We start from the raw sequence: 70,573 nt of genomic DNA on the forward strand, positions 1-70,573 counted from the left end.
CCTTCCCTGCTCTTCTGCCTAGGAAACTCCAGAGGGGAAATTGTAAAAGTCCTTGGAGAAGGAGTGAGCATAAAAACATGGGAAAAAATTAATCTCAATGAAAATCCTTGACTAATTGACAGGTTGGAATAAGAATGACCATAGAACCCAAACTATGCCAGGCAACCAGTCTGCTCCAGGCACTGCAGGCTCACTCAGCCAGCCACATGCCTGGCTGTTTTGCTCTGCCAGCTTTACAAGGCCTAATTAGCTCTATTCCTTTTGTTTGTAATTACAAAAGCAAACAGCCCTTGAAGAGAGAGGGACTAGAGGAGGCAGCTTCTTGACTGAGCTTAAGAAAAATGTTTTGCAAAGATTGCCTCTCATCAGATGTACTTGAAAATATGAAAAGGATGAACACAGAAGCCCTGGTGAATGAAAAAAGGTTTCCAGGCCAAACAGAAGCAAGGGGGAACAGAGCCTTGCTACCCCAGGGAGACGTCAATGCAGGTTAGAAAAGACCATCCCCAGCTGGAACCATTCTCTACCTGGCCTGCAAAATATACACATAACTGGTTGTGCTCATTGTCACAGCTGGGGGAAGCACAATACCCTCTCAAAGGGGCTTTAGTGAAATGGATCCTCCCAGGGCCCATCTCTTTATAATCCTGTTAACCCAGAAGCATCAAGAAAACACACATAAGAGTTTAAGAGACACATATAGGTCAGCAGGTCTCTTCCTGCTCTGGAGGCAGAGCATCTCATGCAGATAGCCACAGCCTGCACATACGCTACACCCTGCACAAAGCTACAGAGCAAAGCACAGCTGAAACAGAGCATCTCTTCCAGGACCACCTTGGCTCCACACCCCATCCCTTCCCCATTCCTGTAGCTCCCACTCCCCTGTCAGGGAGCCATCTGCCTTCCCCCTGCCCCATCCTGCCCCACCCAGGGTGCAGCCTGCCTTGCTAAGGAGCAGACCTTCTGGTTCCAGGGCTGCAATCATAGCAGATTACTGGGTGAGTTTCTGCCAGAGGCCACAACTGCCTGACTCACTGCAGAAGATCTGTCCCCACCTATGTCAGCGAGAGATACACACAGCTAAACAAGCTCCATACTAGCAGGCAAGCATCCAAAAGCCCAAGCCCCCCTCTTTTCTTCCATGCACACTGTCCAAGTTCTGCTTAAAACCAAGAAATGAGATAATGCAGTCTGATTTTCCTTAAAAAAGTCCATTTATTGAAATTGTTTAAACACTTTATACAAGTTCCCAATACAAGCATCTGCTCCCTGGCTCAGGGTTAATGAAAATACAAAAGCACAGACTTCAGCAGCTCTTTAATGTGACCTGAGCTGCCACCTCCTAAGATGAGGTCTCATGAGGCAGCTGCTATGCACAGGCAATTCCCCATGGAGAAGTGGAAGCCACATGACCCAGCTCCAAGCACAGGCCAACATCAACTCAAGCCTGAAGCAAATGCTCTGGTTTGTTTCTTTTAGTAACTTTGATTTATGTTGCAGAGTCAGGTCAAACAGAGGTACTAGGCTTATACAGATCGCCAACCATTGTTGTACATAAGCTCAGCCCCAGAGGCTCTCCCTGTCTACAGAAGGAAATGAACAAATCTGATGCCTCTGAACACATACACAATTATAAAGCTTAGTCAGAAGCAAGCAGATTCCTTCTGTAGAAAAAGCAAGGTTGAGCTTTGGAGAACCGGTACCATACTTCTAGGAATTATGAGACTTAACTCCAGCCAACCTCAGCCAGTGTTAGTCAAACACCAAGTGACTAACTGGGTGTTTCAGAGGAAGGGGTGGGAACCTTTGATGAGCTGCATTTTATTCTTTTTAGATATGACTTAATATGCAAGGATGGCTTTATCTTTAAAATGCTAGTTTCTTCCTCTTTGGCAAGCTTGGATTGAAAGAAAATGCCATACATAACCTTTGGATCAGTTCCCTTGGAATTTGCCTTCATATCATCACTGAAAGTGTTTACAAGAGAAAAGACAGGATCAAATGGCAGCATGTGAGGTATTCTTGGGGAAACATCAGGGAGCAGCAGTGCATCCAGTTTGGTTTAACACATTTAGCTGCATAAGGCAAAGTGAGATCAGTAACTAAGCCCAAATGAGAAAGACTCAAGGAAAGAGGAGAGTGGGTTTTTTTTTTAAAAAGGTGGCCTGTAACACACGCAAGGGGATAAAACTTCAAGTTTCTCCTTTCTCTCCCAACCTGTGGAGGAAGGCTAACCTAGGTTCATAGGTATTGCCACTGGAAAGATGAAACCTCCAAGCTTGGGTTAAGCTTAGTATGTGAGTAAAAGGGAAAAATAATACTTTTTTTTAGATGGATGTTGGTGCTTTTTTTAGTTGTTTTTTAAAGAAAAATAGATGGTAACAATTCAGTCCTATATTCCATTAAGTTAGAGCCCAGTGTGGTGTGTGTAGAAATTAAAGGAACATATATATGTAGGAGTCTGGCCCGCGCTGGGGGAAAGTTAGTGCAGGCAGAAGAATGCAAGGACGAAGACAAGGCCAGCAAAATAAGGCTGGCAAAAACACATAAGATAGCAGATAAGTGAGAAACACCTGTGGTCAGCAAAAGCACACAAGTCTGAGCAAAACAGGGTATGAGACAAGGGAGTTTTTGGCAAGTTTTGGGCTTTACATGCTAATTGCAATTAACCAATGCAAATGCTTGTAGAGGCGCATGAACAGCGCGTGTAGATAACCTGTAGCCTATTAGAAGATAGATGAGCGCGTGTACAGAACTTAGGAGAATATAAATGTAACCAGGATTGGAAAAATAAAGAGGGACGATCTGATCATCACATTGGTGTTGTGTCGTTCCTGTTCCCGCATAGAGAAATAAGGACCCCGGCTAATGGTGACCCCGACATATATACAAAGTGATGAAACTAATAGCTTAAGGGGAAACATAATTTTAGGGAAAAGACTTTACATGCAGGAATGTTTGAGGAGATCTAAAATGCTCTTGTACTGTCTTACTGGCGTCATCTTCAGCACCCTTGTTTCTGTGCAGATTGGCATAACAAAGGGTCAGTCACAATTCAATTGCTGTGACTTAAATTGAAAACTCTAACTGCCCATGCACATGCTGTTGGCCAACAGAAGGTGCAGTGTAAGGTGGCTTGGCTTAACTGTATGTCATCACTCTTTTGACAAGATCTTTTAAGTTGATTGTGTCCGAGCAAAAGGCTGCAAAATCGTGACTACAGGTTAGCAGATTCCCAAAGCAGCTCCAGGTTTCCCTGGTGCTGGGGAAGAGCTAAAGAGAAATGGTTGCCTTCTGTTTTCACTGGGTGTCTCTGGTGGGGCTGCTGCTGTTCCTTAGACCCTGAGTGCTGCCAGTGATTGTCTGTGTTCCCACCCTAATGTCCAGTAACAAAGAGGATTACAAAATTATACACATTTTTGGGAGAAGAGGAAGGCAGAACCTAGAGTCTGAACTCTGCTCAGGACAGTGGCATTGTAGTGTCCTCTCCAAAATGCTTTCACTACCAGTGCTGGTGGCTCCTCTCCTTTGTTTCATTATACATAATCCTTCCCTGTGGAGGGGGCATTTTTTGGATAGCCTCGGGTGGGTGGATATGAAGTTTCTCTCCGTGGACAGGAGCAGCAGAGGAAGGATCCCCCCAGTATGGCCAGAGAAGCAGCGGCCCAGCCTATGAAGAGAGCTGATCCAAACTCAAACCTGGAGGAGAAAAAGAAGAAAGTGAATACTACAAGTAATGCCTCTGGATTAGTGTTAGCATGTTCACACTAAGCAGAAGGGAACTGAAATTGGGATGGAAGTGGCTTCCTACAAGGCAGCAGTTTGGAGCAGCCTGAGACTCAAAGCCCAGAGCTTTGTACACTGGGTTTAGTCCAGTCTGCCAGCTCATCTCAAACAAGGGCAGCAGGGCCAAGCATGTGCAAACCAGGCCTTAAGCAGTTAGTGAAGAACACTAGAGACACAGCAGTTAGGTCTCTGGCAATGATGCTGCCTTAAAACAAAGCCAGGACTTACAAGCCACATGGATGATGAGATCTGGTCCTAATGCTCTTTCTGCAGTCTGACACTAACCCAGCTAGGTCAGGAAATTTCCTTCTTTGTTTTGAGCCACTGCTACTCAAAACTAAGCCCTGGGAACATTTGTCATGCTATACTATAGTGTTGTATCAAATGGGTCAGTACCTGGTGTTGACAGGGGTGAAAGGGTCATAAAAGGCCCGAGCCACTCTGTTGCCGTACCACGATGTGGCCACCAGTGCTGCCAAACCTGCATGTTAAGGGAACACAATGACTTATTAAGAAAAAGCAATCAACAAAATCACTGCAAAAACAAGTGTGTAGCAGAACCAGCATCTAAAGTGATGCTGAGCTGCTGCTACCCTATAAGTTCTGAGCTGTTAGCCTAGTGCTGGCTAGGAGAAAAATTAAGAAAGGATTTGAGGTCACACACAGTCACATTGCACCAAAAGCAGGACTGCTGACAGCCTTTCACTGAAAGAGCGTGTACAAGTCAAACTCAACTCTGCTAATAGAGGTGGAAGGCATGCAGTCCCTACAGAAAGTATAATGATAGTGCCAAGAGACCCAAGTGCCTCAGATAGCCAGCAGCTACTGTGCCAAAGTCCACTGGGGAATTCCCAGCTCGAAATGCTCTTGAAGCAATGACAGCAAGCCCTCCCCATCCTCTCATATCCTATGCAGGATAAATGCCGTTTAGGAAATGGCACATTTAGCATTAAACGTATCTGTGTGTTACCAACCTGCAATGATGAAGATCACCCCACCAAAGACAGCCATCCGCATCTTCTTCACCTGGTCATCTTCCATGCACTTCATGCATTTCATGCCAGTCACAGCAACAAATAGACCGACAAGGCCCAGGAGTATTGCAGCCACCATCAAAGCACGAGTGGCCTGCAGACTGCCTAGAAGACATTAGGATTTGAGTTACCACAAAGAAAACTCAAGATACAAACAGAAATTCAAATTACTGGGCTCAGTAATCGTGTCAAGACACTCTGCTCCCTGTTCCACAGGATACAACCAAGCAAGACATTTCTTTTTAGCTTTAAGCTCCCAGAGACTGTCATGCATCAGGATCAGAGGAGCTCAGCCTCTTCTAAAATGCATAGCAAACAAGGGCATGCAGCCTTTCACAGGAAATGACCTGGGAATTGCCCTCAGACATCTTTTGTTCCTTGTTCATTTGAATCCCAATTGGAAGGACATATCTGTTTATCAAAAGAAGTATTCAGATTTAGGCTCTACCTTGACAAAGCATTTAGGCACATGTTTTAATATGAATAGTGCCATACATATGAGTAATCCCACAGCAGACAGCAAGGCCCCTTTATTGCTCAACACATCCAAAACCTGTCTTTTATACAAATACCTCAGTGTAAATTTAGGCATTTTTTTGTGCTAAATTCTCAGCTTGAGTCCCAGAGGGTACAAAACAGAACTGCAACAGAAACAGGATTTTCCCAGCCAAGTGAAAAATAGGATTTTTTTTTTCCCCCAACCTAAAATATTTAGCTTATTAGACTCAAAAATATTCAAATGTTTTAAGAGCCTCTTGTGCTTTTGAAGAATTAGAGCATGGGGTAATGCCTCCCATAGGCAAGGGTTGTATTTGCCTGTATTTGCCTTCAGAACAGACAGACTCAATGTACTTTATCCAAAATTTGGTTTTATTTTGATTCATCTGAAGGTATAAGCACACTAACCTTATGTACATGAACTACTGAACTCAGATTTTCTTGATACCAAAGGAGAAAGAAAATTATATAAATTAAGTCATTACTGAAAAAATCTCAGGTGACAAAACACCTGAATAGCAGTGAAATAAGAGCCTAAGCGCTTTATTGCCTAGCAAATCAGGTTTGTTTGAACAGCATTGATTTTAATATAGAGTCCTGTTAATGTGTGGGAACAAACAGGGCTGGTTAATCAAAGGAACAAACTCCCAGGAGTCGTAACCAAAGCAAAAGTGTCCCTTGATACAGAAGGTGTAGCAGTGACACATGCAGAGTTTTAGCAAAGTACCACCAGAATCTGTTCCCAAGTCTGGAGCTCACCCCTCAAAGCACACTGACCGCATTCTGCTAGAGCTCTGCAAAGCACTTCGAGCTTGGACAACTGCAGCTGCAAGATTTAAGCCTACAACAGAGCACCTGCAAACCCATTAGTCAGCACTGGTATGGCAAACCCATCAGAGCCTGTGCTACAACAACAGGCTCTTTGGCCCAACCTGAAACACAGACAGGAGTTCAGATCTGATACTGGCCAGGAGGGTAGCACAGCTGCACACCTACCCTCTGCAGCTTCTTTACTACACTTTGCCCCATGGCACTGCTTGTGCAGGAAAATTCTTGTGACCTACACCAACAGTCTACCAGGTTCTAGTTCTGCTTTAAAGATAGATCTGGATCTGCCTCTACACATACAACCTTATTATTCTGTAAATAGATTATGAAACCAGTTAAAAACAATAGAATAAAAAGGCAATAATCAGAGCAATAGGAAGGGACACACCTTGTAAGAATAGTTTTGGCTTTCTTGGGAAAAATCCCACAATCAGCTTGGTGAATGTCACCTCTCACCTCCTTCAAAGGGGAAAAGTGACTCACCTCAGCACCCACCAGGTGTAAACCAAAACCCATCTGCTGCATTGATTGCAGAAACCCATTTACAAAGCCATTTATCTCTTTAGCATAAATCACAATAGCAATAATCAAACACATTTTTAATAGATTTATCCCCACTGTCAGAGATTAGACTCTAAAAATAATTTCTAGTTTACAAAAATTATGCCAGTTTTCAGAAAGACTTCAACTGACAGGTTACCACCCAGGCAACCAATTCAGCTGCCATACATTTAAGGGTAAATTGTGCATTACATCAGTAGCTCTGGAGAGGCCAGTGGCTGAACAGTAGTTCATACTTTGCATGGGAAAGGACATTTTCTGCAGAGGTACCAAATTTGTTTCATCAAGTCTACAGTAAATTGGGCTTAGTCTTGCTGCAGAAGAAATTACTTTAGAGGAGAGGGTTTTGAAAGAGTTCTTTCATGAAGCTGAAAATGGGAAATGTTATCTCCAACAACTAGAAAACTTGTTATAAGGGTGGGAAGAGACCTCTCACCTTCAAACACAGTACTAACAAACACAGGGACAAACACAGGAAGATGCTTGAAAATGTTTCTATGACCTCAGAAGACCTAGCTACAAAACCTCCTAAAAATCTCAAAATGAACAAGTATTAACTGGATGCATGCCACGACAGCTTTGCAGAAACAGCTGAACAAAAGGCAGCATTGTGAGCATCTCCCAGGGCCACCTGCTTTCAGCAGCAGATGCTGGAGGGACATCTCCTGGTGTCCTCACCCCTCCTTTATGCATGGCTCCATGGTGTAAGAGGACAGAAGCATTTAGGAAGCTTGCAGTAGGACAGAAAGGCAGGTTGGCACATTTGCAGAACAGACTGTCCCTTCATCCCAAGAAGTTTTAATGTGACATGTCTGTATTAGCCAACCACCCTTCCCGCGGCTGCCCTGTGCTCACAGCATGTGCTGGGAGACAGCACTTGTCTTCCTACCACTTTTGCAATGTGTGCTGTACATTGCAGTTAATCATCATGCAACTTATTAGTTATTATGTACACATTAACAACTGTGTTGTCAATGGAAGCTGCACATCCAGAGGCTGAGAACACTAGTTTAATATTAGTTCTATTGTTCACATGGGTCTTTCCAGGTGCTGTAAAAAATCCCAAATGATACAATATTGTCAACCTGCTAAACAGGACTGGCTACAGACAAGTAGAAGTACTCCACAGCAATTTAACTTTACAACTTGTATCATATTAGAGAGAAACAGGATTTCCCCCACACTCCTTGCTGCTGCAACTCTCACCAACAGGAACAGGTAGCACAATGCTTGTAGCCTCCCATGGCTGTCAGAGAGCCCAGGCAGTCTCAGGAGCCCGTGGGGGAAAAAAAAAAGAGTCCTGTACAAGACAAGACAAACTGGCCTGGCACCCAGCAACAGCTGTCAGATAGCAACAGTATTTTGTCAATATAAACCACTATTGACTCGGAAGCCAAGCCTTTTTATTGCTGGTTAGTAATGAGAGACCTGGCCTGAAAAGCCTATAGCAAGAAAGCAGCAAGTACTGAAGAACTGAGGCTTAAAGCTACTGAGGATGGTTAACAACAAACGTGAATTTTGCAGGCCATAAAATACTGTGTAAATCCACAAAAAATGACACAGCAGTTCACACCCCTTTCACATGATGAAACCCATTATTTTAAAACTTGCTAACAGTTTTGACTTACTGTTAGTGAATTTGAACACAAACTACACAACGCAATTCATCTGAAGCCTATGTAAGACTTTTCCCCTCCCACAGTTATCATTACCTGACACAGAAGTAATTGCCGGCAACTGCTTAGTTAAAAGGACTTCACCAGCATACATTTGAGGTTATTTTTCTGTCATCACATTTCCTTATTTATTCTGTTTATGTCATCTACATTATAGAAAATCTGTTGGTAAAGTGCCATGGGATTTTTGTAATGCTTGTTTGTAATGTAAAATCGCTGTAATGGCTCTGTGTGCAGATTATTTTCTGATAGGGATGCTCATTGACTGCCTTGTTTGTATGCAAACTATGGACTTTTCCTTCCCTTCCCATGGGCCTCCATGTAACCAAGTGATGACAGAATACAGGTGAAAATAGACGCTGTGCAGCTGCCTCTAATCTCTGCAAGTCAAGTTCCCCAAGAGTTACAAGCACCCCTGTAGTGTAGGACGCACATCCCACAGTCCAGCTCCAAGAGAAGTCAGCAGCCTTCAAAGCCTTCCCACTGGGGTTTCATGAAAGCTGCATCTCCTGGAAGGAGGGGAATCTGAGATTCTGCTGCTCTGCCCTGCCAGCATGTGAAAGTTACTTTAGTACAGCTGGCAAGGGAATGAAGATCCAAGTAAGCGTCAGAAGTAGCCAGCAATCATTTCACACTTTGCAGTCATTCTGGCTGGACCCAAAAGCCTGCCAGTGGCTTGGAGGCTTTCAACCCCCTTACTAGCCCCTGCAGAGACCCTGCACACCCATCACCATCAGATATGCCAGTCTGTACTCCTTCAAAGCACCTCCTCACAAGTCTAGAAGACTGTACAGAGGAATCTGCCCAGGACGCAGACTCAGACAGGGTCATGTTTCTTGCCAAAATGGAAAGGCTGGGAAGTTCTCACTGCATGTCCAGTCCAAAATGGACAGGTTCAGTAAGTGACAGTGGCTTTGTACTCTGCCTAACCCAAAGCAAGTAAGGTTCAATGCCCTCCTGCAGTCACTCAAATTGCAGAGAAAGCTTGCCGGCAAGACAAGTACCACCATTTCCAGATTCCTGGTCAGAGGAGACCTGGGTAGCCTGTTTTCCCACGAAGCCTGGAAATTCCCTTACCAAGAGATTTAGTAACACATAGTAATACTAGCTACTAAAGCTGCTTAGAATCTGCTTGTAGAGCAATAAAGTCAGTGTATTGCAACAGACTCCCATCCCCTCTTGCAGACACAACACCGTGCAGGAACAGCCTCGGTGGCATTCCAAGTAACCCTCTACCTTCTCAAAGGCACAAGTGAGACTGTTTTATCACTCGATCATGATTTTTCATGAGGAAGGAACAGGGATTGAGAAACATGGGAGCAAGTTAACCCTTAACCCACATGAAAGCACAGATACCAGCAGGTTCTACCTGCTTACTCCAGATCTAAAGATGGAGAGATGACAAGCTATTTGGACACATTTGTCCCTCATGTTATAGCTATGTCCCTCCCTGGACCACCCTCCCAATTCCCCCACCATCAACAGAACAGCAGTAACCTGAGCTTCACGAACCCTTCCTTCCCCCCACCCATCCTCTTCCCTAGCTCCTGGAACAGGCTCAGCCAGGGTGGTAAAGATGGAAGAGGGAAGATTTCACGTTTCAGTGATGCTGTTTGACCCAGAGGGCATCCAAACCCTTGTTTATTTTCTGGGCTAGGGCACAAAGGCTCATTGTGGATGTATTAGGTTTGGTGCTGAAGTGGTAGATGAGTCTCAGCTTGTCTCAAGCACAGAACCTCTCCCAGCAAAACCAAACAGGGCGATGAGTATCTCCAGCCAAAACAGCCCAGACAGGACCCAGAACAACCTCTACTCTGAACAGTAGAGTGTGGTTAGGTGGGGCTGAAAGCTTCCAGAGACAGGTACCAGGAGGAGCCCTTCTCCTTCTGCGTCTGAGACCATCCCCCTAAGACCCCGGAGGAGCACAAAGCTCAGCTAAGCTCCATGGATGATGCTGGAGGGCTACAAGAACAATGCTGAGGCTGTGCAACAAAGCCTTGTTGCAAGGGTGGCTTTTGTTGCCTCTATGTCTGCATGTGGCCACGCACTGCTTTTCACGTAAGCCAGCAAAACGCAGCCTTTCTGTTGCCTGAATAGGAGCCCTGACATAAGCCCTCAGCTGAACGCAGCTGCGGGAGAAGTGCCAGCATGGGTGCACTCCAGCAGCGTGGCCACACGGCAAGCTGGAGGCCCCTCAGTTGGCTAACGGTGCTTATCAGCTTGTGCCAACCACATCTCTGACCTGCAGCATCAGTCCAAGCAGCCAAACACTGACACACACAATCTGGAGGAATGGCAATAGCTACCAGATACACAAAAGCTCCCTGGCAAAGCATTCCCACAACCATGGGATTACTGCAGGTGCGAGGAGGCTCACTCACTCCCTTCTACACAGACAAAGTAATTACAGATCTGAACCTCTCCCATCAGAGCACGAGGCTCTGACATGGGGCTCAGAGCATTCAGGGCATGCGAAGCTCTGGCAGGAAAGCGTGGCCAGGCAGAAGTGTCTACCCACATAGCTGTGCCACCTTCACCGTGACATAAACGAATGCAGGAGGGGAGCTCTTACTGCCCAGTTGCACCTGTCTCAGGGTTCGGCTGTTGAATGGGGTATAAATGTGTTGGGTTTTTCACACCTCCACCTAAAACCACAGCTGGTCCCTGCCCAAGCCTACGTGGCTGTAAGACCTTGAAGGGAGAGCAGGCAGGGAAAACAGCAGATAAGGTGTTATGTCCCTAGGCACGATCTGCTTTCAAGCGGGAAAGGTGCAACCTAAGCAAGGAGTCCTTCAGCCAGCCCTCACTGACTTTCCCAAGGAGGAAAACATTCCTTGCGATTTCTTGAGCTTCCTGGGAGTTTTCAGGCAAGGGCACCTTGCAGGGCCAGGGGCTCTGTGAGAGCAGAAAAGCCCACTAATAGCCCAGTCTCGGTCCCTGGCACCTCACACCTCCCTCCCCCGTAGCCCTCGAAGAGAAGAGCCCTCATTGTTTGCAGGACAAAGGTGAGGGGAGCAGCTGGTTTTCAGCACTCAGCCATGAATGGGCCAGGTCTGAAGGTCCTGGGGCAGGTTTCTGGGAGTCTGTGCAAGCCAGGCTCCGCACCTGATTCCGCGGGCAGGTCTCATTTACAGCACAATGGGCTGCAGCCACAGAGCCCCCGAGGCAGCCTTTCGCAACCCACCCAGGGGGTGGTGGCTGGAGATTCCTCAGCACTGCTGGCATCTGCACCCCCCACCCCCAGAGATAAGAGGCTTGAAGCTGAGCTTATACATAATTGCTACTCAAACCACCCCAGACTGTGTGCTCAGCCCAGCCCTGATTATCCCCAGCCCTACACCCAGTCAGTGCTAAGTGGGTGCACCGCACTCCTCAAGGGAGTCGCTTGCGCCTCTGCCAGCTGCAGGGCCCACGGGTGTTCGGGGCAAGGGAGCAGGCGTGACTGATGTGGGCTGGCAATGGAGGTGGGGCCCGGGGTGCCCGGCCTCACTGGGTGACACGCGGGAAGGGTTGGTGGCGGTCTAAGTCGGGGATACTCCCAATGATCCCCGGTTTATGTGAAACTGCCTGCTCATTCCTTTGGGAAAGAGAAGGTGACCAAGGTGGCAATTATTATTTTATTAATTAGGGAGGGAGAGGAATGGAGGTGTTCCAGAACACTACTGGACTCGGGATGAGGGGAGCGATACTGAGAAAGGATGAATTTTTTTTTTTTTTTTTAACTCCTTTGGGCGTCAGCATAAGTTACATGCTCCAGCGCCCTAGAAACAGCCCTCGCTGGGCTCCTGCTCGGCGTGACCGCCCCGAACAACACCCCAGCAAACCAGGCCGCAGTTCCCGCATGCGAGAGATGGCTTCGCCGTCCCAGGATAAGATAAGAGATCTAGAGAGTACCTTGATGTACTGCTCTGCCTAAAAGCTACAGCCAGTGCTACCTGAGCTAGAGTGCAGCTCACCTGCCAGCCCTTTGCTCCAAAGCCCCACGGGAGAAGCAGCGACTTTCCCGGTGAACAAAAGACCAAAACAGTCAAACGCAAAAAAGAAAAGGCTCCGTGCCCGAACAGCCCACTTCAGCACCGCTGAGAAACTTTGCTTCCTGCCGAGCCGTGCCCAAACGCAGGCAGCCCCTGCCTGAACTTCTACCGCCAAACGCTCTTGTTCGCAATCACGGCGCTTTCCCGAACTCACGTGCAGCATCTGACCCTTCCCCTCCCGGGACAGGTGGTTTTTTCGGGGGACACACACACACACGACGGGACACGGGGGACGACGGACGGGCAGCCGGCGTGCGGGCAGGCTCCAGCTCCCTCCCCCGCGTACGGCCCCGCCGAGCCCCTCCGCCCCCCGCCCGGCGGGGACGCGGGAAATTCTTCAGCAGGCGCCGCAGAGCCCCGGCTGCCCCGGCCGACAGGCACTGGGGAGTCACCCTCGCCCCGGCCGGGAACGCCACCGGGGAGCCCCAGGGGGACGCGCATCTGAGCCCCGACGGGACGATGGGTGACCTCGAGCCCTGCACCTTCAGCCCCGAAGGGACAGGCGGCGTAGCTACAGCGGGGCACAGACCCGAGACCCGACGGCACTGGCACCCCCAGCGGGACAGGCACTGGGCGAGAGGCGACAGTACTGGCACCCCCCGTCCTAGCACTTCATCCCGAGCCCCGACACGACCGGCACCGGCGTGGGGGTAGTGACCCTACAGGACCGGTACCCTCAGCCCCGACCGCAGAGGATGACCCCGGCGGGACGGTCACCCGCAGCCTCAGCTCCGACAGGGCAAACACCCCAACACCCGCACGCCCCCAGCCCCGACTTACTCTCCAGCTTGAGCAGCGAGTCGTACACCTTGCACTGGATCTGCCCCGTGCTCTGCATGGCGCACGACATCCACAGCCCCTCGTAGAGCGCCTGGGCCGTGACGATGTTGTCCCCCGCGTAGGATGCCATCTTCCACTGGGGCATGGCGGTGCTGATGATGATGCCGATCCAGCCCATGAAGGCCAGCACGAAGCCCAGGAGTTGCAGACCCCCGCTGGCCATGTCTGCGCGGAGCCCGGGCTGGTGGGAGCGCGGGGCGGGGGGGTCTGCTCCGCGCCGGCGGAGGGTCGCTGCGAGGGGAGCGAAAGCGCGCACTCAGCTCCGCGCACCGCACTGCCGCCCGCGCGCCGCCCCGCGCAGCTTTTAAAGCCGCGTAAAGTGCGCCCCCTGGCGGCCGCGCCCCCGCCCCGCCCCGCGGGGTTTTTCGCGGTGGGACGCGGCCCCTCGCATCCCCTCGCTTTGCTCCGCGGTGAAGCCGCCCTGGCTGCTGCCGTATCCCCCACGCCACCTACTTCATCCCTTAGGGCGCAGCGTCGGGGGGGTGGGATGTCGACACCCCCGGGGTGAGGGGGGGCACCAAAATGCACCCCCCCGGGGAGTGACCCCTCCTTCTGGGCTTCGCCCCGACCCACCGCCCCTGGGGCCCACACTCCCCCCTCAGAGCCTCCCTCAGTGCCTCTGGAGAAACGGCTGGTGGGACTGTCCTTTCTGTGCCCCCCCCGGGGCGTGCCAGGGGATGCTTTGGCACCCTTGGAGGTTTCGGCACCTCCAAAGGGTGCCCTGGTTGTGCTCGTGAGTCTCCCCCCTTCTAGAGCTGGGGGGCCATGATCCCACACTCACCTTCCTCGGGCCTTGCTGCCTGTTGCTGCCCTTTACCAGCCAGAGCTATAAACTTCCCTTTTCGGCGAAGACACCCTCCCTGAGCCAGCACATCGGACAGGAGAGGTGGAGATGGGGCCGTGCCAGTCCCCCCTGTGCTGCTGGTGTCCCAATGACCCCCCTTCCCCAGCCCACCCCAGTGCTGCCACTGCAAGGCACGGGCAGGGGGGCATTTCCCGCTGGCAGGCTCAGTGCCCGGCTCCTCGGGCACGCAGCACACGTGGGAATAAACTGCTGCAGAGGAAGCAATAGAGAAGTCATGGAAATTATCAGTACTATGATTTTACAGGGCTTTCAAAGAGGCAGCTGAGCAAACATTCATCATCCATGTACAAATGCTGCCAGGACCCTGAATCCGAAGTTTTGAATCTAACATTTTAATAAGGATGATGTGCTGTGAATCTTTGCATTACTGGGTCTCTCCCTGAAGGAGAAATTTCGGTGTTTGAATGCTTCAGTGATTTACTAAGGTTTACTGAACAAGGGGATTACAGACCAGGAAGGAGTGTCCTCCTTCTCAGGCGTGTATTTGTCCAGTTACTGTTGTTTCCCTTTCTCCTACGTGAATATCTGAATATTGACAGATCCGGACTCGGAATAGGCAGAGTGAGAAAATACTGTGTCTTTCAGAGGGCCCGGGGAGCACATGGCATGATGTGGGTGGTGCTGCCTGTCCTCACCATGGGCTGGATGGAGGGGATGTTCAGCCTGGACCTGCTCTAATGCCAGGCTCTGAGATAAACAGGTGATAATTACTGATAAAGGTCCTGCTGGAGGTAGGCATGGGGTTGTATTGTTTTGACACCGTGGTTTGCTGCATTCTGATGATTTAGGAGATTTTGCTGGAGCTGCTTCCTGAGATTTGCAAACAGACAAACAAACAGACTCGTGATTACCTGACCAGTCCTGCGCAATGCCGGTGGGGGGGTCAAAGGGGAGAAAAGCAACTGCAATCTCGCCACACCGGGCAGAGACAAAGCAAGGCTGGTTTGCTCTGAAAACACTTGTGGCTGCCGGTCCCCAACATCCAAGCAACAGCACTGGTGTGACGAAATCCATCCTAGTTACCTGGTAGCAAACTTTTCCAGATGTGTCCTTTTTCACTTTCGAAGGAATTAGGGAGCTGTGAATCTGCAGCTGAAGAAATGGTGTTTTCCCGGGTCTCTGTGGACCCCAGTTTTATGGCTTTGGGAGTGAGGAAGAGGAAAGCAGCAAATTTTCTTTGGCAATGCAGAGATAACAAAGTAGATACATCTCTCTGCGTATTCATCAAGAACTCTGCTACAGGGGGTACACAAACCAGCAGGGTGCTGGCTGTTGGAGCTGGTCCCTGGGAGGAACAATTCCTTGCCTGATGAAGAGGCAGGGCAGAAACCCATGTGAACCTGAGGAGAGCAGGGTTAGGAGTGTCTGGATTTGATCATTGATGTCTGGGTAGTCATATCAGTCCAATAATGTCCGTCTGCAAAGGAATGTGCAGTGTTCCCAGGTGCTTCAGAGAGCTGAACTGACTCACCCCTTTCCTGACCCTCCTGCCACCCCCCAGACAGATCAGGCAGCTCCTCACTGAATCCTGCATTGCGAGGTCAGCTCTGGACAGGGGTACAAGTTCCAACGACACTTGGAGCAGGTTTAGACACTTTGGCTACAGGCTCTGAGCAGCCAGGAGGGGAACAGAGCTGGTTTATGTGGGAAAGACTTGGGCTTTCTACTGAACGTCCTAGGAGAGTTCAGGGAAGAGTCCTGGCTGGCAATGATCCAATTGCACTTGCACTGGGAGGGACATCAAGAGTGGTCTTGAGGAGCATGTAGCATGTAGCAGGCATGTGCTGTATGATGTAGCACTCTGAACATGCTGCTGGCTCTTGGAAGGACTGCAATTCATGCCCACCCAGTACTTGGGAAAAGCTGGTCTTAGGGTGTGTCCCGGTGGCACCGTTGGGCCAGTTTGTGCTGAATCTGACCATAGTGTGAGTCTGACTGTTTGGACATACAGTAGGACACCATGCATCCTCAGTTTCTTCCCCTTGCAGAAGGCCAGGGAGGTTAGACTGAAGACAGTCTTATTCTGTGAGGAGTGCTGTGGGGTTACAGTCTAGAGCTGCCTGGAGATGGGTGCTGTGTTCCTGAGGGACTGTACAGCCGTCCCATTGCTCCTCTGTCCCTGATGGGTGCTGCACTGGGCAGCGTTACTGGGTGAATGCATGACAGAGTGGCCTTGGGTTAAACAAAGCGATGAAAGGCAATACTGAGATACACCCATGTGCTCTTGGACCTCCCATAGCTCATGTAGGCTGCCGCACAGGCTCTTCTCTGTGCCTTTGTGCACATTTTCTAGGCACAAGTTCTGTGCCTGCATCTTGCTTTGTGGAAGTGAGAGCTTGTGTCTCTTTTACCATTGAACACCCTGACAACCCACATACACACCTTGTGCATAGAGTCCCATCTTCTTGAACACTCAATTTATATTTTGCTTTCAAGGGACAATTTGAAGTCGATACTTATTACTCACGTTTCATGAAAGATTTCAAAACCCAGCAAATCCTTCTGTGGACATCACAAGGAATTTACACAGCAAGATAAACACTGAAACTCCGCTTTTCCCCTTCATCACTCATCAGTGTTCTCAGTGCTCTGGAATTTGTGGAGAATTTTACAGCACCCCTAAAAGCATTGAGTCTCCTCTTCTGCCCTTCCTTCTTTTCTTTGAAACATGTAATATCTTATTTCTTTTCTTTAGATGATTTTCTGGACTGGTTCAATGGGCAAAATAACCCCTCTTTTTACTCAATAATCACTGCCTTTCCTCCTCTGACTAAGATTCTTTTTTCACTGGAAGTCCCAAAGAGTTTTCACTCTATTTTCACCTATTATTTCTACTCAACTTTTGGGGAAATACCGTTCCTTAAGATCATTAATCTCAGCTGAAAGACCTGGGTTTATCCAAGATGTTGCAATCTCCTCTGTATGCTCTAGGCTAAAGGTACTCCAGTACTGACAGACCTTAGTGACTGGCTTGTTCTTAAGTAAACATGTGAGTCTTCATTTTTTGCCCTTTCCAAAAGCAGTATCAAGTGAGAAAAGGCATGTATATAGACAGTTACTGAAATCAAACTGCGATGTTTTAGTCTGCGGATAGAGAGACTCCTCTAATTGTTCACAGAGGTTGTCTTCATGTGCAGCAGTCCTTGCTGCACTGAGCAAATGCTTAACACCTTGGTCATATTGCTCCTTTGGGTGTTGTTAGTCAGATGAGCAGCCTCACTTCCGTACTCGGCAGAGATTTGTGCTCTGTGAGTAGTAAACGATACCTGTTTCCTTTTCTGGCAAAAACAAGCTATAACGCTTGCCAGGACTTGCAGGTGAGCAGCCTGGTTTCCTCTTCTCTCAGACATTTCTTGGGGAAGGTATCACTGTGCAAAGCCTGTGTTTGGAGAGCACGGGGTCACGTGTGATCCTCTGTCCTAGCGTCCCCTAAAGCTGGCCCCCTGGCTGCCCTGAATTCATCGTTGAGCTAAAACTATTGTATTAGGGGGAAATATCTCATTCTGATTATTGGACATGGGCAGGTGCGCAGAGCAGGCACAGCTACATGATCCTGGTTTCAGAGAGGAGACATGAGCTTCCACATACGGACCAGAAAATGGCAATGGCCAGACAACATCAACCCAGCTGCTGTTTCTGGTGACAGACAGTTGTAGAGCCAGGGAATAACACATGCACATAGTGACCCTACCCCAAAATGTGTTACAGCCCTCTCTGGTCTATGTCTGAATATATCCTGAGCCAGCGCCAGTACTTTTAACTTTAATTTTTCTCACTTGATTTTTCCTCTGTAAATTTGGCTGTTTTTTTTTTTTTTTTTTTAAATTTCTGGCACCTGCAGCATCCTGCAGCAAGGAGTTTTGCAGGTTTACTCTGTGTTTCACAGGAAAGTACATCTTGTTTCTTTTGAACCCTATGACTCGCTTCCCCAAAGTTCTGGGGAAAAGGCAGACTTGGGACCACATGCATTTAACTTTGGTTTACATTGTCTAGAAAAACCTTAAAACTACTTTGTTGTTTATCTACAGGCTGTTTTTTCTTCTCTCTCTCCCGCTTACTCCCTCATCCATCTAGGAGAAACACCCCTGTTGAACCTTAGCTCCAAGCACTGTTTTGCAGGCAGCGCCCAGATGTCTTTGCCCAGATGTCAGGAGGATCTAAGACGGCTGCAAATCTTCCTTGGGATTAGTCAGGATTGTGTCCAACCCAGTCTGCAGTGAGGGGTAGATGTTGTGTTTGACCATGGTAGTAGCTGAAGCAGCCAAAGATCACAGCTTCCAGGGCTGCAGAGAGCACAGCAGCACAAAGAAACCTTAACCCTTCATCAGCTGCTCACTGTTGCAGGACTGCCATTCAGTACAAAGTTTTAAAAAGGTTGTTGGAGAAGACCTCATCCAAATGACTCTTATTGCCTAAAAGGCAACAGGATAGTGAATAGCACCAAAACCTGCACAGCTGAACTGAAATTTCTGTTTCCAGGAGGAAAGCTCAGATTTCCTCTTTGGAATTGAAATGTATGATTGATAGAGGCAGCATCAGTTAGAGGAACTGACTGGGCTTATTTAATACTGACTACACACAGGGAATATGTTGTGAAAATTTGATTTTAAATGGGCTGTAGGAATTATTCCTTCTCAAATGTTGGGGGTCAGAAACAACATAAACCTTTCTGTGTTTGGTCAGCAGACATGACCTGGAATTCCTAATCTGCTGGAGATAAACCAAGCTAATAATCAACCCTTTTCTTGCAGTCATTCAAACATTCATGTTTCCTCACTGGCTGTAATAAAGCTACAGTTTGGGAGTTGTTTCACTCTGCTCTTCACATGATGGATTTCATCTGGCTCTAGTTAAAATGTGCTTGTATGTAACACACTGAAGTTGCATGAGGCTGAAGGCTGGCTGAACTCCTGGCTTCTCCTCCAAACCGCCCTCCAGTGAGGGCTCTGGAAGGGATCGTGTCTCCTCCCCAGCTTCTCAGTTTTCACCTGTTGCCTTTTTCTCCTCTCCTGAATCAGCAACCCACAAATGACCACAAGGCCCGAGACTGTCCCTCAGAATGCCCCAAAACACTGAAATCATTCCTGTCTGTAAACAAGTGGTTTTGGCATGTGTAAAGCTGCACTCTGTGTGTCATTACCCAGAGCTCTCAGATTGCTGGGCTTGTCTGTGCAAGGCAGTAAGCTGCTGAGAAATAAAGGTGGTCCTGCATTTAGCCACTCACGTGTTCTTTACCAAAGTGATACTGGAAGCTCTGATAGAGATTCCATGGCATGAAACCAATCTCATGGAGGCCAAGAGATTTGACCCATACGGTAGGATTTATTTTGCTGTCGATTTTTCTATTTTAGGATTGTTCTTTCACTGGACATTCTGTACCAGAGGCCAGATAGAAAACAAAAGTCAGACACAATCAAATGAATGGAAACAATGAGTTTCACAGTACTAGAGAGGTAATGGTGGGAAAAGTAGGGAGTTATTAAACTTGCTTCTGCTGTTGACAGACGATATCTCTATGTCATATCATCAACCAATGTTTTTCTCAAAATGTATGAAACTAATTGTGGTGTCAGATGATGGGACAGGTATGGTGGGGCATCGAGGGAAGAGACTCAACAGCGAAGTGGCAGGTGGAGAGTGAGCCTTGCTGCAAGGGTCAGCCACAAAGTGTGGTCACTTTCCTCACCATGTGCCACTAGGGCCAAGTGGAGCACAGCAGCTTCTGGTGTTGGAGTCCCAGGGCAGGAGAGCAGGAACAATGAGAATAAGTGAGACGCAGGCCTGACTGAGAGGGATAGTGAGGCAGATCCATGCATGTGTGAGTGTCATACTCAGTTCATGAGCCATGAGAGATGTGTAACAAGGTTCTGAGAAGATAAAATTCATCCCTGGTACCATCCATGTAAGAGTTTTCTAAGTGTAATTAGGAAAACATCTCCCAGGTCCTCCAGGGAATGGGCTCAGTGAAGATCTAACACCTGGCATCCAGCCATCCTGTTTGCTCTCACTGTGTTCCTGATGCCTGCAAGGTCTTTGGTCCTGAACCTCCAGGGACCAGTTATAGCAGGAATCACATTTCTACCCATATCTCACCAAGTCTCTACCAGGGACTCAGTGATGGGTGGTGGTTGTGATCAGTGTATGAGCTTGATGGCCTAGTTGTGGAATTAATTTCCTGTGATTGGCAAGTGAAGAATCTGATCACCTTCAGGATCACCACTTAAAAATTTTTTTCTTTCGAAGAAAGGAAGGAGACATTGGAATGATATAACAAACAGGTAGAAGGAGGAAGAAGAGAGGATGCCTGATGACTAGATCTGAAGTCCTCTGCAGGAACTGCTGTTAAGCCAATACTGAAGACAGAGTTACTGCCGTGACGTCAGAGTTACCACCACCTATGTTGCTCACCCAGTGAACAACTAAGCCATCAAGCTCAAGTACCCGTGAGTCTGGTTTTGGGGCAACCTTTATGTCAAGGAAAAGCCCAAGCCATAGTCAGCATTTTAGAGATTGCTCAGAGATTTCTGTCCCAGGATATGGCTATGTCTCACTTTTTGTGCCTGGACCATGACCTCTATCCATTTCCTCAGCCCTTATGACATGTCAGATACTCTGTGCTGGGAAGATAAAGTGATCCTGGGTTCTTCCTAGAGAGGTTCTGCCATAAACTGCTGCAAGATTTGTAGATCAGAGTAGTTCAGGGGCAACATAAAGGCTAGGAGATGAGGTTTCAGGTCTCCTTTGGGATTGCTGAACTCAGTCCCTTGCACATACTGCTAGGAATTCCTCTGGGGATCTATTTGACCTAACATTTTTGGATGTACTTGGATATTGGAACAATTCAAGTTACACAGATTACTGTGCTGTAGAAAATCTTATGACAGGCCAGATCTGGTGAACAATTGCTCAGCATCCTCTTGGATATGCTGCCCCTGTACAGCCATCCTCCAACAAGTATTTGTCTCGAAAGTGAGAGGAGCAGTAGGATAGGATTTGTAATTACTGATGATATTCAACATGCTTCAGTCCCCTTTAAGACACCAAAACCAGAGCCAGGTATTTCTGAAGCACTCAGTAGCTGCTCCTGTGGCACACATGGCTGGATTTTCCATTGGGGAGCAGGGTCAAACACTTAAAGAAGTCTTTAAAAAGTTATTCTAGTGCCTATGTGGGAATGAAACTCTTGAAAATCCTTTGCTAAGTGCAAGACCCATCTGCACTGAAAGCAGAGCTTGTGCATGCATGTGTGTGCAGTGCAGAGGAAGAAGGAAGGAGCTTCTCCCCTGAACTTTCTAACACACCCTTTATCGTTAGGACTGGGAGAGCACATTGGCAACACTGGTCATTATTTCAATGCCTAGAGGGAGTTTAAAACCCCAGTTATCTGGCTGGAGGCCAGAGGCTGGAGGTGTTTCTCTCACAGCTGTGTCTCTCTGCTCATGAAAACTCTTCCTTAAGCCTGATGTACACAGAGGCTTGGCTGATGGGTGATTTGAGAGCACTGGGGTGAGCCCACACCCTGTGCTGTTGACAAAGAAGGCGCGAATGAAGCCTAAGCCAGAACCTGGCAAAAGGATGGTCCCCTCTGGGAGATGATGAACAGCACATCTCCATAAAGAACAGAAAGGGAAACCAAGCCCTACATGAACCAGGACCACCAGGGCAGAATAGGGACAGAACAGGAGAAAGAAGGAAAGGACATGCTGTGCTCTCCTCTCCTAGTGCACAGAGAAACTTGGATGTGGGGGAGAGGACAGGGCAGGAGAGAGGAGAGGAGGCCTCTGAAGACACTCCCTATATAAATGCCTTGGGTGAGATGAGCACCGGAGGCTGGAGCCACCCACTATTGTCTCCTGTCCCAGGGCTGGGAGTGCAGCTCTGCACATGTCTCCCCATTCCTCAGGGAGTTTCCATCAAGGATTAGGGTGTCCTTTCCCTTCCTCCCTCCTCTTCCTTCATGGTTTTGTCCTCCAGCCTCCCGCACAGCTTGGCTGCAAGGTGACGGCAGAGGGTGATGGGGTGTATGTGAGCCATGAGGGGCTCTGCTCACACTAGTGTTTGCTCAGCGGCAAGGGCAGAGGCATCCCTGCCCCATGCCCTCCCTGTGCATAGAGAGGGCTGGAGCAAGGGGGTGGCCTTGTGGGAGTCCTTGGTGTGTTTGCAGTTGGTTTCTCCCCCTTGCCGGAGCCCAGCTGTGCACAGAGCCCTGCCCATGGGTACAGCGCCTCGTGGGGGGGCAGATCTGGGGGTCACTGTGCCAGCCCCAGGCAGTGTTCGATGTGCAGCTTGGATGCTGGGTATTAAACAGAAGGGAGCAGCGAGTGTGTGGTGAGGGATTGGTGACGGGTAGATAGGCTGACATTGATTTTAAGGGAGTCACATCCCCAGAGCTCTGCAGGGAAACTCCTTGCAGATCCTATACCCAAACCTGACCCCCACTCACCTATCCAGGTCCCGAAACTGTCCCATGCTCATGGGCTATGAATCACAGCAGCAACTGTTTTCTCTGAGCCTCATCTTTTGCCCTCATTGCCTTTTATAGCAGATCAAACATTCTGTTACCAAAATGTGCATTTCTAACCCAGCAGTTACTTTTATCCTCTCCTCGATGAGTCTCCTAGAGGGTCTTTCATCGCTCTCCGATAAGCAGGTTGGTGAATAGGAGCGAGTTGCACAGAGGTCTAAAGCGGATATTTCTTGTGAAGTGAGTCACAAGAGGGGCTGGATTTCAGCCAGGAGAGCCTGCAGGGTGAAACGCACGTACGACAGCCCCTCTCACTTAGGCTAAGGTGAGCCGAGTTTCTGAAAAGCAGCTGCCAGAGCACAGACACAGTGCAAACCCCTTCCACCACCGGACCTTTCATCCTTTGCTTTTCTCTGGTACTGTGGAAAGAGCTAAATATTCACCCTGCTCTCCCTGCCCTTCCTGCACGATCACTGTTAGAGGCATAGACATTGTACTTCACTCGCATTTAATCACCTTTGCATCAGGGCACGGGAAAGTTCATGCTCACGCTGGGAAACACACGCTTGGATGAGGATGACGCTGCCGGGATGTGGCAGGGCATCAACAGCCCCCGGGGTGCTTGGGGACGAGGGCTATTCACTGGAACTACTGACATGCCGAGAAAAGGTGTGTCTAATCCACTGCCCAGCTCCTCTGCCTACACACGCCTGCGTGAAGCTGGTATGCAGCGACGGCACTGTGTGTTCCCGAGTGGTCACGCATGTTTTCACCGATAAGGATCTTACCACACCCATGCAGAGAGTGCTGCCCCGGTGTTAAAGAGGAGCGGGGCTGTGACTCCTCGCTCTTGATCTAAGGTACTTAGTCAGTGCCTCGGTCTCCCCAGGTCTAAAATGAGGTTAGTAATACATCATTGAGATTATGTGTTTCTCAGGTGTGGGATTTCATAGGCAGCTATAAAACAAAATTTATTGTACTGAAGAGAAGTTGCATGGTGCTTTGGGAGCCTGAAAAGACTGTACTGAAATGCTTATTTTATTATTTATTGCATTGGACTGATTGAAAAAGCTGTTTTAAAGGAGTGTATGCAAGCATCATACCTGTGTGTATAGTATCCATACACACAGAGTTTTTACTTACTAATCCTTTAAGATCTTAGCTATTAGAAAATGCCTTTGCTTTCCTATTTTCTTTTAATCCTATATATTGCCTGCTTGAAAAGTCACAGGTTGCTCTGAAGTCTTATTGTTTTCCTTGGGGCTAACAAGCTAACTCCAAGCTAACTCCTGGGGTTTTGTGACCATATGAACATGGCTGGGGTGGTACATCCCAGCTGACATGCACTGCCCTGTAATTCATGTGTGTGCATATCTCAGGGCTGAGGAGCACTGCTCTGGAGATAAAGACACTTAGAGGCCATGGAATAGTGGTGTATAGAAAAATGGAGCATTACAACCAGGAGGGAGGAGTGGGAAGAGTTGGTCAGACAAGCCCATGGATTCTTCCACGGCAGCAGAATAGCTCTTAGGGAAACCCCTGCTAAAGCCCTCCATCACCTCTGGCTCCTGAGCTGTGCCCACCAGACAAGCCCCCTGTCCTGAACACAACAGTTGTACCACTGGCTACTTGCTTGCCTGCAGTTAGGTCCACATGTCATGCATTAATGAGCAGCATCACTGCTTCCCTCTTGCTCAAGGCTCTCTGCTACACTATATATTAGACACTGTGGAAGTGAAGGGAGGACACAACCCTTCCCTGCTCACGAGACTGTGACCTCATTGGGTTGTTGTCACAAGAATGGTTTTGTAGGTAGACAGATGAAAACCAGCTATGATCCTCCCAAGAGTGGCGCTAGTTTCTATCACTCTCTGTAACATAATGACTCACCTTTAACAGAGAGCACAGACCACCTTGTGTTAATGAATAATAAAAGCAATCGACCCATAGTGCATTTGTCTCTTAGCTGGGAGTGTGTGTAGACAACGTGATAAGGCTGTTACATTAGCAAAGGTATGGTGCATTGATACCATGCAGTTTAAAAGCCCTACATGGGGCCAAGTTCTGATAATTATTAGGATACTCTAATGCTTTTGGTAGTGTCAAAGTACTGTAAATGTTAGGTTAGCCAAGAGAATAAGTTACAGTTAGCATATATAGTACAGCCTACAGATCCATTTGAAAGCTACACTGAGTCATGTCAGCCAGGCTTTAGGCTATACAAAGACATCTTGGGAGGTTATTTTGGGAGAGCTGTTTTCTGAAGCTGAGGGGACATCTGTTGTGCTAAGCTAGGAAAGCAGAGTATGATGAGAAACTGCTACAGACTTTGCTTCATAAAGATGCTGACTTGTTTTAAATAAAGAGTATTAAAAATGTACCTTGCCAGTCTACTGAATAAGAATATTGTATTCTTTCTAATAACTTCAGCAGTTTCCATGGGACTGTTTGGAGACATGGACCTAAAGAAAGGCCAGATATTGGATTTGCCTGTCTGTCAGGTGAAAATCACAGACCATCTTCATCGTGTTGCATGCTCTGGAGCAGTCTTACACCAGGGAAAACTGGAGGATCCTGACCTGCTCTGCTGCCAAGGCCAGGATGCTCGTGAGCCCTGAGCTAGATGCAAATGGATGGTGTAAAACCACTTCCTGTCCCCCAGTGACTCACGGTCAGGGAAGCACTGGCATCCTGCTCCAGGAAGGGTCACTCGCCTGCCCTGCCCTGCAGGGAGGGTGAACACAGGGAGGTGAACGGAGCTGGGACAGCAACACAAATTGCTGGGCATGTGGAAAATAAACAAGACTGTGGCAGGGCTGCCGCAACAGCTATGGAGAGATAGAGTGAAGCACAGGCAGTACTGGCACCTGGACATGCTGCCTTCATCTGTTAGTGGAGTTTGCTCCTTGGGCTGACATGCATGGACATCTGATGTGCTAAGCTAGAAGAAGAGTATGATGTTGCCATTACAAAAGCTCAGAAACACCACCCTGGCTGTTACTGCAGGCCTGCTATTATCCTGGGAGCTCTTTGATTTCCACCTCTGTCATGCTAGTATTGAGCACACTTTAACCATGAAGCAAATGAGAAAAAATGGCCCTGTTCTCCCCAACTGGGCTTATCCTCTGAAAGAGGCTTGTATTTGGGTTCAGGACAGAATGAGAAGGCAGGGAGATCCATATGGCTATAATACATTTCCTGGCTAATCCTCTACTACTGTAAAACTCTGCTCTTGCCACTCTAACAACTTAATTCTGTTTGTGGAAGGCGCTCTCAGATTTTCCAGGCCTTTTCTGAGCTCACCACACCACTTTTTCTGAACTACTGCTAAAAACAGTTGGCTAGGATACCTTTTTTTTGAAAACTGGTGCAGCCACAGGTTAATTAACACAGTGCAAGACAAGCATAGGAAGATGATACATATTATCAGTGCCTGTCTCATATCAACATGATCTATATCATCTATGTGGCTAATGAAAGTCATTATCCTTTATGGGACCTGCATGGCCAGTGCCCTGTTCCTGTGGGTCAGAACTGTTGGAAACACAATTCTACCCTTGTCACAGAAAACCATGAAGTGAAGATCACGGGTGTTTTTGCCTTATATAGATACTTGGACGCCAGAAAACTCAGAAGAAAGTATCATACCTGCATAACCATATCAAGACATGCATCCAGCAGAGAAGAAAATCCTCACTTGTCAGCTTTTAAGAATGGAATTAGAAAACAGAGAGCAGAAAAGCTAAAGCAGCATAGAGTCCTGCAGACCCTGGCTTTTTGACCTGGGACTTTTGTTCACTACCTACTGTCTCCCAAAGCATGTGCTGAGGACATCTTCTGCAGTGTGACCTCTGAGGAACAGAGTGATCCTGGGATCAAGGCAAAAGATTGTTATCTCTGGCAGCAAAACTGCCTCATGAAGTCATGATAGGAATTATGCGGGTTATATATTGCAAGAATAATAAACTTCTTATTGCCTTTGTATTTGGAAGAAAATCTCGGAGAAAGCAAACTTTGAGCAATTCTGTAAAAGTACCGATTGGCTCCATCTGGAGGTGACAGCTGAGATGACAGACACCATCAGTTTGGGCAAGCAGATTGTAAACAGATCTGAAAGCAGAGCGAAAATCTGCTCCTCAGCCTTATCTTGAAGAGTTGCCCACTAAAGGCAGGTTTCTAGTTTTTTATGGCTTCTCTTTTCAAAAATAAAGATCATTGAGGATGTGATGGTTTCTGTGCATTTGTACCTTTGGGATAGGAGGAATGTCTAGTCCGGTTCCTGGAAGGTGCCCTGGAGCCCTGCTGGGTTTCTTGGCACTGTGAGAGGAGGCACTGAGTGAGAAGCCTCCATACAGAGGCCCCGTCTGTTTGTCCCTGGCAGCCTGCGTGACCCCTGCTCACCCAGGGAGTCCTGCAGGAAAAAAGGAAGGTTGCAATGGCAATAAGTGCACAGGCAAAATCCAGTGAAACAAAATCTCCCAAACTGGCACCGGCTTGAAAAGTTCAAGATTCCCACATGAGTCCAGGTCATGAGAAGTATCTAGGTCTGGCTTAAATGCAGAATAGAATCATAGAATCATACAATGGTTTGTGTTGGAAGGGACCTTTAAAGGTCACCTAGTCCAGCCCCACTACAATGAGCAGGGGCATCTTCAACTAGATCAGGTTGCTCAAAGCCTCGCCCAACCTGACCTTGAATATTTCCAGGGATGGGGCATCTACAGCCTCCCTGAGCAACCTGTTCCACTGTTACAGAGCTCCACATCTGAGCTGGGATTGTTGTTGGTGTTGCTCTGAAGACCCATGACTGCTACATTTTTCCCTTCCCAGTGACATTCCTGCATTGAACTAGGTCCTCAATGCATCAGAGACCAACAGAGTAACCAAAGGGCCTGGGATCTACACCAGCACATTTTACAGGTGTTTAGTGCTAAGGCATGAACCAATGTGCATGAATAAACCTGTGTGCATGAGAGCTTCTGTGTGTCCCTTAGCCATGCTCAAAACATCTGCCCTGAAGAACCAGTTTTGATTCTTTTTTTAATCCATACTTTGCCAAAACCTGCAATGGTACCTGTTTTCCTTGCAAGTCCAGGACTTCAGTTACCTGCATGCCACTTCTGCACAATCCCATTTCTCTTCAGCCAGGCATGACAAAAGCTTTAACTGTGCAGGGCGGATTGGCTGCAGCAGCTCCAGTGAGCACTCTCACCCTCCTCCCGTCCCTGTTGCAGGTGAGTGTTGCTCCTGTGGCCATCACTGACGGATAGTATCTGCAGAAGTGAAAAGTTTCTGCTGTTCATGGCCACTGGAAGAGGGTGGTGGTGACCTGGGACACTGACGCTCTACCTCTACCCCAGCTTTAAGAACACGAGCTGGGCATTGTTTTTCTCACCCCCCTAGATGTGCTGATCACCTGCTGGCATGAGGTTTTTCCTCCAGTATGTGGGCTGTTTTTTTGCTTTTTTCTCTACTGGATTTTTGATAGCATCTACCTGGACAGACTGTTGGATGGTGAATGCTGATGATTCCCTGGAGGTAAGATCAGGGTGAGGAGAGCCTGATCTCCAAAGCAAAGGTGTCCTAGAGAGAGTTTAGTTCCCGGTATCATTGCTCCACTCTCATGTACTTTTTCCGTGTTGTGCTTGATGAAAGTGTATGAAAATGAAATAGTGACTCTGGCAAGAGCAGGTGAAAAGTGTTATTTTGTGTAATTCTCTCATCCAGACTTCATTATCCAGACTCTGCTCTTGCTTAGTAAGTTCAGGAAAGGTCTACAGGCTCTAGGTTTAAATGTGCATGAACTGAAGTGGTGTTGTCCTGTATCTCCAGCCTGCATGGATATTTTGGAGATGTTTCTAATTCTATAGATCAGACTTCTTGGTGGAAAAGTCCAGCATGTACACCTGTGCTCTTCAAGTCTTTTTCTTAACAGCCATTGAGCTATAGGGCTAGCAGAAATTTATGGGGAGGATGGGGACTAGCATCAGATCTAGCACTCAAAAATATCTTCTTGAACTTGTGCAAACATTAGCTCTCTCACGTTAGAGAAAGGTATTGGCAAAATTATGTTGCAAACAGCAAGGTAGCAGAATGCCACACACATGCAAACTGTACCCCAGAGATTCCAGACCCCGAACCGTCGCCGTTTCTCCAGCACTCAGTACTGCAAGTTTGTATTTTCTTCCCAGAGCAGCCAGCACTTTCTGTACATTTAAGGGTCGCTGGTCCACAGCGTGGGAATCTGCTCTCTGGTAAACTGGACACTTTATGCAGTGAAGGTGAAACACCTTCCAAGACAGAGAGTTTGGCTGAATATATCAGGAGGAAACTTTCTATCTGCTATCCAGCATGGGAAGCCAGAAGAGCTTCTCTGCACTCAGTGACTGCAATGCAACGCTTAGCTACATAGCATGAAGGGATGAATTAGCCGAGAAGGCTAAAAGTGATTAAAATAAAACTACCTTTTTTTCTCTATGCCACAAGAAATCCCATCAATCTTACTGCCAGTGCCACCCTGGGAGGTGGTTGTAGATGTTGAGGTGGTCATAGATCCAATGCAATGAGGTTGCTGTTGGTCACAAGTGAGACACTTTTCAGGGAAAACAGTGTGCTGTTTCAGGGAAAACTGATGCTGGCAGGGATATCACTTCATTTATCGTCTTAATTTAGGAGATATTTTAGATTCATTTCAGGAAGCTGTGAATTGCCTGGAGTCAGCTGAAGATATCAGTATACTCAGAAAAGCCAAACAGATCCCAGATTGTGCCATCATTTTCAAGAAAAACAGAAGAGGGAAACCCAACTCCTGAGCAGGGTGAGTCCGGGAAAGATCCAGTCCGTTACCCCGAGGCTGTGTAACCTTGTCTTCTTGGCACAAAGGCACCTGCGCTGGGCTGTCACAAAGTGCTCCATTAACACCCACTTTGGTTATTAGCAGCCTCTACTCTCACATTCCTGCTCTGAGTGTGAATACTAAATAATAGAGAAAAAGGCCCCCAGCCTTAATACCTGACCGACTGATCTCCTTAATGGCCCTAATGACTCACTGCCTCTCTAAATAGGGGAATGCAGGCAAACCATCCACGGCCAGAAGGGTGTGGAGTCCACAGTGACTCCTGTTTTCAGCTGGAAAAAGGCTAATTCAGGCAACTTTGACTTCAGGAGAAAGGAACTCCAATCCTCCAGCCTAGAAAGTCGCCTGGCTGTGACCCTGGCCCCCAGCAGCTGGGGAGGATGGAGCCCTCGCTGTGGTCGCGCTGCAGAGGAGCAGCCCTGCAGAAGGGCCGGGGCGCGCCGGGAGCAGCCGCCGCTGGGGGGCTGCGGGGGCCCCACCACGCTCCGCACAGCCCCCCGCCTCCCCTTCAGAAACAACCAGGTTTCGGCAACACAGAAAGTGGTTTAAGCTGGTGCGTTCCGTGTGAGCATCAAGACAAGCCTGGGTGAATTTTTGCAGTAGTTTGTGCTGGAAAAACCCCATAATCTGCTTCCCGACAAGCACTGTATTGTGTACACAGTCCCTCCCTGTTGCAGGCGGATTAAAAATATTACCACTACTGTTAAACGCTGCCTGTTTTACTCTCGTGCTGGGCTTGTAATCATTGTATGTTGGCATCTTTTTACAGTGCAGTAAAACACTGTGACTAACATTGCTCACATGTTTGTCTTCTGTGCTTTCCCCAGAAGGGGAAGTGTGTGCTTGTTCTGTCATTTTTTTTTTGTATTAGAATTATTTTAATATTAATTATACATTATGCACAGGATATAATTATATATGTATTAGAGTCGTTATGCAGTTTATGTTTTACATGCATACTTGTGTTAGGGAAAGCAGGTCGTGGCAATGTGTTTCATAATCAAGGTGGGAGATGAGGAGTTTGGCCGTGATGCTTAGCTTCTCAGGGAGTCCTTGGCAGGGCCCAGGGAAGCTGGAGCAGATTTGCTATGGGGGAGAAGAGGTGATAGGGAATTAGTGCTCTCAACATGGTGCAATGGCCTGGCCACGGGATGGAGAAATGCATGCCCCCAGCTGACACCCCAGCCAGCCCTGACGCCTCTCCCGTTTACAGCAGTGAGTTCCCGTGTGCCTGAGGGTTTGTGCTGTCTGGGCAAAGGCCCAAGGGTGGTTTAGGAGCAGATTAGCGACCAGAAGGACAAAAGATTCACAAAGCAGAGGGGAGCAAGGGATGGCCAAGAGGGTTAAGAGGCAGGTAACAAAAACCAGAATAGCTCAGCAGTGGCTTAGGCCAGCCACAGGTTCCCCCTCCGAGGTCTGTTCCCATCACTCCTGCACCAGGCAACGAGACATTTTTTCCTGGCTGTGCATGTGCTGCATAGAGATGAGCTGATCCCTGCTTCTGCCCGTTTTTGGTGCTAGCAGGAGTGGGTGGAAACTGAAACACCCCAAGAAATATAAAACATCTATCAAGTTTTTTCTAGGCTGAGAAGGGGGCTGTTTCACAAGATAGACCATGATCACAACTGTTGCACCTTAAGACCTCTGTTTTGCTTGGAGGCTGACAAAGCCTGGAATCCTATTAGTCTTTATAAATAATTTAGACAAAGATGCTGCTTGTAGGATTTAAAAAACAATACAAATGCAAACAAGTGAGGAAGTAACTGAGTATTAGCTGAATACAGAGTAGTATGAATAAGCCTATGGTGGTTTGGGAAGAACATGAAATGATATACATACAAGTGGAACAAAATGCATTTTAATAAAAATATGCTAATTTCAAGCACAACCTGAAAGGTGGTGAGTTAAGACAGAAGAGGAGCTGCAGCTGGATTAAGAGGGCCATGATAAAAACTTACATCTAATATAACAGGGCAAATTGTTTTACATGACACTGTTATCTTGAAAAACACAAAATCAATGAAACCAGGTTTTTCCAGCACTGATTCTCATTTTTTGTGATATTTTTTGTTAAACCTGCCCCAAAATTCTCAGAAATTGTAAGTAGTTTTCATCTTCATTAAACAAAAAATATAGATTGTTTTAATTGAAACATAAATAGTATCTTTTTTGCCAGTCTGAAGTAACGAATCATTTTTACTCACCTTTTATCCTCAGTACAGTATCACAGAGAGGGTGTACATTGGCTCGGACATGGTATTGTGGAGAAAATGTTACGGTTGGCTACAGACTTCAATATATCCTGAATGAGACTTTATTAAGTGGCTGAGATATGTTATTATCTGCTTTGTTATTTATACAGTGCAAGAAAAATTAATTTATTGTGTCATCCAAACAAGCCCAGTCCCCTTGCCTTCAGTGAAACCCATTCCCTGGGAGAGTTTCTCCTTCCATTAACTGCAGCGGGTGTTGCTGGCAGCAGTGGGGTAGGCTGGAGTCCAAAGCTGCACCGACATTAACTCTGCTCCTTGTATGAGCAATTCCAGGAATGTTTTAGAGGTGCTTGTTGCCATATTTGCATTGGTAATGAAAATACCTCCCATATTAAAGAGATTTATGGAAGGCTGGGCTGGGAATAGTATCTACGGCTTCAGGACAGTGGAGACGATTAGCCATGATGCTACTGCAACGTCTGCCGAGTCTGGATGTCTCAGTGATGAGTGTGGCTCGGGCAAGCGTGGTGCCATAGTCCACAGCGCACTGGGAGCCCCAGGGCCAGGATCAGCACTGGCTGCCTCTCATTTTCCAGCCAGTGTTTATGGCTGAGTCATTTAGGGGCAGCCCTCCACATGCATCTGGAGAGGGGCTCACATCCACACCTCCACTCTGCAGCAAAGCACACCTTAACCACGCCACGGCCACCTCCCACTGCGGGTGTCCAGCTCCTGGTGCAACGCCTGCCTCGCCAGTCACGCTCCCCTCTGAGCTGCTCCTTTTTGGCAGGAGGATGATGTAAGGGGAGCATGGACAGCAAAGTCTCAGGTCATCTGGTCCATAGCCCTGCCCAGCTCAGTCTAGACAAGCATTTGGCAAGGAGTGATCAAACCTGCTCTTGGATCTCTCCTGTCAGCCACCCCCCAGCTCCTCCCAGAAATTTCCTTAAGGATTTTTATCCTTACAAATATGAAGGTTTTTTTCCTAATGTCTAATTCGAATTTCTTTTGCTCTAATTTAAGACCATTAGTAGGGACATAGAAAACATTGTCCTTTTTCTCCATTCTGCCACTCTTTTTATTCTTCAAGCTAAACAACTCCAGTTTGCCATCAATGTAACTGGACCAGGATTTCTGTTGAAGGGCCTAGCTGACCGTCCACTGTGTTGGTGGATATATTCGCTTACAGTCTTCTTTGTCTTCTCAACCCACAGGTGAGTACAAAATGCCGTGGCCTGTGGTGGGAATGTGTCACAAACGTTTTTGATGGGATCCAAACTTGTGATGAGTATGACTCCATCTTCGCCGAGCACCCTGGTATGTAAGAGTCAAAGATGTTTCTACAAGTGGTGGGGACACCTGAGTGTAGACTGAAAGAACATCTATTCTCAGTGACAGATAATTCGGTGCAGAAACATATTCGAGATGTTTCTTTTCTCAGTGGTGTATTACTCCCAGGGGAAGCTGGAGAAAGCTTCACCCCAGAAAAAAATGTTCCTACAGGATCTGACCCCGTTACCCACCCACATTTCCATTCCTTGTGCACTAAAATGATCTGGTTTTGTCCTGCAGTGAAGCTGGTGCTGACCCGAGCCATGATGATCACAGCAGATATCCTGGCAGGGTTTGGATTTCTCTTCCTTGTCCTGGGACTGGACTGCGTGAAATTCCTGCCTGATGAGCCGCTCATCAAGCTGCGCATCTGCCTGGTGTCTGGAGTTATGTTGCTCATTGCAGGTATTCCCCTGCTGCACCCCCATCCTGCAGGGCACCCTTTAGCAAAAGGGGGAAGCTTCAAAGCATTCTCTTATTTTGGAGAGAAGAGTTGGTGATTTTCTAAAGGGTACACATGAGGGAAGGATCTTTATTTGCTTTATTTGTGCAATATATCTTCCTCTGTTCATTGCCTGTCCCTAACAACACTGAGTTTATCCAATTTCATTTCATGGATTGACCAGGTGACTTGGCTCTGAGTTGACTGACTTCCATTTATTGCTGTTTTACTGTGAAGAAGTCAGTGTTGTTGATAAGGCAAAGAGACCTAATTGCTGAAGGACTAAAAAGTCCCAGCATCCTGGTTTGATTCCTAGCTCTGCCACAGATTGTGTGACCTTGGGCAAGTCACTTAGCCTGAAATCTCTGCAGCTGATCTCTAATAAAAGGATAGTAATGCATCTGTCCCTCCTAGGTGATAAATACCTGAGTGACTGTTATGGCCAGTGGGAGAATTTTAAATGCAAAAATAAATGGACAGCCATCTAGGTACCAAGTAATTTCATTTGACTTTATGCCAATATTGAGCATCAACACTGCTTCAGCATAAGCAGATTTAACACATAACTCACCCCAGCCACTGGGAGCACATGTAAAACACTTCAAAAAGTTTTTTTAAAATCCTTCATTCACCTCCTTAAGTTTGTGTAAAAAACACTGTCAAAGTTCTGAAAGTCAAAACAGAATAGTAACTTCACAGCAAGTTGATAAACAAGCTGAGAAGGGAGGAGTTTTCTGCCTTTTACTGCAGAAACCTGAGTGCTGCCAAGCAGTGCTGATTGTGTCTGTGAGTGCCAAGCCACAAAGTACAGCCTCTGCCTGACAGCGCTCCAGCTGATATTAGTAGGAAACAGGGTAAATCCGCCCAAGTCACTGGACTGAGACAGAACAGGGGCCTAAACCTGTCCATCCTAAAATCTGACCCAGCAGACAAAAGGCTGTAGCTCCAGATTTTATACTGGTGATCTCCTTGTGGTCCATCTGGGAGCTCTGTGTGGTACCTCCCTCATGTCCTGCAGGTCTCCCAGGCATTACTGGCTCGGTGTGGTACGCCGTTGATGTCTACGTGGAACGCTCCTCTCTGGTCTTCCACAATGTGTTTCTGGGCATCCAGTACAAGTTTGGCTGGTCGTGCTGGCTCGGCATGGCGGGGTCACTCGGCTGTTTCTTATCCGGGGCCCTGCTTACCTGCTGCATGTATCTCTTCAGAGGTGAGGAACCGTGGCAGGGCTGAAACACAGTTCAGAGATAGATCCATCGCTTGGGGCCTGCTACAGGCACACAGGGTGGGGGAAGTCCTTCAGGGACATTCTTCAGGATGGTTGCTCAACCCCAGTAGCAATATCTTCAGCTGTAAAATGGGAATAGTGTTATTTCAGCAGCTCTAGAAAGAACATCAAGGTGTCCAGATGGGAGCTGAGGTGTAAGTATGACATAAAATGTGTTATTATGTCATATCTTGGAGTGCTGCTTTCTCTGCGTTTCAAGGCTTTGCAGCTGAAAGTCACTCATTAGCAGATCCTGTTTCTCTCCTTGTGCCTCACAGAGACCAGCTCTGGAAGACTCCACTCTGCTTACTCCTTAAGGAAAGGCTATTCCTTAGCTGGGACAATTGTAACAAACGTGCATTTGCCATCCTCTCAAACAGCTACTGCCAAAATGTATGCAGTGGACACAAGAGTGTGAGGAGAAGGTGAGTACTCCAGAAAGCTTTACTTCTATTTGTAGTGGATTGTGCAGAGACCCACGCTCCTGTGGTTGTGATACAGATGCAAAGTTAAATTTCAAGGATATACTGTATGCTACAATGTTTGCACTATGAAAGCTTAAAAAACCCCCTTCCTTCTAGAAAGTAATCTCTGAGGAGATCTTGCTTTAGGGATTCCTGTTGTCTTGAGTGCTGAGGCCACTTGCATAAGCACGAACTGAAATAACCAGCACAAACTCTTGTAGCATTTGGCTCAACACTATCAGCACAAGTGAGATAAATCAGCTGCTCCTGGATCAGACCCCAGTGTTCAGCATGAAGATCCCCAACCTGTAAGATGGATCTGTTCCATGTCTGGCAATGTGTTGACTGAACATACAAAGCAGAAAATACAGGCAAAGAAAAGGACTGATCGTCTGGCCAACATCTGGACCCTGTGCACCCAGCATGCAGTCTGCTCCTCTTAAAGGTAGATGGAGAGCTTCAGCAGAAGATGAAGAGTTGTGTTAAATGTCTGGACCTCTCTTTGGCCCATGAACCTCTGCACTGAGGAAACACTGCATTCTTCCCTGCAAAATGCAGTCCTTCTCAGTAAATGTTCAAATGTACAATACACATGCTCTAGACTCACTGAGATCTGGAAATTTCAAGCTTCTTTCTGCTTAGTAAAAATTTTACCTGGACAAAGACAAAGTGAGTGAACATCCAAGATATGACGTTGTGTGTGACAGTATGTCTATACTGGCTAGAAACTAGCATAAACAATAGTAAAATCTATTGTCCCTTTCTATCAAAAGGTATTTAAATCCAGTTCAGTGCTGCTGTCCCCTGCTGCAATCCAGGCTGCCATAGGCTGGATCAAGTTAGAGCATCAGCCATGCCTTCACTAGGGTGGGTAAAAAAACCTCAGTGTGGTTTAATATGTTCCCTAAGGATGGATGTGAAAATTCTTCCATGTCTTTAACAGTAAGAGGAGCTGAGACAGTTTTCTTAGGGTTGGTAGGAACTGCCCAAATCCGGTCCTTTTTAGCATGGGCACCACATCATATGGTCATGGGCACCAGGGGTTGACAAAAGGCTCTCAGCATGGAGATATACCTGCTCAGGGGCAGTGGAGAAACAACGGTGGAGTCTCAGGACAGTGGTGTGCACAGTGGTAGGCTTCCTCCACTGACCTCTTGGTGGGTAGTCTGGGTGGAGAAATTCCCTTTCTCCCCTCAGGCAATATAAAGGGAAGCCTTATGTTATGATGGCCAGAGGAAGATGGCAGTGGATGGAGTGGACTGTGTCCCAGAGAGCACCTCTGGTAGTCCCTATGATGGAAGATGCGGGGCTGAGTCCTCTCACGGATTATCCTGGAAGCAGCATCTTGTGTGGCAGCACAGAACTGACCAGCAACGTTAAAACATAACCCAATCCTGACATGGCTCCCAATCAAATAACACTCAGGCCCTGGGACAGATGGGACAACAGCAGGTCCATATGGCTTTGCTACGGGCTCAAGCACCTTCACAAGGCTCAGACCATAACGCAACGGTCTCAGCAAGAGCCCTTGTGACAGTGCTGCTGCCCAGGCAAGGGAGGCTTCATGCCTGCAGAGTTCATGCTGCTTCGGTTGGCAGATGTTTATGTTAGCCACATGGAAGGCAACTTATTGCCAACAGCTGAGCTATATTGAACAGATGTAAACACAGTAGGAGAAGTGGCGGAGGCTTTTTTAGAAAGTCCTGAGAGATGAGGAGTACAAGAGTTATGAGCAATGTGATGAATTCACGGATTATACCAAGAATGCAAAAAGAGATCTGGAGGTGATAGGAATTTCTGCCTGTTATTGCAGGAAGCTGCATCCAGAGGGTTTTTTAAAAAAAAAACTTTTTCACAGTCACATCAGGAACACATATGTGCTGTGGGGCCTTCGGGGCAGAAGAGCTGGTGCTGGTATGCTGTACCGGGGCAGGGAAGCTCAGGGGACATTTTTGGTTCTGGTTCCTGGGCTGTGTCCCTGCTTCTCTGCTCCTTCAGGGACATGCCAGGAAGGAGAGGGAGGACGAACCCACTGCAAAGGCAGAGCTGTTCTCAGCGCCTGCTCCAATGCCCGCATCTCTGCTCCTCCCCGGTGAGGCAAATGTTCCCTCAACCTCTCCAAAGGAGGAGAGATGCTGCAATGCTGCAGACTGCCCCAGCCCGACTCACCCAGCGCAGAGACACTCCTCAGGAGGAGGTACTGAGCAGACATCATCACTTGGACCAAAATCCTGAATCAAATCCTTCCCAGACTATGCAGCTAGGACATTAGCTCTTCCCACAAACACTCAGGGACATCCACCAGCCTCTTGTTGCTGTTTTCTAGAGCTTTTTCTGAGGCATGAAGATTATCTCTTGCTTGGAAGACTTATTTCTTGTTTAGCAGAGGCGAAAAAGTCTGGGACCACCTGCTAATGTGCTGTAATTGCAGATCTCGGACCACTGATTTCTCCTGTTCTTTTTCTCCAGTATGCTGTAGTTGAGGAGACTTCTGGGCCTTTGTCCTAATGGTCTTCAGCTTGTTTTAAGGTGGTGGGAGCTGTTTTGTGATTTGCAGCATGTGGGTCACACCAAGCAGTGGCTCAGTGGGCACTTTGGGATTGAATGTCTATGCCCTGGTCAGGGGTGAATATAGAGGACTAGTCTCATTATTCCCTCCAGCCCTGTGCTCCTCCTGGGGGTACACAACTAAGGCAAACACATACGCCAAACACTACCTTAACTCAGGGTCCACCATCCTCAAATACACTTTGCAAACAAATCACAGAGTCACAGAGTCATCTAGGTTGGAAAAAACCTTGAAGATCATCGAGTCCAACAATTAACCTAACACTGACCGTTCTCAGCTACACCCTATCCCTAAGTGCTATGTTGACCTAAATGTACATACAAATATTCTTTGCATACAAAGAATGTTGCATAAACATTTGTGAGCCTTTCTCTTCTTCAGCTATGTAGAATAAGGGTTAATTCTTTAACCATACTTCTGTTCTAGCCACACTCTACGATAGCTTTTGAGGATCTATCTCCTGCACAAGAGGACTAGGTAAAGGTCACATCAACCCTTAGGTTTGCCAAGTTAATGTTTTGTAACCAGTCCAATGCTGCATTGCTTCATTAGTCAAATCCTGCTGACAATCTATCTGATGTTTTGATCAGTTGTTAATATTTAATTGTCAATCCACTGTTTGATTTAATTCTGACTCTGATTTCATGACTTCAGTATTCACTCCTCATTATCTCATTATGATGCCACAATGCAAATCTATTTTAGTTTGGTTGTTTATTCATTAGCAAGGAACGTCCCAGAAAGTACACAGGACTTATTTTTTCTTTCAAAATCACAACCAGTCCCTAAGGCTAAAGATGGTGCAGGTGAGCTCAGATATTAAGGTATTTCCTTAATACCTACCTACATCCCATTCAGCAGCAGCTTGCTAGGAATGACAATAGACCGACTTTGCCTTCCTGATGGCCACTGATGGCTTACCAAGGCTTTTTGCTCAGTTGCAATTTTCAGCTGAGGCCCAACATTTAATCCTTCAGTGTCAACAGCCTTTTAGGCTTATCCAGATTTTCACTAACTTCCAAGGAGTATTTTTGTATGTTTGAGCATCTCAGTCTTGTTGCTTCATTTCCCAGAGTATAGGCAGAGTCAGTGACTTAACTGAGAGTTGGGACTCCCTCGTTTCCTCCCTGCCGTACCTGCCCCATGGTGTATCCTTGAACCTGGGGCTCCCCATTGCCTTCTCCACTGACAGCACACAGCTTGGCGCAGTCTGCCAGGGATCTGGCTGGCTATGGGTTATGGAAAATAGCGAAGTCTTGTAGGTAAGCTCTTTGCTAAGTTGATTTCATGCCCTTACAGATAGGTATTGATTTCCCATTTTGATATACGCAAGTGAGAGATAATAAAACAATGACATCTGCAATAGCTGTCCTTTTCTGCATGCAATATTTTGTCCTCTCACTACCTTGATCAGCCTTGTTCATAAGGGCTCTTAATAACTCTGGCTGTAATTAGGACTCACTGTGACCTTGTGAACTAGACTCTCCTACTGCAGCAGCATGAATATTTCCCAAAATATGGATTTGCCATATTGTGATTATGTTCTGAATTCAGTAGATCTGGACAATTATTTTCAATAGATAGAAATGTTACTTCAGAGTTCTGTTTTCCTTACATACTGTAAGGTCAGTGAGATATAATAAATGCAGTTACCTTTGAGCATCATGTTTCTCTAACCCATGTCCAAGTTTTGCCCAGAAAAGTACTTTGCCAGGTGACCTGCTCTGACTTCTGTGAGGGAAATCACTGCTCTCCTGCAAGGACACAGAAAAGGCAGCAGCACAAACAGGACAAGCCCTTGGGAAAGTGGGGTGTGATTTCCGAGGCTGCCCAGATCTTTGCCGGTAGCTACAGACCTCAGACCCCAGTGCACACCTACAGCAACGGCCCTCCAACAGCTGTAGACTTTATCCCCAGTTTAGACACGTCTACTTACAGTCATTTCATAAACTTTCCAAGAGAGAAAAGTCAAATTCCACCAAGAAAGCCAGGTTCTCTCTCAGCGGGGGCTGGACCCCCACAGTTTGCTCTTCTGCATCTGTTAAATATTGTGGGCAAGCGATTAATGACCGAAATACTCTGTCCAAGCACTGTTACAGGGAGCGGAGAACAATTTTCTCCCGGTAGCTCTTGGGTGCCTGCTGTAAAATGCCTTTGAGCGAGAAAGGAAAGAGCCGGACTTGTGCCATCTAGTGACCCGAAGAGAGAGAGCATCTGGCCTAGGCCCCATCCTCCTCCTCCCTGTGCAAAAGCCTTTAGCCCATAATCCAGAGTCTTCAGATGACAATAAAAAGCAGATTAATGAGCATTTATATTATTTTCACATCTTTAGTGTGCAACCTCTGGCAGCACTGACCGACTCCCTGTTATGAGTCAGCTGCCTTTGGTTTTGCCCTATTTTGCCTGAGAGCCAGTTTATGACTTTATTATTCAGCTCTTGATGTGCAGAGGTGAAAGTCCAGCGATTCGCCTCTCCACGTTCCCTTTGTCTTTCGCTTCCAGATGGTCACCAAGCAATTAGCTCATCTGCACTGCTCCCATTTCCCCCTCTCAAGGCTTACTGACAGCAAGGTGTCCCACAAATACATCTGCATTCTAATGTTTTCTGGGTTTTTCTAGAGCAGTTTGCCATTTCTTCTCAAAGTCAGAAGGAAGTATAAGTCAGAGGATTGAGCGGCAGCCAGAGGGTCACAGCAGAACAAGTGTTTTTCCAAAGTAGACCCCATTCCTAAGGTGATGAATTATAAAGTAATGCCTCATCTTTCCTTAGAACTCTGGAAACGTCAGCAAAACTGCATTAACTGCCCTCATTAAGGGCTGAGTATTTACAAAAGCCTAAGATACCAGGCAAAATATCTGCTTTTGTAAGAATGGGAACAGGGGTCTGGAGAAACCTTGCCCATTTTGCTGAAGTGCCTGGGAGTAAGAGAGCAGGCTGAGAGAAGCAGCTTTTGTAGGCAACAGTAGGTCAACAGAGCCATCCTAAATACATTTTCAGAAGGAAGGAACCCATCCCTTTCTCCATTTTAATGATCAGGAAGCCAAGGACCAAAGCAGCACCCACTGAGCACCCTCTCAGTGTACTCTCCTTCCCCACCCCAAGCCAGCAGCAAGGTGAGTTTATGTTCCCCCTAAGCAACCCTACACAAACTCTTTTCGCAGATGGGTCCTGGTCTTCTGCAGTTTTTGGAAGTGCCTAAGGCTCCTGCTGTGTTGCACAAGCACCACAGCACATAGGTTCTCCCATGCTGGTGACTCCAGCTGGAGCCTAATTTTGTGACAATTTTACTATAAGCTACTTGCTGCAATTTTGGTGGAATAATTTTATTCCTTTTGTGAATAATTAAAGCACCCCAAACATGAAGCTGAATGCACTTGAATGCACACTAGTAGCACAGAAACACAAACCTGTTCCCACGAATGTTTCTGCAGGAGCAGCAGGCTCCTGGGCGCGTTGCTGAAAGCCTCGCTTGCCCTCTGTTGGGTGGCTGGGGAAGGATTTACCGCCTGGGTGATGAGTGCCGCTTACTGGACCTTGTGAAAGAGGGATGCAGAGTGATGGAGGCACTGAAACCAGAGCAGTCCTTGCTTGTTAACCTCTCCAGCCATCTGATTAGAAGGTGACATTCAATGAAATTAAAGGCAGCAATTTATTTAGAGCTAAGCAATTAATAAGCGGGAGACAGTAATGTTTTATGCAGCATATAATGCAGACAACCTGTGGAGTTCACTTCCACGAAAGGGTCACTGAAGCAAATGCAGTGGGTAGGTGGGAAGGAAGTGATGGCTGATTTAATACCCACTAGCAGACTATGCAAGCTGAAGTGACAAACATAATCAAATCTCATGCTTCAGGGCATAAATTGAAGGGGCTGAGTAGCGGAAGCAGTTATGTATATAAAAGGTCTGATCCTGAGAGGTGCTGGTTACTTGCAATTCTTACTAAGTTAAGTGAGCAAAAGGATACTCAGGAATTGCTCAACTTCTCCGCTGGCTGAGTCCGTACTTGCTAATTTTCCTTATTAATAAACTCTGTAATATTTTAGCCTGCTGGCACAAACATTCATTTTGCTACAGTAACATTTATTTCCTTTCACACAAGAGTCAAACATTAAAGCTGCTTCTAAAATAAGATTTTATGGAGATAATTTGTGGTGTTGCTGGCAGAGAATTTGTCTCTCAAAATGTGCTATAATTCTTTATCTAGCGAAGGTACTTATATAGCCTCATTATGGGAATATGCGAGCACTTCATAACCTTTAGTGGATTTATCTTCCCTGTTTCCTTCCTGAGCAGGGGAACTGGTACTAACCCCTCTCTACAGGTGGGGAGCTGCTCCATGAGGCAGGCTGTGGGCTTCCATTAATCTTTTGGTGTACCTAGGATGGACCCAGCTGCCCGCTTTGACTCTGAGCTCGTGGCTCCCCAGGCACGCAATGGATGGTACTGAGTGTGACATTTACCTTCTGCACCAAGGGGGGTCTGACTGCAGCCCCCAGCCCTTGCCATTGAGAGAGCAGAGGTAGAAAGGTCAGGCAGGCTGAATCCAGCCTTCAGTGACCTGCCCATGACAAACAAAGGAAATCTTTGCTTTCATCTGGAATTCAGCTAAGGGGGAAATTCGGCATCTTTCCTCTGTAATTTGAGAAGTAGGCAGGCTAATACCTCCTAGGAATGGCTTAGGTAGAGCTGATCCTGCTTGAGTATAAGGGAGTCTTCTTGAAGCCTCTTCCCATCCTGTCTGCAGTGGTCACCTAAAATAAAATGGCTTTCCTTATCCTAATAAATTTCTGTAGCTAAGCACCAAATACCTAACCCCATAATTCATGTCTGTGGGGAACTGCCATGTGGGTCTTGGCCCATTCAAAGCCTGTAGGTCTGCAATGCTAGAGCAAGAGTAGCTGGGGACAATCACCATGCAATTAAGAACAGCTCAAATGAGCAAACTCCCTTTTTTTGTGCTCTGTAACCAGCTCTTGCCACTGCTACTGCCCTCTTAATCCCCATCTCTTCTTTTCCCTCCCCGGCCATAAATTTTCTGCCTTTTGCACTAGACAAATCTGATATGATGTGCTAAATATTTTAAATGTGGCAAACGATCCTTCATCGCAGAGTGGCATGATTGCATTACGATGTATTAGAACAACATGACTTTGCCAGAGGGTGTTTGTTGGCACTGTGCCAAGTGAAGGAGGCAGCCCAAGTTTGAGAAGTAACTATCAAGTCATTAATCAACATTCAGTCCTAAAACACACGGGGTTGCACCAGCTTGAGCAGCCTTAGAGAGATAAATCTGGAGGCTGAGACAGAAACCCTGAATACAGACAGACCTTTGAGGGAGCTTCTCAAAATCCAGAGCCCTATCAAAATGTCAAGCTGAGCTCCTGTGATGGATTCAATACATGCTTTTGGCATTTATTCTGTTGCATTTTGTCTCCCCTTTTAGATTCAGATGAAATATGTACTGCTTTTCAGTCTCTCGGCCAACCTGTAGAAAGGGCTGATTTGATCTCACACTACTGTAGCATAATGGAAGATCTCCGATGAACCAAATGGGATCACAGAAAGCCAACACGTGGTGTCTAGAGCTTGTTTTCCTTCATAATATCATCATAGGAGGGAGGCAATTCAGTTTCCCCAAGGCTGAACTGTGGGGCAGGAGAAGAGGACATCTCTGCACTCATGCAGGGGCTCGGAGATCCAGAGAATGGGCACTGAGGCACTTCACTTGCTGGAAAAAAACAAAACTGTAACTGTAAAACAGACAGACATGAAGAGCGAGCGTGGGGGTGAGAGGGGTGAGCCTGGGAGGAGCTGCCAAACCACTTGGAAACAAGAAAGACATGGATGTAATTTCTGAAGCATGGCATCACAAAGCTCTCACCACAAACTCCAGATACAAGAAGTGAGAACAGAGGAATTTGGGTGGGTTTGGGGTGGGTTCCCCCTGTGGAGACACTGTTCATGACCACCCAGAAAGCAGACAATACCTCCTCTGGGAAGGGCTTAGTCTAATGACAGAATTAGCTTCATTCTTCTTGGAGGGTCTGTTGCCTGGCCCAGCCTGCTGACATTGCTGGCAATACTCCAGGTCAGTGCTGGGTGCTACACATAGCCATTGTAGCCCAGTCCTCAAAAGTCTGGGTGCTCCTGGGGGGATGCTGAGGGTGGCTAGCTACCACGATGAACAGCACCCACCAAGACAACTTTCTGACATACTCCAGGGTGTATCAGCCAGTTGAGTTCCCTGCTGGGGTGGCTAAAGTAGACTGGCGTGGTCTTCCCTGAGTGATAAATGCAGGTCATGTGTTGGAACGGGCTGCTTGACCCCAGGCAGTGCCTATGGCTGCATGTCAGGCTACTGAGTGCTCCAGCACTGAGGAGAAGGTCCCACACCCCTCCAGTGTTAGTGTGGTCAAGACCCAACTGGGCACCTTTGGGACACATGAACTCGCGGGGACAGCACTGAGTTCAGCTGAAGGTACAACTGGGGAAAAGTGGGTGTGGCTTGCTTAAGCCCTCCAGTCCATAGTCCATCCCCTCAAGGTGCCCAAGATGAGCACCCCAGTGTTCACCAGAAACACAGCACCCACCTGAAGTCTGGCTCCCACTCAAGCCTGGCTGCTTCTTACTGGGCTATGAATGGGCCATGGGAGGGCTGCCGGGGCCAGCAGGACCTTGCAGCAGGTAGGGAGAGAACTAACCACAAAAGGCATCTGAGCTGCTGAGCGCGAAGACGGCCAGGGTGCGTTGGTGGGGGAGGCAGCTCCGCCGTTTCAGCCAGCACTGCAGGCAGCAGCAGATCCCACAGGACAGGAGCAAGGCCAGGAAAAACAACATCAGGAACCTGCGGCAGAGGCAGCAGGGGAGGAACAGTACCATCACCATCTGCAGGCAGCACCGACAGATGGCTGCATGTCTTCAAATTAACATATTCATTAACATCTTTTGCAAATAGCTGTTAAATGTTGCGGTTTCCCCATCAGTGTACTGGACATGATCAAAGTCCCTGGAAACCAATGTCTCGGTGCTGAGTGCTCAGCACTGAGTGCTGGCTGGAAATTCAAACATTTCTCCCCGAAATCATTCATCGGTTTTGCCCAGCTCAGTTGTCAGCGTACAGTGAGGAGGATATGGATAAATGATTCCCATTAGTCAGTAAAGACAGAACACAGGGACAGCCCAGGAGCAATGCTCTCTAGCTATCAGTCTCTCTTAATGTCTTTCTCTCCATATATCCATCAAAGAATATTATTTGCCAGTTTTTCCCTCTAAGACAGATCTGAAACTTACCACACATACCAGCTGCTAAAGTTTTCATCGTTCTGCCTGATGCACCTAACAAGGGAAAAATAAAAGGGACTTTCAGTCCCGCGTGAGGGGACCATAGCATCTCCAACGCATGTCTACCAACACAAAGAAAAGCATCATCGGTAAGTAGAGGATTGAGAAGTTTTCCTCCATCAAGGGAACCCTATTAAAAGTTTCTCTATGTAGATGGGAGCCGATGCAGATGATGTAGGAAGCAGTGTGCAACTGGTTTGCCTTCCAACATTGGCACCTGCCACGTGTGTTTTTGCTGAAAACCCAAAGGGTTTCCAGCCTCCCTTTCCTCTTTTGGATGAAAAACTAAAAGGCCCTTTCCTGGAAGCCCTCGTTCCTCTGCCATGCCAGCATGCCGGGTAGGAGCACAGCATCCCCGGCAGAGCCCAGGGTAGGAGCAGCCACGGGTGAGAAAACAGAGAGCCACACTCACCTCTCGCCAAGCTCACAGTCCGACTCAGAGTCTGCTAACTGAAAACACACATGTAAATCAGAGAGGGCAGATATTTGTTGTTTTTTTATAATTTACCAGTCTAATTACTGATCTTAGAGCAGGAGGTCCGAGAGGAAGAGCCATACAGGTGCTAGCTCCTGTGGGGATGAAAACCAAACCTCTCCCTAGAGACCACGGGGCTGAGCTCTCGCCTCTGTGTGTCTCTGGTCTGAGCTAACCTATATTGAAACCAGTGGATAACCTCACAGAGAGCTCGACAAATTCAATAGTTTGCAGATGAAAACTAGTCCAAGGGGAAAGCATTTCTTTTGGTGTGAAAGAGAGAAGGACAAAATCAAGGAGACACAAGCAGGTGTCAGAGACATGTTTACAGAACTGGGATTTGCTATTCAGAAATGTCTGTTGAAACTGTCCCGTGACCAAATTCTTGATCTGTAGATCATTTTCCAGTATCTAATTGTGAATGTAGCTGTAAATTGGAGCTGATTTGACCAGACGTGTGCTCTAGCCAGCATTTTCTTTTTTTCAGATAGTAGAGTGCATCATTTCCAGAGTCAGGTTTCAGGCATTGCAAATATGTGAACCTGAAACTTGTTTTTCAGGTATATTTTCTACTCTCTGCTCAAGCAAGTTTATTTTTGCAAGCCTTGTTGATCTTAACCTCAGTTTCAGATTATTCGGGGAAAAAGTAACTGGGGTGGTTCATCACTATGACTGAATCAAATTCAGTAAATTTTTGGCTGACTTGTGTTATAACACTTGCCCAACTTTGCTACAGAAAACTTCAGATCAGGATAGAATTGCAATAACACTGGTAAGCAGAATGAGCAAGGTGGAAGAATTTAGATTTATTTCTTGGAGAAGACTATTAGAATGTAATATGTAAATCATTACTTTACTTTGGATTTCCTTCTGCATATATCTAAAACACGTAGAGATTTCTGACTTTCTTTGAGCTAAACGGGAAAGCTCTGTCTGTATTAGAAATCTGTATCGAATATGTGTAATTGAGAGATCTCATATTACATCTCTAATTAACAGGACTTCCTTGTAAGGATTTTGTTGTGCAAAGCTTATGTGACTGTAAACAGCAAGAAATCACCCCACAAATCTCTATAACGTGTCTGATCCTGTGCACACACTGCCTTTTGGTCCCTAGTTTTGCCAGAGGTCTTTAGGTACAGTAAGTCTTTCATATAAAACATTTCATTATCTATGAAATTTCATGAGCGGTTGAAACCCAAGTGAGGAATAAAGAAAAAGACAGAAGCTTCAACTCTTACAGACGTGTCCTTTAAAAACTTAGTTAATTTGCCATGTCACACATGCACCCTGGTGCAGAATATTTTAATTTTTTTTGCACTTCAACTGATTACTAGAACAACAGGTCAAAACCAGACAGCTGTTTGCTATGATTACATGTACCCTGAGTATTCTTCATGGCTGAATGACAACCTCCGGACTCTCTTTTATCATCCTTCAAACTATCTCAGCAGAGCTACCTTAGCGTAGCTAAACTGCAGCAAAGTGCATCTGCTCTGAGGCAGTAATCTATCAATGCAGCCAAACACCCACTCATGCTACTGAAGACCCATGCTCTTCCATTTCAATAGCCATAGACAGAATAAAGGATTAAGGCTGTCATGTTTTCTCTGCATTAATCGGAATTTTTGTGAACATTAAATCCTCCCCAAATCATCAGGTCCTTAAAAAAACTCTTCCCAAAAAAATAAAAAGGTTGATGACTAAATTCTATAAAAGTTGAAATCTTCCCCCCAAGAAATCCCTAAAATCCGCCTGGTCCCAGTGAAGGGTTTGGTTACCTGGAAGAAGGTTAAACACAGAACTCCCGTTCCTGTGATCCATGAAGTGAAACACAAAGCTCCAGGTCTCTGCATCACTAGCAGGTGAAACATGGGAAGAGCTTTGTTTGCAGCAGTGTTTTACCCTCTGTAATTTGGATCTTTTAAAACTTCTTTGCACATTGTGCCTCCAGCCAGAGAACATGCTACCCAATGGCTTCCTGCGCTTCAGAAATTACCGCTAGCCAGGGAATGAATTTGGGTTTGCATGGACACACTCAAACAGCTGCTAGAAGTTAAAGGAACACTAGTTTAAGGTCAGCACCTTGCAGTTGTTTCAGTATTTTCATAGCTGTTCACAAATTCCTGCTGCTGAAGCTTAGTTCCACATTAACCCACAGCTCTATTTAACAGGACCTGCTACAAGTAAACAATCACTGGAGACTGTATTGTGAGGCCATGCTTTCATCACATGTTGCATTCAGCTGCCATTCTGGCATTACAGAAAAAGCAGAGCTACCTCCAGCCATCTATACACTGTGCCTACCACCTCAAACATGTGCACCAAGGATGAAGGAAACCTTTCCCAGGCTGAGACAACCACCACCAGCACCTCTACTGCTTTTACGCACCTGCCAGGGGTTGCTTTGCTAGGAGAATGCATCTGAAAAAACACACATCCCCAATGGTTCTCATAAGGGATACAAATTTCATTGCACAATGTAAGGACCAGTTTGATCCTAATGGATACATCCAGATGACATAGTTAAACGGGGTGGAAGAGAGTTTGTACCGTAGCTCTGATCACTGCAGAACGGACAATCCCAGTTTGTTCAGCAGTCAGTAATAGATTGTCACTGAAGTTTACAGCCCGTGGCTGAAATGAACCATTAACTACAGTTCTTCCAGATTTAACACAAAGGGTGCTGCCGTGAATATGTTTAGCCGTCACTCTAGAAGTTAAGCATTATGTTGTGATGCCATTACTTCAGTAATGATTGACAAAGTTAAGCTACTCTTGAGATATACCTTTGTGGCTTTGCTTCAACTAAAAGGTCAAGAAGTCTAACCAACTCTGGTACATATACTCAACCCAGGTTTGTAATTTATTGTTAAAGTTTTGCATAAACCCAGTCCAAACCCTGGTGTTCTCAAATGTTTACTTTCAGCTCACTACTAATTAAAGGCAAGCCTCTGAAACGATGACCTCTGAGAAAGCGTCTCTCATAATGGTGCTAAGTACACGTGCTACACAATACAAATGATCTGAACATGCTGGTGTCCTGGTTCAGACCAATCCTTTTCAATTTTGTTCAACAGTAAATTGCCAAACCAATTTCTTAGCTGTTTTCTTAAAAGAAAAGCTCCCGCAATATAAAAATGTGCACAGCCTTGCTGGGAACCTTGTGACTCTTACAATTTCAGGCTTCAAAGAGATCATCCATCAGTGAACTAATTTCAGATTTCTTCTTCTCACAATTACTTTCCTCATGCCAGCACCCAGAGTACTTCCAATATAGAGCTACCGAATGGATCATTCCCAGTATTTCAGGGGGCAGGTACCTCGCTGAGCTCTTGTTACTGAAAAATAACACATAGCATCTGTTCTGGGTATATTTCTAGAAGAAAAGGGGAAGAATTGAATTCTGCCACTGCTCAGCTTCCTGGCATCCAGGCAAACTTTGACATTTTCTGCTGGTTGGCCCCATACAGAGGTTTCAAGTGGTGGTGGCAATTTGTGGAGCCTGTCCCTGCATTCTCAGTGATGATGTCAAGAGGAGAGAGAGTTGGCTAAGAGGGGGTGCCGGTGTGATCCCAATACTGAAAAGAGCTGCTGCTTTAGCAGGAAAACTCCCTCTGTCTGTGATCTGCTGAGCAGCTTGAATACATTAATGTCATAAAAAGCCCCAGCACTTGCTCTAAGGCAGACGGGACCTGACACCGAAAGCCTAGAGGAGCTCTGCACCAAAACTCACAGTGGGCTGTGACCCCTCCTGCCCGCTCCCTGCCTACTGCGACACTGCTGCCTTTGGGGTTTAGCAAAACTGAGAGACTCATCTTCTGGGTAGCTCTGTTCCGAAGGTTACCTTCAGTCTGTGGGATTTTTCTAGGCTTTTTTTTTTTATTCCCCCGTGAAGAGATATATGCACACATATGTATATACATACATGAAAGGTAACCCCTGCTCCTTCCCCTCATCCACTTACTGATAAAAAGTTTGGCATCTCTTGCCTCCTCAATCAGTTATATCCACCTCATCAGTGGACTTGGGAGGCTGCTCTCTGATAGATGTTAACTTGTGACCATTAGATTAAAACTCTGTTATTTCCTCGTCACCTTATGTCGTTGCTAGGTGACAAATGCATCTCCCAGGCAGCAACAGGGACTACTGCAACATAGAGCAATTTATGATTGTCCATTATCTCTTCGCTTAAAGTACCTGGTCCTTTCGATGGGAGGAAGATGTACAGTTCTAGGATCATCCAAAGGGTGACTTTTAGAGTTGCCACAGAAACAACCAGGGGGCTGGCTCTTGCTGGACTTCATGAGAGGGGATGCAAGACTGGGAGACAGGAGGAATTTGGGAGAAGCTGATTTAACTTGTGAAGTCCGACGAGGCCGAGGTTGGTTTAGGGGTTTGTATTTCAGGAACTGAACTCGTCCTTGTACGTATGTGCACTAGAAGTAATGGTGTTTGCTGGTTTGAATGTCATACAATCATGCTTTTGGTTTGAGTCAAAGTTTCAGGGAACACCCTGGGCACCTCTGAATTCTGGTGAGAGTGGGAGGGAATTTACTGGCAAACAAGAGCCCACACAGAGCCCCCTGGCAGCTCATAAGCACAGCTATCAGTTTAAACCTGTTTAAAGTTCTTCCTTAGCTGCCTTTAGAGCATTTGGTGGATGCTGGGGATGACATTTGAGAAGGCAATCACCTTGCTAAGCTCCAAACAGCCTCCCAGTACAGTCCAGAATGGGACTGTGAAAGACTTTTCCAGAAAGAAAGCAAGAAAGGAGAGTGGCAAGAGGAAGGGTGGGACAGACACAGGAAAGAACATAAGACAGGATGGAGAATGCGCAGAGATGTGGTGTGGAAGGGAGACAAGGAAAGGCAGGGCAGCCCTGCTCTCTACATTAAGATTGACTGACAAGAGGTAATTAAGCATGTGTTGGCTTTTTTATGTCTCAGTGTTTTCACATCACCACCATAATCAATTTTTTCCTCAGCCCAAGCCTGCTGGGATCTCTCTTCCCTACTTGACTTCACCGCCATGGCTGGCTCAGTCTTTGCTTTTGCAGCTGCATCCTTGGCCTCTGGGCTGAGCCAGGCTGCAATCACCCCAGCTGTGATCATCCCTCTCGGCCTGTCCTGGGAAGACTCAGGGCAGGTAAATTGAGTTTAGCTGAAGAGAAGGGTAACAGAGAGGGCTGAGGATCGAACACTGCCTCTGCAATAGGAGAACTAAAGCACCTTAGGTCTCATACTTGTGAAATGAAAGCTGCAAGTTGCTGCTTGCTCCCTACAAACACACTGAAATGAATAAATCCAGTGCTGAGGAGAGCTGTTTAAGCTAATGGCCAGTGCTGGCATGGGAACAAACAGTAGCAAACTGGCCATGAATAAATTGAGGCTGGAAGTGCAAAGAAGGTTCACCCCATCCGGAGTAGTGAGGTTGTGCAGCAGCTTGTCCGTGGGAGGAACGTGGGCACAAAACCAAATGGCTCCCGGGATGGAAGTTGTGGAGCTCCCACAGGGGATGTAACCACTTCAGCGGGACTTGCTGACCCAGGGAGTTTTTTTCCGCTCCATGGAAACTGCCCCAGTTGGTCCTTAGACCCTCAAACCCATCTGCACGTACAGGAGTCAGCCGAGACAACCCTGGGCTTGCATGAGCAAGGAAGGATGAACTCTTTAAAACAAGCCTTGGTAGAGCTGGCACAGCCTGTTGTCTTTCAAAATGGTTATAACTAGTTGCTGCTCACTGATGAATATGGCTCTTTGTGAGCCTGTGCGGGGGACGTGCTGCGCAGGGGGAAGGAAAGACTCCGGGCACTGATTTAAATGAGTGCAAACAAGGATGACATTGTTCTGCTGCATCCTCCCCAGGAGCAAGGCTTTGCAGGTCACCCTCGGATCTGAGGCAATTGCAGCTACCTCCGCTGCTTTGGATGTGTGGAGTGCCCTTTTGTTTGTCTTGGTGTGTCAGTAGGGAAAATCCAGCAGAGAATGGGGTCGGTGAAGCCTTTTGCCTGGCAGAAAGCTGAAGGAAAAGGAATCTCCTTTTACGTTAGTTATTTGTAAAAGGGATTTCTCCTATATGCGTGTGCATATCTCAGACTGAGAACTACAGAAAACTGTCATCAATACACAGGTGTTAATGGAGTCCTCAAATTCTTAAATCACACATTCATAGGAAGTCAAAATTTTAAAACTCTCCTAAGTATAAAGTCCACTGAACTGTTGTGAGAAATTGCTGTGAATTGTCCAAATACTCCTGTTCCAAGCCCAAAATGAACACCTGAAATAGATACTGCAACAACTAAAATATTGAGCACACAGGAAAGGATTTAGGCAGGAGCTTTCTTGTTCTAGAATTTACAGGGGGAAGCAACTTTGAGAAACACATCTTTCCAGCAGGTGTCTTGTGTATGCCTACAACTCTGGTACCGACTCTGCTCTCACCATTAAAAACAGAAATCAGTGTGCAGTGTTTTACAGAGAGCTGTGTTGTGGTGGGGCAATGGGAAGCTGAAAGAATTTAGAGAAGTGGTTTGTTTGGTTTTGGATATTTTTTTCCTCTAAATTGAGTTTTGTTTTGAAAACTTAAGTTCGATCATAAAAAAAAAGTGCCAAAATAACAGTCTATTCCTAGCAGTTGTTTGGTTTTACAGGAGAATTCAGAGCTCAGAATTACATTAAGATCTACTGCAACTGAGGAATAAATGGTAGTGTGACTTCTCTTATTTCTGGCTTGGACATTAGGACTTGAGATAATTCTCAGCTCTGTCACTGACTTCCCACATAGCCACGAACTTCTCTGTATTACAGCCCACCTGGAAAAAGAGTGTAAGAGACCTTTCATCTCACATGCTCTCCAGATGGGCACTGTACCTCCCACAGAGTATGTCAGAAATCAGTTCAAAGGGCTGGATAACCTTCGAGACTTGAGGAAGAGAAAAGCAGAATTAAGATAAAGCCAATAAAATTAAAAGCAGCTTGAATAAAGAGAAAGATGAAGTATATCAGAAATACAGTCAAAGTAATCACCAGCAGAAATTTTCCCCTTTGTTTTTTTTTTTAATGTGAAATAGAAGCTGATTACAGCTACTTGAATCCTGAAGCCTGCTGCTGTTTCTTTGTGCTCAAACAGGTCCTCTTCCTTTTAATCAGTTAAAATTGTATTTGTGTTTTAATCATTAGAAATTATATTTGGGTTTTAATTCTTTTTCTTAATTTCTCTTCTTTTTTCATTACTCTGTTGCCAGGAGCTAAGAAATTACAGTTAAAAAGTTAAATGTCTTTTGTATTTTAATCCCTGTAATTTGCTTAGCTGCTGGATGTAAAAAGACAAAAGGAGAATAAATTGCTTGAAAGCAGATAGAGGCTTCATTTTCCCCTGCCTTTGAGTTACTGATATCACATTGGACACCACATGGGAGGTTTTGGCTGAGAAATTAGCATGAGAATATCTGGCACATACTGAAACACATTTTCAAGTCAATTTTCTAGGCAGAACCACTTAGCAATGAATGCTGAAATACATCACGCTGCTGGTCATTATCAGCTGGCACATGCACTACTTCACCAAGAAACCCTGTGTCTAAGGGTTAGCTCTGCAAGAGGGGCCACACGGGCACAGGGCCACGTACATGTGCAACACCCAGATCCCAGGCACCAAAGGCTCAATGTGCTGTGCCCTTAAGGGAAGACACCTGCTAATATTCCAGCCTAAGGCTTCCTCAGATTTTCCAAATACCTATTGACTGTTGCCACAGTTGATGGCTTATAGACTTACCCTGCATCTTGAATTCTTGCCAGTTGCCCTTTCTGGGTTTACTTTGAATTGTTGGTAGCTTCAGGTGCAGCTTGTCCCCTGCTAAGCACCCCCAGCCCACCTGGGCCACAGGCAGGGAAGAGCAGTGAGTTCAGACCCTCATTTCTTGCAGGCAGTCAGCTCAGAACACACTGCAGCCAGAATTAGGGAGGGCTCATATCAGAGCTTATGGATTCAAGCAGCACAGCATCAACAGGCTGCTCTCTTAACTTCCCTCTTGTGACAGGTAAAAAGTCAAATGCTCTGCCTGGGAACATGGCAAATTGATGCTTGAGATGAGATGCTGTGTGCCCACCTGCCTTGTGCTCCCCAAGCATGATGCAGCAGCATAGGTGGGATCTGGGTAGGGATGAGATAATGAGGATCTTCTGGGTTTGCTCCTCTTTCACATCAGCCTCCAGAGCCCTGCAGCACAGCCAGGCTGTCCTCTGGACACCCAGCTTAGCTCACATCCTCTGGAGGCTGCTGTCAGTGTGAGAAACACTGGCTGGAAGACCAGACTGAGAGCTTGCATCTTCCTCCCTGCTCTGCAGAAGTTTGCTGCATGTATAAACAGAGAGATGGGGGATTCTTCCTGGGCAACCAGGGATTGCAAATAAGGCCACACAAGAGGCATACTTAGCATAGCCCTTTCTCCCCTTCACTTTGCACATCCCCCACCACCTTTACTGTTCCACTTAATCTTGCAGTTTTATATTTTTCCCTAGCAATATATCTGAAGAACACACTCCTGTTTTTTAAACTCAACACATTCAAATAGCCAGGCTCTGCGCACTTCTTTCTTTTAACCTGTCCCTTAAAACTCACCCTTTGATTTTCCTACTGACTCCTGCTTCTACTCCCTCCATTTCCCTTTGGCTAAACAGCACTGTCCTAGCAACATGAATCTTCCCAAGCTCATCTCCTCCCACTGAAGATCTGGCTCAAATTCACCAGAAAGCCTTACTTTACCCTGAAGCAGGTTTTTATAATCCCTCCATCTCCCACAGGTCTTTGCAGCTCTGCAAGCAAAAGGTGAAAACACTCAGAGCTGCCCTTAAAACAGGTGAAGGTGGTTGTGTAGGTCCTATTCAATAGAAAAGGAAAATGATCTCCTCCTTCTCCCCTGCCCCTCCCCCCCCCCCCCCCCCCCCATTTGCTCTGATGATAATCTCTCTCTTCCAGAGCAAACAAACTCCAACTAGCCACTTCTGTAAACTCTTTCCTTGTATTTGTAGGGTTTTTTTTTGTGCTGTAATAGCACTTAGATGTGCAGGGTGCTAAGGGCTATACAAATATAAGGCTCCTGATACATATGAGAGCCTGGATGTCAAAGAAGTGAAACTCTTCTCACTTCTGCCTGGACAGTAGTCAGCATTAGGTGTAGATCTATTTTTGAAACCTCCCCATTCTTAGAAGGTATTACTCCTGCACCACCTCTCTGAGTCTCTCCAGTGTGCTACAGTTGTCAGCTAGCCCCAGTCCTATGAGAAAAGAAAATATATAGCTTATGTAGCCTCTTGTGATGCTTGGGAACAGTGTTTGAGTAACAGAAACATCTTTCAGGGTCTCAGTGGCAGCTCTGGGGCTGGAACCCAGGAGTGTTGAGGTTCAGATGCATTGTGATAAGTATTGTAGCTTGTACACCTAGAAGGTATCTCTGAGTAAGGCTTTCTAGAGGAACATCCTTGGACCAACAGAGCAACACCAGTAGGAACATGGAAAATCACAGCTCAGACACCCTCCTCAACTGCTGTGCCCAGGCCTCGTCTTCCTTGAGGTTCTCATCCATGCTCCCATGCTTTCCTTACTCTTGCAAGCACCGGTGTCAGGGACATAAAGAATGGGACTAATCCTGCAAGATATAGAGTTCCTGCTGCCTGCAGGTGGGGCAGTTGGTGTTGGGTCACCCTTGGGGTGAAACCTGGGCAGTCTGCTTCTGCCAGGGAGGATGTTGCACCAGGGGCCCAACACTGCACTGGCTACAGCCAGGGAGAGCAGAGTGGGCCCTGAATGGAGCACAACCATCTGTGAATTTACTATTCCTTCTCAAATGCTAATTAGTTATTTACATAAAACTTTGGAACATTTTAATTAGTTGCGTTAATTTAGAATTCACAGAAAGAGAGCTATAAAAGTCTATTATATGGGACGCTTATTCAAATGAAGCTTGAAATGGCACATGGTGATGTACTCGCAAATCTCCTGCCAACACAGTGAGAAAAAAGAGAGGGTGGCCAGGCTTTGAGTGAGGCAGCCGGGATATTGGCATTTCTGCTGCACTGGGTAAAGCTGAGAAGCTGGTTCTGCTTAGGGAGATGGTCCTTTCCCACTCAAGGTCTCAGCTTGACAGCCCCAGACTCATATTGTCCCTTATTGTATTTGACATCTCCTCCTCCTCACGGGAGCATTAACACTTCTCTCTTTTCTACTGATCAGCTATTTTTCCTAAACTTGTAGGAAACCACTATTATGTTTAGGCTGATTTGATATGATTCAAATCAGACTAAAAATGGTCAGCAGTTTGTGTAACCACAGGAATGAGAGAGATGGACATCAACCATATGATCATACTGCCCTGTTTCTTTAGGAGATTAGGTGATGCAAACAAATACACTTCCAGTACAGACTTGCCAGGTGGGCTATAAGCTCCCCTTGGACTGCCTCACAAGTCTTTGCCATTCAGCTCAAGTCCTAGGATGGGCACCACAAGGCAGTGAACCTCACTCCTGCTCTGTGCCAGCTGTGACAATGTGCCTGACATCATTCCTCTGCCATCCCACTCAGTTACTGCCTGCACTGGCAATAAAGGTGTGCTGGTCCTGCCTCAGCTGGACCTTTATTCTCAAGGCAGGTAGAGAGGACTTTCTTTCATCAAGTTCTTCCTTTCCTCAGCACTAAATTCAATTAAAGGAAAGCCGCCTGTATGTGGCTAGACTGATAACTCTGTAAATCCATCTGTCTCACGTTACAGAATCTAAATTACACCATCACCATTAATCCCAAGATAGAGAAATGCCCAAGCAGCTATATAAAATAAGAGACACTCTGCCCTAAGATTTCATCTGGCAGGGAAAACTGTTTTCTATATAAAATACAGCACACGTTACCTCTTGAGTTAAAGACTTGATTCAGTAAATCTATAATTACTCCAAGTATGCTTTTACTTGGAAACCATCTTCGTTGAAGGAAGGTAAGTTCCAGCATCACACACAGTCATGATAGGGCTGCTGTCTGTCTGAAGATCTTGAGGTCAGCATGGAGTGAGGGAAACACAGTGCTATATCCAAAACATTACAAACAGAATTCACAGGTGTTAACATTAAAAGTGAGAGGGAGCCACAAACTCTTCTCTGCTCCATGACAAAACACCTGTTCTCTTGGGGCTCACAAGAAGTCTAGGAATATTTTATGTCATTTTCTAAAAATCAACAGAACAGTAGGAACATTGCACTGAAACACATCCACTCCACTAAAATCAATGGATCAGTTGGGCTTCCTGTACTTCTTTGATGACCCATAGTCTGGCATTTTGCAGACTGTTGGGCAAATAATGCTAGAAAACCCATGTTTTCAAACCAGAAAGAAGGTTTTGGCTGCATAGACTCCATGGGCATCTATTTCTCTGCACAGATACTGTCAAATTTAAGTCATTGTCCATAGCAGGGAAAGATCACAGAGGATTGTCATGAGAGGCAAGAGGTGACTTCAGGAGCAAATGACCTGTTCAATAGTCTATGGGTTACACTTGAAGAATAAGTAGCAGGGATAAATCCTGCTATACAATCTGTTAAGAGGGAGAGAGGAGAACATGTTATAAAGTTCAGCTCTATGTTATCTGGGAAAGCAAGTGAACCACTTAACCTAAGGATGGACTAGTTCACATGGAGATGGAATAATTAACCTGGAGGTGGCTGCTTTAATCTCTAATGTCTTTGGCTTCAGGGGAAAGGATTTGGCATAGCTTGAGACTGCAATCCCATGGGAGTAGATGTGTTGATTTGATGGAGGCCAGCCTGGGATTGTTGTTTCAGTGTTTATGAAAGATGAAGAGATTGAAGATACTTTGAGAATCACTGTTACCCTCAAGACGAATTGGAAATTTTCTCTGAGCAAGAAATTGCTTGATAGCAACAACAGAAGGGAATGAAGCTAGAAGGCACTGGCAGCCAACTGGCAGGTAGTTCATGGGTGTCAAATCCTTTAATCCAACCTTTTAAAGCCCATCAAAAGATTTTACAGCCAGTGTATAAATGCCCCATGAAATACAAGGCTGCTGAAAATTATTGAGGACAAGAGCCAAGCACAATTCAGAAAGAAATTGGACATCACCATGGAAAAGGAGAATTTGCAGAACAATGAAGTATTTTTTGGGAAGCCTTTCCATTTTGATGCATAAACTAGATTCACACTAACAGAAGTGCAGAAGAAACATAACTCATAATTACTCTCTTACTTTCCTCTGGCCATAGTGGGAGCCAGGACACCAGAACTGTGCTCAGCAGAGCAATCCCTATTTCCAATTTTGGGCTCTTGCTGTTTATTCAGAGCTCGCCCATTGAACCATCTTCCTGTCACAAACTGATTAAGTGCACATGTCAGAAGGACTGTCTGCAATATAAAGCAATCAGTGAAAAGGAAAAGGGAACTGGAGGGTATAAGACCCATAGCTTTTTACTAGCAACGTCACTGTGAAGGAGCTGGAAGTCATGGCAGGGTAGTGACATGTCAGGATAGTCCAGAGGAAAGCCATGGAAATGGTTGGGAAGCTCAGCCCAGAAAAAGGACCTGCAGCTTTGTGTTGGTCTGAGTGTTGATCCCCTTCTCCAGGTATATAAAGACAGGATCCCAAGGTGGGCTCGGAAAGGTAGGCACCGCATCACCTCACTGTGCACATGAGGTCCACCCTAAACCTCGTTCCTACAGCCCCCACCCTTCACTGGGCTGTCTCAGCATTGTCCGACATGAAAGCCTACATGGAGGACCAGCTCATAGGAGGGAGGCAGGGAAACACTGCCTGACCCTCCGAGTGGAGGGAGAAGACCCTCTCTCACCACCAAAAAATTAATAGGTTTGGTCTCAATGTCTTCCACATACTGGATTTAAAATATGGTTTTAGTTAAACCGAGAAGGAAAGAACAGAGTAGTAATGATAAAACAGAGTTTGGGAGGTGGAGGTTGTGGTTTTGTTTTGTTTGTAAGTTTAATACTTGTGAACAATGAGAAATGGAACAGCATGGCAGAAACTGGTGCTGGAGAGCATTTTTATATAGCATCAGAGCCGGGGTTAGGAGATGATGTCCCAGAGCCCAACAGCTGGCCTGAGCCTTGAGTGATGGCTTTGCCATCTCCCAAGCTGGCCAGGACTCCCAAGGGCTGCTGCCGGGGTGAGAGGAAGAGCTTTAACAAAGGGGTAGATCTTCCCTCACCATCTGGGAAGGGTGAGTAGATCTAACTTTACACTTCATCAGAAAACAGTTTTGCAAAGCTTGTGTACTCAGGTGATGAATTGCACTTGGCAGATAGCAAATGCACATCACATCCCGTAAATCTTTCCTAAAAGGGCATTACAGATTAATCTCTCTGCTGGAGTTCTTCATTTTTTTTTAGAGCATCATTCATCAATTTAATTTAACATTACTTCAGTTGCTAAGGAGCCATGATTGGAAACCTCCACCAAACAGGTCTGCACGCTAATGTCTGGTCATCTAATTGGAAAATATTTAAAAAATCAACCTGAAGTCTACCCCCTCCAGCCACTTTGCACACAGAGACATGGAAATGTTCCTTATTATATATAATAACACTGTTTATTAGTCAAGACTTGTAATTGTTGGAGATAACAGCAAAATCACAAAAGGTTCAATAAAAGTGACTCATGAATTCATCTCATTACGCTTGAAATTGAACTGCTTTCCATGCTCCTGGCAGAGATACCTCAAGGATACTGAAATTGCCTGTTCCTCTGTATTGCATTTCATATCATGATCCTTCTGCGTTACACAGTAATGCAGTAAGCCTCTATCAGGCCAGTGACGGGAAGGGGGATGTTTACTTAGTGATGTGTGAAATGATGAATAAAACTTCAGGAAATTTTTTGGGGAGAGGGCAGTGAGGGGACATCTTCATTACATTAGTGGGTCACCATCGACTTTGGAAATCCAGAAATTTTGCACATCTTTCAAATAACGAGCATCAAATGGAGGAAAAAAAAGAAGGTTCATTGCTGGTTCAAATTTCTGCACATCTGAAAATGTATCTTCATTTCAATTAAATCTTGACCTATTTTTAATCAAAAGAGCCCTCTGTGTCTTGCTACCTCAGAAGACTGGCATTGCCAGCAGGATGCTGAAATCTCAGGTCCCGGCTCACTGGGGAGTGATGGAAGCTTTCCTTGGGGCAGCGTGGTGCCGGTGCAGCACACAGCAGGTCTGCCTCCGCGGGGGCATCCCACGTGTGTCTGAGTGCCTCTCCTCACTGCCATCGCTGCAGGGGAGGGCTGGAGCAGACACAAGGAATTAAATGACTTACCTGGTGTTGTACAGCAGGTCTCAGATGTACCAGCAGCTGGAACCATGAGAATGAATCAGGCCCTCTAGCTCCCAGCCCATGCATGGCACGGGCTGGGGCATTGCACTGAAGCCCACTGCGGGATCACAAAAACGGACCTGAGCTGTCACTGAAAGGGGCAAGATGGAGAGACAGGTCAGTAATTTTTGTAGATGAGTATTTTCAAAGAAAAAGGTAGATTGATGTTTTGAATAAGCTCCTGCAACATAAATAATAAATAAGCAATATAATATCTATATACAAACATACACACATACACATGCATTATGAAGAGCTCTTCTTTACTCATTAATTCCCTTGGGAGTTAGAAAATCACAGATGAAAACAGTCATTTGTATGCAGAAATAGGCAGAATTTTCTGGTTTTCACTAAGACAATACTTTTTGGCAAAAAGACCCCCAACAAACTAATGTGGGCCATACTCAATAATTTAATCTAAAAAAATAGTGAGATATTTTCAAAAAATAAGGAAATAAAAAAGCTGATTGATTTTTATATTTGCAATTTCTTAAGTTTTGATTTTATAACACTGTTCTCAAGACCTGACCAATTCATCCCTTGCACAAGGCTTCTAAAAAACTGTGTATTGCTCTGGGAGTGGTTCAGCATGAAACAGGGGTGGGAGGTACTCACCAGAAAAAAGACAACACTGCCAAGATTTGATTTAAGTGGGCTTAGACCAATGCTTCCACTTTTTTGATTCATCTTCAAGGCCAAAAAATTCTCAGTTCTCCCAGGCATCCTGGCATGTCTGACAACTGGGCAGGTTGGCCATGAGCCTGCAGCTCTGCTTGCTCCTGCCATTCCCTGCTCTCAGCACAGGCAGTTCCACCTCTGCCCCAGCACTTCCACTTGTGTGTTGCATCTTCAAACCAAAAGGCACAACTCCTTGAGCCATAATATGTGATCTGATATCGCATAATGTGCTGAGCATATAAAAATTGGGAAGACCAGAATGATGTCCACCAGCAGAATGATTTTGATGATACTGACTGATTAAGAAAAAAAAAGTTATTAAAAAATTAAATGTTTTTGCTGGACATTGGGAGGGTGAGAGGCTCCCTAACACTTGAAGTGACTTTCAGTCAATATTTCTGGCAGTTTTCCTGGCCTTTTGCAGCATTCCCCTGACTTTATTTCTGATCTTAGACACTGAAGATTTAATCAATCATTGCTCCCCCTGCTCTTGGAATCAAAGTGGTTCAAAGTGCTCTTATTTACTGAACGTCATTAAGTCACAATGATGAAGTAGCTGTGGTGGTATCCTTAATCCACTCCTTCTTACAAAGCAACTTAAGATAGAGCTGTCTTTGCCTGGTAGCACTTTACCAAGTAAAGCCCTGGACACTGTACCAAAGCACAACGGTGGAAGGAGGAAAGGCCTGATCTTCCGCATTTCTCTAGGCTAATGTTAAAGGTTAATGGAAAGAGGACAACAGATTCCTTGTGAATTATTGTTTTGCATATGAAATCTTCCTTCTTGTGTTGAATGCAAGGCTGGGTTGTTCCTTATTTTGTTACAGAAACTAGCAGTAGTTGATTTTATCCATAGTGTCACCAAATTTTATCTACCTCATTTTATCTACCTGCCTGGAGAATTGTTTCAGGAAGAGATGACATGTGCTACCTGCAGTAGAAAAAGCACATGCCCTTTGGATATATAACTGAAATGCAGAGGACTCACCTAGTTGCTTCCAGAAGTACAAGCACACCTGGCTGCAGCAGGAGAGAAAAATGGAGAGTTGCTCCCTGGGCATTTGGAACAGCTCCGTTCCTCTGCAGGCAGGCACATGAGGAAGCCTGCAGGATTCACCAGCTCTGCTATTAGGTGCGCATAGTGCTGCTTTAGGCAAGACTCTAGCAATCCACCTTGCTTGGTTTTTCACTACTTAGAACAAGCCCCAGCGAGGACTTCTGTGATGGTTGTTCCAGAGACCCTGTTCCACACAGCCGCAAATCTTCATGGTGCTAAACACTCCCTTTGTAGGGCTCATTGGGAGTTAAACTAATGATAATATCTGCCATAAATACTTACAGGAATGACAAAACTTCACCCTGCATTGCAGTTGTTGAATTGTTGGCTGTGCCTCACTGTTTGTAATACATGCTGAATTTTTCGAACAAATAATTCTTAAACTTCAGACTCTTCCCTTCAGGATATTCCCTAGTGACAATTTGTGCTTCACTTTGAAAGAAACTGATTCTTCATTCAACAAATGAAATGTTTGCCAGAATGCCATATTAAGAAACTAAGCTCTCTGCCCCTCCACCACCAGGGAGGACCTGGCTTTACCAGGCTGCAGAAGGGACTCTGCCGCTGCTCAGCCCCCAGCACATCACGCAGAAACTCTCCCAAGCCCTCCTTGCTCTACGCTGTTCCCCCGCATCACCAACTAATACCTCCACAGTCCACAGTTCTGAGGTAGCCATGGCCCTTGGGGACAGGACTGGAGATACATTGAGCAGAGTGTCAGCCCAGAGTCCAAGCCACACGAATTCTTTCACAAGCAGATACAACAACTCTGAGCTGTTTTTTCCTGAACATCTGGAATGTTTCTTTTGCTTGGGCAAGTAATCAAATAGGTTTTACCCTGGCTATATGTAAAAGAGCACTTAAGCTTGTCCTTAATTTGTAGGATAGTATTTAAGGTTAAACTCATGTTTAAACAACAAGCAATTTTTTTTTCTTTTAATTAAGATTTATACAGGTTCCCATCTATAGACTAAGTGATGAAGTCCTAATAAGCAGAGACTAATTATGATCATTCTGTAATTGAAATAATGGTGTGCCTCAGAATAAGACTATTATGTTGCCAGATAATGGACTAATGAGCTCCAAAGAAGGACTAACAAAGGTCTGTAAAAGACTCTTGCAGTTCTTACGAGGACATGCCTACTTGCGAACACCTCCATGTAGTATTCAAACATGTATAATGTAGTATATAGTGTGACATGTCCAAAGATTTATATCAAGGTGTTGGTAATGGCTGAAGGTCAAGGGTATGCCAAAACCAATGGAATTAATTATTAATGCAAGGTAGAAGCAAATAAGCCGGAGAAGGCTGCATGAAGTGATGTAGGAGACAGATTAAAAGTATAAAAAGGGAAGTCAGTGGGAGTCAACACAGGGAAAACAATCAACATCCACCACAATATTGGTCCCATCGGCTGAAACCAGCTCCCTCCACACTCTGATTGATGAAATACACTTGAATCCAATAATTTTTGTTGCCTAAATGACCAGCTCTAATCATGAGCTCCACACATTGCCGCTTTCTTCATCGTTCAGCTGGTCAGGAAAGAAAAGATAATTACAGAATGTTTGTTTAGTAATTGTCTGGTTCTATTTTGGAGTTTGCTTCTGGTGCTAACGAATGCGACTCCATTATGTCATTTATCATGTGAACAGTCAGGTTGAGGAACATTTTAAATCAGGAACTATTTTGGTTTGCATGAGAAATAACCCCACAGAACAACTGACAGCATGTGTGAGCAGAAAAATTCCATGCCTGAAAATGATAGGTTAGGTGATTTTACCGGATAAAAAGCTTAAGGAAATCTCTTTTCACCAGCAGAGCAGAGCGTTCATGGGGAAGGGAAGAGCTGCAGCCCCATATTTATCTTCACAAGGAAGTCCAGATTACAAGTTATTTAACTGGCTTGCTAGGAGACATTTGTTTTCTGTTACCTTTTCTACTATCATGTATTGAAGGGAGAACTTTTATTTAGATCTTGAATGTGCTAAAAATTATGCTCTAAACCTGACTTAAGTACAGATGACATAGCTTGTAATTACATCTTAGGTGTGGCAAGAGCAGGAAAGTGGAGCTAAGGGGAGGCACCAGCCAGACATTACGCACAGATACATCTGGAAAGTGATGGGGAGTCACAGCTCTTGTCCAAACAGCTCCCTCCCCATAAAACCACATTTGCATCAGAAACATTAAAGCCCCCGTGTTATACTGCACCAGGTACACGACTTTTTCCTGACTTAATATGGCCCAATGCAATGCAATGTCCTTTAGGGTGGGATCTCACATGTATCCCCTGTCCTATGGACAGGTGTCATTCTTGGTGAACCTGAACATGGTGATTTGGGCTCAGCTGAGACAAGGGTGGCTGGGAGCACACAACCGTGTGAGAACAAACTGGAAATTTCCTCTAAGGGTATTTTCAACCTCAAAATAATTTGCTAACTGATTGCACAACTGTGGGTTGAGAAACCTGTCTGAAGTGAGTGGTCAAAGAAAAAACATCCATTTAATAGGGTGTCCTCCCAGTAATAGTGGAACAGAAGTTGTTTGACAATACTTTGGGTAATATGTTGAAGACTGTAGGTGACTAATAATAGCAGCGTCTTTTTTCCAGAAATATGAAAGTCATAAAAATGATGGTTTAGAGGGACCAAAACTATTTATAAACTGAAGAAGAATTCAGTGAAGAGTTTTGACTGAAAAGGAGTGGAGGGGAGAATTTTAATGTGCTTGAAATAGAAGTCAAATCTTAAAGGAAAAAAATGCAAATTTAAAGTATTTTAAAATGTTTTTTTAAAAAAGTTGAGTGTTGCAAACATGAAAGGACACCTTTTGTTTCAGATCAGATGAAGATTTTATGTTTATGAGGATAAGCAACCTTGCTTTGAAATGTCCTCTAACTTCAGCCTTCTTAGGATGGGCAGAGGACATCAGTTCACCCAGGATCTTTCATCCATGCTATACACAGAGAAATGATAATACACAGAAATTTAACTGAAAAAATAATAAAAGTTCCCAGGAGCATTGACTTCCATCATAGGGTTTATTGTTCGTTTCCTTTTGGCCAATTACTCTCTTCAGAAGTTTCTCCTGCATATTATGAAGACTAAGTGTTAAACCTGAGAGGACGTTTAACTTGCAGCCTGTCGAGCACATCTTTACATCGCTGGTTAATGACTTGTGAACTTCATTGTCAGATGCTGCTTTGCGACTTTGCATCTCCCAGTTGATGGCTCTCTGCCATGAGCAGAGCAACTGCTGGGGTTCAAGGGTGCCTCTCGCCCTTGTGAAATTCAAGTTCATTCTTTTTCTGCTCCCCTCGCTTTCTCCCTGCAAATTTATGACTTGCTAACAAATGCGTTGCTCTTGATTCCCTCCTCTTCAGTGATCTTTAAGATCTCTCATTTCATAAGGAAGAGGCAGGTGGGTGATCTGCTTCCAAAAAAAAAGTTTCCGTAAGTGTGGCTTGTGTCTTAAGGCTGCCTATACATCTATCCCATTTCCGTTGACTTAATTCAGTCTTTTTTTGTCAAATTACATAGCAGTAATTAACTGCCCTAACCAAAGCATTTTCCTCAAGGTGCCCACGTTCCTGTGAGAGCTGTAGGTTGTTGTACCCACACATGCAGGCAGCATCCTTTCATCATTCTTTATACAAATTGAATACTTCCTCTGTTGATCTTTACAGCTGTTCTCCAAATACCACTCTCAATTAATGAAATATTCCTGTGGCTCACCCATTCCTTCAAAAACATTTGTCCAAGCTTGTTATGCCCCGGGAAGCTAATAACATTTATTACACCTTTGCAAATTTTGGCTCAGTCCCTCTTCCTGCTACAGGAAAGAAAATCATCTTAAGGGCTTCCGATTTTCCTTTGAGGATAGATGTGGAAACCCAGAATGAGAAGTTACCAGGAGCATCTCTGAGTCCTGCCCTCTGCTTTCACAGAGCTCATGATGACTTTTATAATCATATCGACTTCCACTCTATTAGGCTACTTTACCCTTCCTGCATCTGCCAGGAGGTTGCTCCAGACACTTTCCTCCCTTGTGCTTCAGGAGGTAATGATAAAGGGGTGGGGTGGGCCTTTAGCAGAAGCCACCCACGTCCAAGCAGCACCATTGCTGTGATACAGGGCCAGCAAGGCCAGCACGTCCCCCTGCTCCTGCCACTGGAGCTGGTCCACTGCAGCTGCATGGGGCTGCATTGCGCTGATCTGGCACCCGGGAAATCAAGAGCAGTCAGGTGGGAGGAAATACAGCACGTTCCTAGTAATTGTGCAAATGCAAATTTATTACTCCAAAGTCTTCTCTAATGTAAATCCAGTGAGGTCGATGGAGTTAGAGCAAAACTGGCCATTCTGCTTTGTCTGTTATGCTCATTTTTAAAATGATGGATAGCATCTATTAAGAGAAAGGAACTTTCAAATGGCTGGAAATACACTAACCTGGGAAATGAGCTGCAAGGATGCCAGGAATCACTCTTTGTGCAGGTGGGTATTTTGCCTAACCACAGCGCTTAACATTGCCAAAAACCTCCACCAGCATGAACTGCTACAGCTCCATCAGCACAGCGCTGATTAACAAGAGCAGAGGGTCCTGCCCTTTGGTTAAAACATGCCAGCCTGTTACAGAGGAATACCCGATTTTGTCAAGTAACAGCATCTCCCCACATCAAGGCCTTGCTAATCTGCAGATGCCCTCTTCAGGGATTGTGTAAGGTTTTCTGCAGTTTCTTGGGTTTGATCCTAAAATCTTCTGTTGCTTGTGTAACCTTTCTAAGAGTTACACAAAAGGATTGTTTCCCTTAAGAAATTCTTAACTTATGCACAGATAAACCGACAGTCTAAAGGTTAATGTTGCTTCATCACTGCTGAAGTGAAATCAAAGATTTAAAAGGCCATTCTGCACAATGATCTTGCATTTTTAGGGGAAAAAGTAAACTGTTATTGATTATAATAATAAGCTTTTGAATGTGCTAATGGAATTTTTTTCATTCACCAGACATGATGCTTTCTCTTTTCCATAACCATTGCCATTCATCATCGCACAGTCACTCAGAAAAGCTGGGTTTTGTTAAGAAAAAAAGACTATTGAAAAACCATTAAAGCACCAAAACATCTGTATAAACTTATGTCAAGACAGGAAGAGCTTTTACAATTAGGTAGGATAAAAACATGACGTATTAAAGATTTTCCCGCTTTCTTACGATCTTTTAATTAGCTCCATTTACCCAGGAAAAGCTGTGTTACTTCAGTGCCTTTTCCCTTTTGCGATAGTGTCAGTGAACCATCAGCCAGAGAAGCAAGGTGTCTGAAAACAACTCCAGAGACCTCTCCGTGTAGAAATACACAGCAGTAGGAAATTGCCTAGACGACCAAGGCTGTATTCAGACTATCTAGCTTTTATTAATCTGCTGACAGCCTGCTGCTTCTCACTGGCATCAGTGAGCAAGGGAGGTAAGCTGCAACTAATTAATGCCCAGGCTAGATGCTTTCTTCAAAGACTGTTTGAGACAGATACTGGTCTTGTCCAACTGAATCGCCAACCCAGTTTAAGTGTCCCTGCAAACTTCACAGTTGGGCAATTTATACAAATTCTGTATGTTTGAATGTGCTGTGCAGAAGGATGCTCAGGCACCCTAAACACAAACCTTGTCCAAGGTGTGTATTTGTGGGTCAGATACCTGCCAAAAATTGAAGCCTTTAGCAGGATGAGAAGATATTCCTCTCCACTGCTGATTTGAAATAGTTTTAGCACAGACTCATAGGACTGGAAAACATCTCTGGCCTTAGGCTGTATCAAAACATTTGTGACAGAGATTTGAATGGACTTAGGTACAAGCCATGTAAGGTCAAGTTTCCATTTGAGAGCCATTTGCATTAGCAGTCCTACCACCAAGGTAACACAGAGGAAGAGACACTAATGATATTTAGCACATGAACATGGACAACAGCTATTTGCTACATCCTCAGCAATAAACGTAGATGAACTCATAATGAAGCAGTGCTTCCAATCCCTCCTCATTGTGCAGGGATTTTACAGAGGTTCACACAACATGCCTCACTGGGAAGTGAGATGATTTGAGATCTAGTTTGGACATAGTCAGTATGGCATAGAATACATGATCTGTTAGTCAAGCTCACCTGACACAGATACAATTGCAACTCCTCGTGCGCTTTGGTGAATGAGCAGTGCATACCTATCTGAAAGCCATGCATGCCTGCACAGCCAGGCACAGGCTCCTCACTGGAAAATGGTCTCAAAAGAAAATATTCAGCCCTTACCCCCATGTGTGGGTAACCTCGGCTTCTTGACAGAAGCAGATGGGAGGTTCATGTGCTGCTATGTTAGAAATGTCTGTCATTCTCCCATTTCTTCTGTGTCCTGTGTATTAGGTTATCAGGCACGCTCTTCTCAATGCCATTTAAAACGTAGGTGTAAAACACAGAAGGCACATTCATTTATAACTACACAGACTATAATTATATGTAGTCTAGGGCTTGTTTCCTGAACTAGGAAGGAGGAAAAATGGGTTAGGTGGGTGTGAGTAAAGTAACAAGCAGGAACATGTCTTTTAGAGGTTATGAAACTACCTTGATCTCCCAGTACCAGAAATGCTGGCTAAGAACAAACAAATCAGAAAACTGTGTGCAGACTGAGAGTTGGGACAAATACAAGAGAATTGGGAACTGACAGGGGAATAGTAACAAGTTTCTGATCCAGCCTGAGAACTTAGCATTGCAAGCAAAAATGGAGGAGAAATATGAGGTCACCACTACAGCTTATTTGCAGAAAGATAAATGCAATCTTGGGATTACCAGGTGAGATATTGCAGTGAGAAACGGAGACTTTAATGTCATTGTATGAAGCATCAGTGAGACCTCCTCCCATTTAATACTATAACTACTTTGGTTATCCATATGCACTTTAAGATTAATTGAAACCAGAGCAGATGGAGGGAAGAGGTCTGAGGTGAATTGAGAGTCATTTAGGAAAGAAGATTGAAGAGCAGTCCTGTGTAGCTCTGGGCAGGGAAAGGAGGCAAGAACCATCTCTATAAAAATACCCAAGTACGGAGCAGTGAGAGAAACAGCTACTGAACGGAGAGCCAATGCTGGTGCCAGAACATGCGGGAATAAACTGGTGATGGAAATAACATGAAGGTTCCTGACCATCAGGGACATGGACAATTTGGGAGAATCTCCCAGAAGGAGTAATGGGCAGAAAGCACAATCTTGTTTTAAGTTGGATCATGGTCCTTTCATGAAAAGGATCAAAACTAACATTGTGCTTGACATGGCAGAGAACTGGGCTGTATGATCCAGGCTCCTCCTGTGCTTCTAGCTCTAAATTGCCTAACTGGAATAGAACAGCAGCAAACCAAGGCCTTTGGCCACTTGTTACTGGAGATCTGTGGAATATTTTCGCAGCAGTTGCAACGCCAGCAGCTCCAGTGTCCTGGCTAAACACCAACACGTTCCTCTGCTATTTAAGTCCCCCCTGTGGTTTCACTTAGTAATGCTACTCTTCACTCCCTGCCCAAAAATTGTGGCATGCTGCCGCTTTTTTGTGCTTTAAAAATGTTTTCTGTTTACTGAATTTCTCTTCAAACTGTAGTATAATTCACTCTAGGGTGTAACTGTGTTGCATTTTAACCTGCACAGAAATAGCATGTGCAAGTGTGGAGAGAGGATGGGAGAAAAAATAGCAATACAAAAATAATCCTTATGACAGCACTGAGCCCAAGTGAGCAATATTATCCTTATTTTACAGGAGGGAATTGCTGATTCTTTTCATCTATAAGCAAAAGAGTTTGAAACCTTTCGCATGAAAACACAATAAGCAGGTGTAGTTTGGGGCTTTGCTACCAGTGTAGCCTTAAAACTATCTCTGGAAACTTGGTCTTGAACCTTAAATTATGAGCTTTTCAGTGAAGTCTGAAGTTGAATTCTGGCTTTCCATCAAAATCAGAGAAAATTAATGACACTGGTCTAAAGACCCTAATTTGCACTGGCAAGCTAAGATTTTGGAACAGTATGAATTTCCCAGGGTACATGTGTCGATGACTGTTAACCTGCATTACCAGTATTGCAACAGTGTCTGGATCCTCCCAAAGAAGAATAATGACATGCCCTATCCCAGATCTGTATCTATGGATGGCAGATATTAGGTAGAACAAGGTATCATTATTGTTATTATTTAATTCTCGTAACAATCACCGGAGAAGCTGAGCTACTCCCACAGATGCATTAAATATCACGACTACAATATGCAATCCTTTTGTTATTTCATCTTCTATGAGAAAAGTGGACTGTCGTGTTTCAACAGAAGATTTTAAGCACATATTTCTCTGTAAGTATGTTGGAAAATACAGCTCACAAAATGTGCCTTGTTATTCCAGTTTTGCCTATATTCAGTAATGCAGTCGAGTATACAGATAATTAAAGCAGCTCTAGACGAGACAACTTGGATCCTGGAGCTGTGCAGGTAGCATGGAGCAAAACACAGACTAATCTGCCCTAAGACTGGGGTAAATTGGTCTACACAGAGCTCTGCCTTAACAAGTTACTTTGATACTTGGATGGATTTGGGTTAGAGATGGCTTGAGTAGAGCTGACTCTAAGCACAAGCCAAGTAGGCAGATTTTCAAGGACATTCACCACCAGGACATGAAAGCTGCTGAGATAAGAAAATTTCTGCCTAATTTTGCTGGTGTTAGAGCCCTGGGAAGGGAAGGGGAGAGTGGGGCAGGAGGAAGAGCTATTCTTGCCAGAGCAGCAGGAACCTCGCTGGCTTCCCACCTCAGCTCCTTCACACCCTGTGGCACAGCCAGGCCACAGCCGCTCTTCCTCAGGTTGGGAGAGAACTTCAGGTGTGCCCACCTTGATGAGCTGGGCTGGGCTG

At 45.8% G+C, this 70,573-nt stretch overlaps 3 protein-coding genes across 8 annotated transcripts; 1 reads left to right on the forward strand and 2 right to left on the reverse strand.

Annotated features, from left to right (window-relative positions):
* Positions 1-1,192: 1,192 nt before the first annotated feature.
* On the reverse strand, positions 1,193-13,512 carry CLDN1 (claudin 1). The gene is made up of 4 exons (XM_074877396.1): positions 13,198-13,512; positions 4,761-4,925; positions 4,183-4,267; positions 1,193-3,699 (listed from the first exon to the last, which is right to left on the reverse strand). The coding sequence occupies exons 1-4, from the start codon at positions 13,418-13,420 to the stop codon at positions 3,537-3,539; spliced, it is 636 nt and encodes a 211-aa protein (XP_074733497.1). The 5' UTR covers positions 13,421-13,512; the 3' UTR covers positions 1,193-3,536.
* A 14,353-nt stretch (positions 13,513-27,865) lies between these two features.
* On the forward strand, positions 27,866-43,301 carry CLDN16 (claudin 16). 4 transcript variants are annotated; one of them, XM_074877401.1, is made up of 6 exons: positions 27,866-28,124; positions 32,870-32,972; positions 33,228-33,392; positions 34,448-34,639; positions 34,975-35,121; positions 43,176-43,301. In XM_074877401.1, exons 1-5 carry the CDS (start codon positions 28,011-28,013, stop codon positions 35,112-35,114), a joined length of 714 nt encoding a protein of 237 aa, XP_074733502.1. In that variant the 5' UTR covers positions 27,866-28,010; the 3' UTR covers positions 35,115-35,121; positions 43,176-43,301. The 4 variants fall into 4 exon arrangements, with proteins under 4 accessions (XP_074733502.1, XP_074733499.1, XP_074733501.1 ...); XM_074877398.1 differs by lacking the exon at positions 43,176-43,301 and adding an exon at positions 38,156-41,863; XM_074877400.1 differs by lacking the exon at positions 43,176-43,301 and adding an exon at positions 35,278-35,829.
* Positions 43,117-47,753, reverse strand: TMEM207 (transmembrane protein 207). 3 transcript variants are annotated; one of them, XM_074877403.1, is made up of 5 exons: positions 47,330-47,753; positions 45,486-45,523; positions 45,032-45,067; positions 44,434-44,576; positions 43,117-43,460 (listed from the first exon to the last, which is right to left on the reverse strand). In XM_074877403.1, exons 1-5 carry the CDS (start codon positions 47,420-47,422, stop codon positions 43,312-43,314), a joined length of 459 nt encoding a protein of 152 aa, XP_074733504.1. In that variant the 5' UTR covers positions 47,423-47,753; the 3' UTR covers positions 43,117-43,311. The 3 variants fall into 3 exon arrangements, with proteins under 3 accessions (XP_074733504.1, XP_074733503.1, XP_074733505.1); XM_074877402.1 differs by having other exon boundaries at positions 45,023-45,067; XM_074877404.1 differs by lacking the exon at positions 45,032-45,067.
* Between the last annotated feature and the right edge of the window lie 22,820 nt (positions 47,754-70,573).

Source organism: Strix uralensis, chromosome 9 (genome assembly GCF_047716275.1).
Source record: "Strix uralensis isolate ZFMK-TIS-50842 chromosome 9, bStrUra1, whole genome shotgun sequence".
In the NCBI taxonomy this organism is placed as follows: Eukaryota; Metazoa; Chordata; class Aves; order Strigiformes; family Strigidae; genus Strix; species Strix uralensis.

Coding starts and splice junctions, on each gene's coding strand:
- CLDN1 (XM_074877396.1), bottom strand. CDS start 13,420: ATGGCCAGCGGGGGTCTGCAACTCCTGGGCTTCGTGCTGGCCTTCATG. Junction 4,268..4,760: donor GGTGATCTTCATCATTGCAG/GTTGGTAACACA, acceptor CTTAACATGCAG/GTTTGGCAGCACTGGTGGCC. Junction 3,700..4,182: donor TTCACCCCTGTCAACACCAG/GTACTGACCCAT, acceptor TTTCTCCTCCAG/GTTTGAGTTTGGATCAGCTC.
- CLDN16 (XM_074877401.1), top strand. CDS start 28,011: ATGAGGTTTTTCCTCCAGTATGTGGGCTGTTTTTTTGCTTTTTTCTCT. Junction 32,973..33,227: donor CATCTTCGCCGAGCACCCTG/GTATGTAAGAGT, acceptor TTTGTCCTGCAG/TGAAGCTGGTGCTGACCCGA. Junction 34,640..34,974: donor CTGCATGTATCTCTTCAGAG/GTGAGGAACCGT, acceptor TGTGCCTCACAG/AGACCAGCTCTGGAAGACTC.
- TMEM207 (XM_074877402.1), bottom strand. CDS start 47,422: ATGTTTCACCTGCTAGTGATGCAGAGACCTGGAGCTTTGTGTTTCACT. Junction 45,524..47,329: donor TGTGTTTAACCTTCTTCCAG/GTAACCAAACCC, acceptor GTGTGTTTTCAG/TTAGCAGACTCTGAGTCGGA. Junction 44,577..45,022: donor TTTAGCAGCTGGTATGTGTG/GTAAGTTTCAGA, acceptor CCTCTGCCGCAG/GTTCCTGATGTTGTTTTTCC.